Source organism: Mastacembelus armatus, chromosome 3 (genome assembly GCF_900324485.2).
Source record: "Mastacembelus armatus chromosome 3, fMasArm1.2, whole genome shotgun sequence".
Taxonomy (NCBI): Eukaryota; Metazoa; Chordata; class Actinopteri; order Synbranchiformes; family Mastacembelidae; genus Mastacembelus; species Mastacembelus armatus.
In genome coordinates, this window is record NC_046635.1 from 26295335 (window position 1) to 26367423 (window position 72089).

At 40.2% G+C, this 72089-nt stretch overlaps 1 long non-coding RNA gene across 2 annotated transcripts; it reads right to left on the reverse strand.

Moving 5' to 3' along the window:
- Positions 1–1908: 1908 nt before the first annotated feature.
- LOC113122764 (uncharacterized) lies at positions 1909–42909 on the reverse strand. Of its 2 annotated transcripts, none has more exons than XR_003294903.1 (3): positions 42812–42909; positions 18755–18836; positions 1909–2020 (listed from the first exon to the last, which is right to left on the reverse strand). It is a non-coding gene; the product is annotated as an uncharacterized LOC113122764 (long non-coding RNA). The 2 variants fall into 2 exon arrangements; XR_003294902.1 differs by lacking the exon at positions 42812–42909 and adding an exon at positions 42038–42328.
- Between the last annotated feature and the right edge of the window lie 29180 nt (positions 42910–72089).

Sequence of the window (72089 nt, forward strand, 5' to 3'; positions counted from 1 at the left end):
AGATCTGGCCAAGGATACAAAAGAATTTCTGCAGCACTCAAGGTTCCTAAGAGCACAGTGGCCTCCATAATCCTCAAATGGAAAAAGTTTGGGACGACCAGAACTATTCCTAGACCTGGCCGTCCAGCCAAACTGAGCAATCGTGAGAGAGGAGCCTTGGTGAGAGAGGTAAAGAAGAACCCAAAGATCACTGTGGCTGAGCTCCAGAGATGCTGTAGGGAGATGGGAGAAAGTTCCACAAAGTCAACTATCACTGCAGCCCTCCACCAGTTGGGGCTTTATGGCAGAGTGGCCCGACGGAAGCCTCTCCTCAGTGCAAGACACATGAAAGCCTGCATAGAGTTTGCCAAAAGACACATGAAGGACTCCCAGACTATGAGAAATAAGATTCTCTGGTCTGATGAGACCAAGATTGAATTTTTTGGCGTTAATTCTAAGCGGTATGTGTGGAGAAAACCAGGCACTGCTCATCACCTGCCCAATACAATCCCTACAGTGAAACATGGTGGTGGGAGCATCATGTTGTGGGGGTGTTTTTCAGCTGCAGGGACAGGACGACTGGTTGCAATTGAAGGAAAGATGAATGCGGCCAAGTACAGAGATATCCTGGAAGAAAACCTCTTCCAGAGTGCTCAGGACCTCAGACTGGGCTGAAGGTTCACCTTTCAACAGGACAATGACCCTAAGCACACAGCTAAAATAACAAAGGAGTGGCTTCGGAACAACTCTGTGACCGTTCTTGACTGGCCCAGCCAGAGCCCTGACCTAAACCCTATTGAGCATCTCTGGAGAGACCTGAAAATGGCTGTCCACCAACGTTCACCATCCAACCTGACAGAACTGGAGAGGATCTGCAAGGAAGAATGGCAGAGGATATATATACACACATAGATAGATAGATAGATAGATAGATAGATAGATAGATAGATAGATAGATAGATAGATAGATAGATAGATAGATAGATAGATAGATAGATAGATAGATAGATAGATATGTGTGTATTTTTTCCCCACACTTACATCTGAATAATCATTTACTGTCAGTGTCCAAATTTGTCAGGGGAGATGATGAGAGTTCACTAACTCTGTCATGCTACTGCATTAAGATTCCAAACCAGTATCACAGTTAATCCACACTTTAATACCAAGCAAAATAAATCACTACCATGGCTACATGTATTAGGCTCATGCACTGTATTAACAGATGAATGCAACATATTCATCCACACCTTGGCTAGATATTCCTGATATGATGGCAAAGGCATTTCCACAGCTGGACAAGAAATAGCTTGTAGGTGAACTAACCTCACTTCCTTGGAGCATGTCAGAGCATCAGGTCTGGGTCACACAGGCCTGCAGGGTTTCCACTTAAGTCTGTTAAACAGACAATTCTATAGCGTTTTCTAAGGCTTTAAACTCTCCTTGTACCTTCCTAGGCTAAAGTTGCTCTCTTGCACCCTCCTTTCTGTATCCAAAGCCTCTTAAATGTGGGTCGACTCACTCACACACACACACACACACACACACACAGGAATACCTATGGGCCATATTCAGTACACAGCTTCTGGTCTGGACATTGAAGAAAAGAATGACACAGCAGATAGGAGATAGCCAGCTTGGACTTAAAGACAGACAGAGTAACCCTACTACAACAGATAACTGATGGGATTAAATAGGAATTATCTGTTGATATGGCCATGCAGTACCTCAGTAAGTCCTAGAGGTCCCAGTGTGTGTGCAGGTGTGTGTATGTGTGTGTCACTATTATGATTATCCTCGTCATTGCAGTGATTGGCGTCATCACCCCACACAGAGTGCATCAGATTTGTCTTGTCTTGTCATGCACACACACCACCTCCTCCCATCCTCTTTCCCACCCTCATTTCCTCTTCCCTGAAAGCCCTGAGTCACCTCAGACAGTGGGACGGGGTAGGTTCTTAGACAGTGTGACAGTGTGCTCAGCCCTGTTAAGCCTGCATCAGGTTCAGCTCCACTTCTGGTCAGCACTGATCAGGGAGTCCTGAGAAAGAGAAACAGAGAGTGACAGAAACAGAGGGGAGAGAGAGAGAGAGGGAAGATAAGAAAAATGCTGAGTTCAATGCTACTACTGCTCCCCTTTCCTCCCTCCCCTTTCTGCTTCTAGCATCCCCTCCTCGGGAAGGGGTTCCCCCCTGGAAAGAGGAGGGGAAGGTAAATCGACTGCTGTACTGCTGACTGCTCTGCAATAACCTCCGAATACCTCCAGCTCACTGAACACTGCTCTTTTTCAACTTTTCTGAATTCAGCTCTTCAGAACTTTTTTGTAAATCTGTTTTTTGGAATTTTATTTTTAGTATAAAAAAGAAAAGGGTTTTTTTGTTCCCTGAAAGAAAAATGTCACATCACAAATACAGCTCATAAACACACATTGATATATATATATATATATATATATATATATATATATATATATATATATATATAAACCTAATTTCAACGATAAACAAAAGTATTATATTCCTAAATTAGATGTTATAATAATAATATATATATATAATATATATATATTTTATATAATTTTGATTTATGTGGTCGGAACTCACAAATATACGGAAGCCAAAAATGGTCATGCTTGCAATTTTTTTTTTCATTATTACGTTATCTCAAGATCGCAAATATTACATTAACTCACAATATCTTAACTTGTTTTCTCGTGAATACTGGGCCATTTTATTCATCAGCACAATAAAACCTTGCTATTTCAAGATTTTTACAATTACATTATCTTGAGATAAAATCTTGTTTTCTTGTGATCATCATCATTTATCTCCTTATCTCGAAAAAAGAAAGACAAGATTTCTCAAAATAAGTTTGTTGTATTTTGTGGTATTGACATAACCACATTTTATGTAATCACGTAAATAATTACATTATCACGAAAAAACTAGCTTTGTCATCTCAAGATAATGTAATAACCTGTGATCTCGAGGTAATGTATATGTATATTACAACCATGACATACTTGGCATCCAAATGTGTACTGCATAAAACACTTTCTACTTATATGGATACTCACCCTATAATCTTTATTAGCAAATCCAAATTAAGCTATATGTGCAAAATATAACAATAGTTAAATTATAATATGGAGAAACATCAAAACTATGTTCAAATTGCACCCACTGCCACCCACACATTAAAATCTTGTGAGTGCTGGTGAGTGTTGATTGGTAATTTCTGCGAAAGTTTCTCATAAGTGCTCTTTCAGCTGCAGACTCAGGCTTAAAATGTAATGATAATCATTATTAAATACATAGTGTTGTACAATTAATGTTTGCTAAAGCATTAAAGAAAAAAGGAAAGAAAATACAGCTGCATAGATGTGCAGCTACATTATTTAATGCAGTAGCTATCCAGGTCATTAAGCAAGATTTTGACACCTCTGTTATTTACTACCCCAAGCGGTTTCCTACCTCGTTTAATCAGACTTTACTAAAAACCCGCTGACTCAGAGAGAAACTTCTTTCTCTATGCTGTGTTTATGTTTATCTCCTCAGCTCCTATCTGCTCCTTGCCTTTCTCTCTTTCTCTTTGCTTACCTACCAGAATGTCTATTTTGTGTGTCTGGTGTTCGGGGCTGAGCCACAGAATAGTCACAAAAGAACAAATAAAGTAGAGTAAAAAAAGTGTTTACTTCTCATATGAAAGGCAAGTATCAAAGGCATAGAAGGTCTCAGCGTTGCAACAGTTAGACACTGAGTGGAACTTTCTTTATACCAGTGGTCAGGTGATAAATGTGTAACTTTGTGATTTTGACGTGTTTTACCAAAGCAGCTATCTCAACCTTCCATCCATCAGAGGGTGATATTTAAAACATCCAAAGTGGAGTGCACCATTTTTGCCTTAGAAGTGGTTTACCTTCGATTTTCTCTGCTGGGAAGGGATCACTTGAGACAGAAGGGGGAGGCGGATGGTGAGGAATAAGATGTGGCTCAATACAAGTTATCTTTAATGGAAGGATCCTGGATGAAGGGATTTGGGAGAAAAAATAAGGGGAAAAAGCAGAGAGACATGGAGGGGAAACACAAAGCTGTAAAGTGTTGACAGCTGTGTTTGATGCGGTCAAAATCTGGGGTCAGGTGCCGATAAACACACACAAACAAATGTTCTTGTGGCACAGATTTATTAGCTGTCCCTTGCTAAATGGAAGTTGGATGTAATATTGTTCTTGTCATGACGGCCATCTGATGTCAATTTCACACAGCGGTGGGACCCTCTGCAAGCTGCTCCACACACCAGCCATCCTGGTACCAAACGAAACCTCCACACATACAAAAGGTGTACGAAAGCTACACAGACGTGTACTCATTTTCTCTCTACCCCCATGTCTCTGTCTATCCCTCCCTTCTCTCTCTCTCTCTTTCTCTCACACACACTCACACCCACACTGGGATAAGTCATGAGGAAATGGATGCCCATGTTTTGTGGGACCACCTGTTCATCCTGGATACAAGTCTAAGAACCCAGTAAGGGTTAACCCTCTTTGTGGGAGGGAGCCAAAACTGTGTGTGTGTGTGCACAACTTCATACATGTATGTGTGTGTCAGTGTGTGTGTGTGCAAGCTTTGGCACGGCCTGTCTGAAACGTGCCCCATGAGTGGCAGACTGGCTCAGGGTGTCCGGCTGGGAGGGAACAGAGCCCACTGCTGGACCACCTCCCCGGCAACACACGCATGGACACATGGACACACACACACACAAACACACACACACACACACACACACACACACACACACACACCTAATCCTATGCACATTCCATGGGGAGTGTTTTCGCCTCCATTACCAATTCCAACCTACCTGCCTACTAACCACATAGATAAAAGGAAAAAAGTATACATAATTTATATTTGTCTTTAAAAATCAGTGATGAAGAACATTTACAACCACTTTTATTACTAAATCAGACTGTAGATTAATAATTAAAGTGAATGCATTTTTCGTTTAAAAAAACACAAAAATGTGCAAAACTTGTGCAAAATCCAATGAATATAGGTTTATGTGAAGTACAAGTTTTACTTTTTACAGGACAAACTAATATCCTACTACCTGGAGCTGCTGTCAGCATCGATGCTCTACCAGTCAACAATGCGTCCATGTATGCCACATTTATGCTACCGCTGTGATGACCACACACTCATACCGACCTGCAGACATACTTCAACACATACAAATGCATCCACACAAACCATCTTCAATCATGGCACCTCTCATCATTCTAATAAGTGTCTGAAAATAGGGGAAATGTCATCACTAACCCCCCAACCTCCACCCACCCCCACCCCAATAAATAATCACCTCCTGGGAGGCAATGAGATGGAGGGAAAAAAAAAAACAGAAATCTTGTCTTTCAAAGCGAAAAGGGGAAAAATACTTTAAGGGGCAATGAATTTCGTGGAGAAGAATAGGATGTTGGTACATGTTTTACTAAAGGAAATATAATGGCAGACTATTATTAGATCACATTAATCACGAGTGTGCCAAAGGCAGTGACAGCCGCACTGAAAAGGATTGAAAACGCTGGTAATGGATATAAATTACCCATTGTGTGATAACAGGATTTTTTTCTTCACTAAGAAGGTAAAAAGGAATAAAACACTGAGAGAGCCACTAAACGTTGTGTGTACATATTTGCATGTGTATATGTGTATTTATGTGTGAGTGTCCTGCCGCCTGTGTGTGTGTAATATGTAATAATACAGGGTTATCAGTGCAGGATTAAAATTTTAAGCGAATCAGATAGTGACAGTGAGGCCTTGTATTAAAGGCACCGGCGACAGAAAAGAGGGAAGGATTAAAAACAGATTAAATTGGTTTGTAGTGACAGAGATGAAAGGCAGTAGGAAGAGAGGGGGAAGGAGAGTGTGTTTTGACAGAGGTCTGTCGGGCTTTTGGCATGGTGATAATGAGTCACATCTCCCATGCACTGTTATTTATCGCCGACTTGGCTCACAAACAAAAGATCAATAATTTTGAGCAAATCTAATGTTGTCCTCGCCACTAATGCGCTCGTCCATCACATCTGCCATCTCCACCAAGGAGATGGACTGATTCTCTGTTTATTTGGAGATCAAATGCAATTATATCGCATGTCTATAATGACAGAAGAACCCCCCCCCCCAAACTACCACCCCACCCTACCCATGTGAATATGTTTGGTGCTTTGAAACAAGCCCATGTATTTGTATGTACAGATATAAAGACATGCACAAAGGTGTCACATATGTGTAAATGATAATATATGTATTGAATGGGCGATGGGTTGCCGTGCCATTTTTCCACATCAATCTTCATTTCTTCCTCAGACCTTGCCTTTGAAATATGAAGTGTGTCAACGGCCCGTCCCCCCACAACACAGGAGGCACACAAACATCCGTCAAAGCAACACACCCGATGTTCACCAGTTAGCCCTGCAGCACAGAACGATGAGAAGACAGCAGATCCTTCACTGACAACTAGCCCTGGGTGAGACACTTTGCAGCCACCTGAACTCAATCAGGCTCCAGTGGAGGCAGCATTTGGGTATTTCATTTCATCTCCATCCCCTTATTCACTTGAGGTACTTTTTTTTAATTTCTCAATGCCACATGCAGGAATGCAAATCTCATTTGGAATCTAACATCACTTTTGTTATGGTTCTCTACATAGCAGCTGCTTCTTTTGGCTCTTCAACCTGATTTACTGTTCCTCAGCAGACACTAATATGAGGGCTATGAGAGGTTTAAGCCACTGTAACCACAGTGTACGATATGCATCAACTCTCTAAGGTGTCTAATATTTGCCAACTGTTGGCTATGTATACAAATCATCAGGGGTCTAATGTGCTTCCTGCACCAAAATCAAGCTTGCCCCATGCCACTATCCAGCACTGTGACAGTAAAGTCAGTGGCAGGTGTAAGACGAAGCTCCTTCCTCTTCTCCCTGGGTCAGGTGTGAGGAGCAAAACAATGAGAGACAAAGGTCACCTGGCCCACAACATCCCACCTGCTGAGGTGTTGACCTAATGCACCCCTGAGGTAAGTGAAAGAAAAGAAAGAAGGAAGGAGGGAAAAGAAGAAAGATAGATAAAGCAAAAGCAACAAAAGTCTTCAAGAGAAATTGAAGTAGCAACCAAGACAGTGACCAAAGTTCACCAAATAAGCAGAGGATCTGCCTGACTATGATATTATAGAAAACCAGAAAATGACTTTGGATCCTCTTATCAGGTGACACCATGGTGGACTTTCCTTTACTTCCCAAGTTCATAAGCACAGTAAGAAATTTATTCAGCATCAACATTCACCAGTAGTATTAAAAATAATTACTTAGTCAATTTTGGAATCATATTTAGTCAATCTAAAACTTCCGTCATCCCACAGTAACATATTTAAATTGATTTTATTATTTTTAATTGCATTTTTTTAAAGTTCAAGTTCATGTAAACCACTCTAAATTGTCTCTGTGGTGCGTCTGCCAAAAGATGCTACCTGTAAGCTTGCAATGCTTTTAAAACCGCAGCTTTGCTCAACCAACTACTCAAAGATAATTGATATTAATATTTAACACTTCTTCATTATAAATAATCTAATAACCTTGATCAATTATCACTGATGGGACAGTGAAAGTAGTAACTGTGGATGATTCTGAGGTATCCTGCATTTAACTTTTCAGCAAGCTCTTTTATTAAAATCTGTTTTTTGGAAAATGTGAGAAAGGCAGATCCTGGATGTAGCAGGTCAGGACCTTGGCAGGTGAAATAATAAAGCTTTGACATAAGGCAGAGAGCAGGGAAGCACTCCATGACCCAGTACAACCCAAAGCACCTCCCAACTGCACCTAATTCTCTCTCTCACTGTGCCTTTCTTTCCCACTGTTAACATATCCAGACACCTACAAGCATGGCAGACTTCCTAGATGTTCAGATCAGTGTCAGGGCACAGCTAAAGGTCAACATGCCTAGAAGCCACAGAAACCAGCAACAATGTGCTGCTTTTACACTAAAGATTTTAAAACTACAATTTTTAAATGCAATCAGCAAATCAAATTCTATGCATGAAACAGAGAGCCTCACCAGAAAGAATCAAGTGATGTTTTCGAGGAAATCAAGGAGGGGCTGTTATAAATAGCCTACAAATGCATGCAGGGATCGTCACCTAAGCTGTTTTTTCCTTCCTCTGTTTAATTGACATCCGTACATCAGTGGTAAAAATGCAAATATACAGAGACAAACACGGTGTTAATGACACAGCCACACACACTCATCAGTAGAGTGACACAGGCATGCACAAGCACATGTAATAACAGGTCATCGTCTTCGAGTCACCCAAAGTCATGTGAAAAGATGTCATAGCCGATACCAAGACACATTATACTCTTTTATTTGGATCTGTCTGCTGAAATATATTATATACCAATAGAGCTGTGAAAATTATCTGGATCATAGATGAATATGTAATAATTCACTACTATCACTGTAACGACCACCTTCCATGTTGTTGTAATCATAGTTTCTGACCACATCACTATCATCATCAACACCATCATCTGTTATCATCAAGCCCATCATAAGCAATATGTTTTTTTTTGTTTGTTTTTTTTTTAACAAAGGATGTGACATGGGCAGTTAGTGGATTGTGCAGTGTTAGGACAGATTCAAAACAAGTGTTGCAGTTTAATTCAGCTCTAGAGCAGGAAAAACTTCTGTTAATAGATAAATTTAACAAAGGAGCATTTTTTGGTATTAACAGAGTTCAATGTGTACTTATAGAAAAGGTGTTTATTTACATTTAACATAAGCATTATTTTAACCAAGGTACTTTTGTGCCTAAATCTAACCACAGGCAGAGCTATAGACTCTGGACTCAGCTTTGAGAGTTGCATACTTCATTCGATCACAGAAATGTTGCTTCTGAAAACCAGCCATTACATTTAATCCAAAACATTTGAGCTGTAGTTTAGTCATATATGTGTAATTTCTAGGAAGCAGGGTTTAAAACAATGACTGAAATCACTCCCAAACTGACTGACAGGTCTGTAGACTGACAAATACTAGAAAAGAATTAAGTTAAAGATATCAGTGTTAGTTGGCTTAGGGTGGTAGATGGAAGTGCAGCAAGTCTGATTTTTATGAAGGAGATCAGAATATTAACATTAACCATGACCCTTCTGTAACATTAACATGCTGTTGTTAGTTGTCTAACCACTTACCATACTAAAATCACTGTAACCACATGCTTTCACTAACTGTAACCACTGGTGCCTTTCGCAGGTATTGCAGAAAATATGGTTTTACTAGGAATAATGCCAGGGTTTTGGGGGGACTACAATCATGATGTGCTGTCTATCCATGGCCAAATCTCTTAAGCAAAAGCAAAAACTCTTTGAAATAGCTGTCCATGTAACTTGTGCTTCACTACCTGTTTTGATCACAGGTTTCAAATCAATTCATCATTTCACTGACAATAAAAATAATGAGGCAATAATCAATCAATAAGTTATTGAACCAACAGAGACCTGGATGACCTGTGTTGAACAACATTAATGTTAGCTTCTTTGATTAGTGTGGCATCACTGGTAACGATTGATATGATAAAATGGAGAAAGCTTAATTTTAAAGTGTTTTTTTCACTTTTTACTTGTTTCTCTTAGTGTCGGTGTTTAGCGGTAAAGAAATCCTCTGACACATATAATCTACTTCAGACTGACATCAGCCCGTGTTGCTATCAGTGCATCCCTATCTCACAGAGCAGGCTGCATACATGAGGCAGTCTGGGAGTAAGGCTAGACTGACACCACAACAGCAGCCTTTGGTTCCCTCCACGCTCCTCTCGTAGCCTGAATATCGCCTGTGGGATTTCACCGCACTAAAGAGTCATGTCAAAGATCTCTACAACGCATGACGTCTCCCTCAGCCATTGCTGTCATGTTCCCTCTCCTTCTTACTTCCAAACCCCTCAGACAAGCCCCCCATTTTTTTTTCTCTTTCCAAGCCTCTCTTGACACTGGTTTGAGCAGAAGACTTTCTCCCTGAGCGTTTTAAGTTGTCAGTTTTTTAAACACACATATCAAAGTCAGGAGTAAAGGGGGGAAAAAAAGACAGATGTTTCTCTTATGCCTTTCTACTTGAGTACAATGAAGCTTTAAAAAGGAAAGAGAGAGAGGAATGAAAAGACATTTGCAGAGATCTTTTTGCAATCCAGATCCTTTCTCCCGACGACTGGCAATACATCATTTGTATTGATGCAATATTAAATTTCAATATCGCATGTCAAAAGGTACAAAATGATAGATCATAGCCTAACTAAATGAATTATTAAAGGCATACGCCGGCTGCGCTATCAGCTTCTCTTACAATCAGCTATGTCAGAAGAGTGCAGTTGGTGATACTGGTAGCATTTCAAAGCTTCATCGTTTTTCTTTTTAGCTGCATCCCAGCTTTCTTAATCTAGCTTTCTGTCACTTATTAATGTTCCCAAGAAACTAAAAACCACAGATCTTTCCCTCCCAATAATCAGAAGCTTAACTCACGTCCTTTTATTTCTAGAGAACAATAATTAGAAAAAAAATGAAGAAAGTCATAATTAAATATTGAATATTGTATAGAAGATAGAGAATATGTGTTTAGCTTTGTTCGATATATTAAGAGCAGAGAAGAAGGAAGAGCACAGCCAAACTTGAGGCGGTGACTCATTCTATGTGGTATGATTTATGTGCTCTTTATGTGCTCTGCGACCCTGTAAGTTTATCTCTATATTCCCTGCCTGATAGAGTGACTCTTTGGTTGTCTCTTTGCCACACCACAATAACACTCTGTTCCGCACTCAATGGTTGATTCTAATTTACAAGCCAAGTCAAAGGTTGCATCTTGGATGCCTGGTCAAGTTGTGGTTGACAGAAAAATAGAAGAAACAAAGACAGAACAGTGAGGACAGGGGAAAGACAAAACAACACAACCAAGTAGGTTTAAAAAGAACCTACTTTTGTGAAATAGCCTGAGAATGACATACCCAAGATAAAATGATACTGAAAAGGGGCATAGATCTGAGCATGGGTTTGTGATTTCAAACACTGTATAGTTTGGCTGGACTGGGACCTCAAACCTATCAATCAAAATGTGAACAACTGCTCTACTGCTCCTCACAATGGCTGACTCAGCAAATGCAATGGGGACGCAGGTGAAATCTGGAGCATGATGTAGCAGGAGGAGTCGGTGGTGCAGAGGGGTTTGCTTCAGAGTCTCATGTCAGTGCTACGTTGATTTCAAGAACTTGCATATCATACCTTAGGATAAATTACTGTTCTGGTACATATGTGTACTTAGTAAATTAGAAAACGTTTCTTTCCCCTGTCTTGTTAAGTATTCCTGGCATCTTATTTGTCAGAGAAATTTTGTCCAATTAAAAAGAAAACTTTTGTATTCATATTTTACTCTGTTTTACTTTATTTTCATCAAAGAACCAATGTAATGGTTGAACAACCAAAAAAGCAACGACAAACTAAAGCAGTCAGATAAAAAAGTGCTGTAATAATCCTTTATAAAAGTGATAATGTTCAAATTGTGTTCAAATTGAGAGCTGTTCATTTAACTGTATGGTCATTTTAGAAGCTGTAGTCTGAGGTACAGAGAGCTGTTCTTATCATTTTATCCACCTCATTTATATCATTGATGAAGGTCTAAATAACAGAAACCATTCTCGATAATGCAACACAGCACAAACTGCATCATTCTTCAATATTTTGGGAAATAAGACCAATAATGTGGATACTTCCTTATAAAGACATATATGTCTGCAGCTTTATTTAGTTAATTCAGTTGTGGGATCAAATATTAATAATCACTTATCTGTTTGAATAATAGTTGGTAATATATATACAGTGCATAGCACAAGTGCCCAGTATTATGCTTATTTATGAGTCTTTGTAGCCTGCATGAGTGCTAATTCTTTTGTGCATGTGTGATGCCCTGAATCCCTAACCCCCATGAGGTTTTAATTGCAGTGTCCAGATTGCAAGAGCTGGTTAAGGCCTGGTGACCCCCATGAGAAGTCACAGCCTCCGTTTAGCTTCCAGATCCCATGCAAACGAAGACAGGGCCCCTGTGTTAGCGTGCTAGCACTGGCTGGCAAAAATTCAATTTTCATCCCCCTTTTGTATCCAAGCCTGCTGTCTTGCCCTAACGATGCTCTCTCATTCCCCCCCACACTCCCCTTCTCTTGCCTTCTCCCTTCAACAACAGAACACAGTGGAGTCGTTAGGACCCTCTCTTCATTACTTCAAAAAACCAATCATTAGACACCAGAGTATATACGTAATTAGAAAATCACTTCCTTTGCAATCCCGGCTAAGTAGTTTACATACTGTAATTACAGGGACAAAATCAATTTTTAATCATTTCACTGATTGGGCTCATCAGCTCAGTAGGAACATTGTATCCTGCTTGTTGTGCGAAAGCAACATCTGGGCTAAAACAATTACCCTTTTGTGTTCCAGAGCGGCTCTAAAAATGCCTCTCTGCCACTTCCCCATGTCGTGGACACTCTTTCTATCTCTATCCGTCTCCAGACGTAGTTTTTGTCTTCATCTAGCTATCTTTCTTTCTTTCTCCTCCTCCCTTTCTTTTCCTCTCCCTTTCCCACTTCTTTGCTCACTTTCTCTTTCAATCCCTGCCCTTGACTTGGACATGGAGGATCACATTTAAAGCTTTATAAATCAATACGCTATAATAAGCTGCTCTTGACAGAGAGGGAAAGAAAGGAGGGGGAAAAAACAACATATTGCTTTTTTAACACCTCTGTTTTTGTTTTTTTTCATGCCCCTGTTGTTATTGTGATTTGTGTTTTGTTCTTTTTACATTGTTGCCTTTTATATAACAGATTTTGTTTGCCCCCGCAGAAATATCACCTTATTACCATGTTTTCTGTGCATGATGTTGAAGGGGGAAAATGTGACAATGTCAATAACAGCTTTAACAGATATGTAAAGGCAGACGACGTCTTGTTGAAGTGAGACATAAATACATAATCCAACTTCAAACCGTGTCTTCTGCCCTGGTATGTTTCACCCTTCACTGGCTAATAAAATGCTTTGTATTCTTGTCTGAGAGAGGCCCGATCGATCCACATTAGTCTGAACCCTCTCTCTCTCTCTCTCTCTCACTTTTAAAACTCAGGAAATCAGATTTCAGTGGGGGGAGAAAAAAAATCGGTTAATGCATCGATCACTTGAGCTGTATGCAAATCACATTTGCCTTTATTTTTTTTTCTGATCAATAGCATTAATTAACAGCTTCGTTTTAACGGCACCCCGCAATCCCGTTAGACACCGTTGTCGACCTCAGAAATCACCCACGCTCCACCCCTCACCCCCCACCCACCCAACCGTCCCTCAGTAGTCATGGAAATGAACGGCGCGTGGCAGGGACCATAAATCAGGAAATCCAATTTGACCATGAGCTCCAGTACTAACAGTAAAATACGAGCACTAACACAGCACACAGGTAGATCATCCCTTACTGGGCATAATACTATTTATTTATGACAAAAAGCTCTGAAGAAAAGAAAGTTTACAAGAGTTTTAAATAAAATTTGTGGAACTGTTTTGCAGGACCTGATTTTAGACATGAAGTTCAGTTTATGTGTCATAAAAACAGAAAACAATATGTTTTGTGGCTCTGACTTTTTAAAGTCTGAATACAAAATAACCTTGATTGTCAGAGTGATTCCATGAAGATTATCTTAGTTCAGACTTTCTGAATTTGAAAGACATGAAAAGTACAAGTCACGTTATCTTGGCGTCTGCTGTTTCTTATCTAAATCTGTTCCCACAATTTTAAGGAAGTACAATACTCTTCCATAGTGTGTAACTAGTATTACTGCTGTGGACCTTTATAGCCCACATTTGGTTAATGGAAAGATTCTGTTCTTCGATAAGACAGAATACTTTAAAAAATAAAGTTTGAATTTGTAAACTTCCCATTACACATGATTTTTCAACTTTATTTAACAGTAGTGCAACACCAACATTGTATATCATTGTGTGTGTGTGTGTGTGTGTGTGTGTGTGTGTGTGCGGGTGTGTGTGTGCACGCACTCTCTGCTAACCAGCCTAGCTGCTGCTGCCAGGGATGCTAGTGTGTGGGATTAATAATGGACGCTTTTTGAAATTATTATTATTCCCAAAATGCTCTTTTGTGATTTGCTTTGAAGGGCGTGCATGTGTGTGGGTGGGGTGGGGGGTGTTAAGTGAATGAGGGGGAGGTGGTTAGTGAGGTGGTGGTGGTGCAGGGGGAGGTGGGTGGGGAGGGGGCTTGCTTGCTCATTTGGAGAGCTTTTCCAATTATACAATTAGTGAGGAATGTAGGCCAGCAGCCTTGGTGTTCCTCCTGCTCCCCGACCCTGGATAGCAAGTGCCCTCGCCTCACTTTGTATTTATGTTTCTTTCTCACTTGTCAAAATCACATGAATGGATACAGACTAAAAAAACATAAATAATTTGCAAGTGTGGATATAAAATAAAAGTGACATCAGCTCATAGTCCAGGAGGTGGCTGAAGCAGCCAGTGTCCCAGAAGAGCAAAGCTAACAAATGCTGACCTTCTTTGTGAATTGGGTTGCGTGTGAACAACCATGGCAGTACACTGTAGTTTTAATAGATAAAGTCACAGGGTCAGGGCTTCTCTGATCAAATACTCTTTGTTTTGCTGAAGTGCTTTTTGTAAATCCAGCACCAACTCCCACCATGCCCCAAAAACCCCACCACTTTGGGACGATGAATGTGTTAGTGAGATAGCTGGTTTGGGGATCTAACGCACACAAAGTTAACTACTTTTGATTCCTTTTCTTCTCTGGGATGGAATTATATGATAAATTGATTTATGATTACGAAGGAAAAATGTTTTATAATTTGGCCACTTTCTGATTGTCCCCTCACTCCTGCCTGCCTGTTACAGAGTATGCTGTACTGGGTTTAATATGAAGCAACAACAACAGCCAAGTGCCATCTGTTGGCATGCGGATTTTCTGTAATCTCTCTTTACTGATTACAACAATGACTACACGAACCTCTTAAATAATTATCCCACAATGTAAAAAAAAAGCTAAATAATTATAATCATTAACTCCCACCAAGTCTGCCACTCCTCCAGCAAATGAAGGCTGTCAGAGAAAGAGAGAGATAAAGGGAGAGACAGTGAGAGAGAGAGAGTTTTTTTTCTGCTGTGATGCCAATCATGTCTTATTTATACCAGCAGGGCTGAGTGCCACACAACAGTGACAATCTTAACCCAACAACGTTAAAGAGGAAACTGTGGGAAAATTGACCCCTCTCCACTGATCGCCTTTGCAAGTTATGTTCTTTTTCAGTTTTCTGGAAGAAAAAAAAAGATCCTAAAAGGGGGTACAGGTTATATTTTTTTTCAAGTCTTGAGCTTTTTCAGCAATGGAATTAATGTCATATCACTCAGAATTATAAAACCAGCTCTATTTAGAAACATCCTGCAGGAAGACATTAGTGAACATTAGTGAAGGAGAAAGTGACACCAGTTCATCCACTGAGTAGCTTTAATAATCTAAATGCATTGGAGCTAGAAGACAAGATGTGTGGAAGTGATGTTCACAAATTAGCTGGCTACCTACTCATATGACCATAAATGCAAGAAGCACAAAGTTCACACCCTTTCTCTGGGGACTATTTAAAGGCATTCTGGGAAATGTAGGGAATCACTATCAAGAATTAGAAGCCAGACTGAGGCTATGTGAGTACACCAGAGAAACAAATTATACTGGAAGGCACGAAAACTCTTGTGTCTGGTAGTCAATTAGTGTCAGTAGTGATCAAACTTTCTCTAGGTTTTAGGGTATTCAAGCTTTTTAAAACTAATCTTTAAAATGCATCTCAAAGCATTTAGCCTTATTTGGTTTTAAGCTATAAAAATGCATCAAATTTTATAAAGTGATCCTATATTCTGTAAATGTAAAGTATTAATTATAGCTGTCAACGAGGTGAAGTCGAGAAAAAGTGCAATATATACATCTGAAATGTAGTATAAGAAAACGGAAATACCAGAGATGTTACTTCAGTTAAAGTACTTACTTACTTTACACCACTGTTATAGATACACATTCACTGGAAGCAAATGCCATTCCCCTTTAAACAGCATCTTGTTTCATATGTTGAGGTTTTATGTGTGTGTCTGTAAACGCTCATCTGTGTGTGCACGTGTGTGCAGGTCTGTTTATGAATCTCTTTCTATATAAGTCATCTGTCTGTGTATGTGTTTGCAAGTTTCTCTGTGAGTGCTTTGTGTGAGAAATGGTGTGAGAATACGTCAAAGGGAGCATGTGTTAGCTCTGCTTCCAATATGAGGGAAATCTGTGGCACATACCTCTGATATGACACAAGCCAAAACGACATGACTCACCCATGCTATATTTGATTAATAAAACTACAGCCAGCAAAATGTGTTCCAAAACAGCAGACCATGACCAAGGCATGGTTTAACTGGGGAACTGTAGCATAACATGTTTATTATGAATGTATGAAGACAAAACATACAGTTTGTGTGCAGAGCATGAAATCTAATATGATAAAAAAATTAATTCATGTGATTGTTATATTTGCAGTTAAATATGTCTTCTCACTTTAGGGAGACATATGTGAATGCAGAGTGACAATTCAGACAGGCTGTTGTCTCAGCTTGTACTGAAGAAGATAGCTGCCATATATGGTTAACCCCCTGCTGCTCCGAATCTTAAAATAAATGTTATAACATGAATTTTCCAGCTTCAAGAGAAAAGGTTTCAATTGATTAGCACTTTACAAGCAATCAATTTTTACAAACCGGGCTGACCCTCTCGTCTCTTTCCGTTTCTCAGGAAGCCAACTCTCAGGACGATGGTCTCTTAGAAATTAAAAGAATACAGAGATATGAGTGTGTGAGTAATTACTGGAGAGAGGAAGAAAGGAAGAGGAGGGATGCTGAGAGACATATATATAGATTTGAGGCTTGCAAAGATGAATGCAAGGTGCCTGAGCACCAGCGAGAGAAGGTGTAATTCCTGCTGTACGAGCATAACGACAACAATGGTGATGATGATGATGATGATGCTGGTTATAGACAAGCAGGTGGGATGAAACATACTAACCCCACAACACAGCTATATCTCTCACTTGTACCTGTCACATGATCTCTAATCACTCACTGACACACAGAGACATACAGTACACACACCATAACAACCCATCACTATAAGAGATGGGGTGGCCACGCTCCTCCAGCTCCAGAAATAATAGCTTGCACCTGTTTACCATGTCACCTCTATTTGCTAATTGTCTCCTTGAGCTGCATTGAGAGGAGATGACAGCATTGTGACTTTTTGACAGGCATGCTGTGTGTATGTGTCAATACTTTAAAGTCACATGAAGTTAATACATTTGTGTCTTGCTACTTTATGTCCCTGCATCTAAACGAAAACTGTACATTTGTTTATCCATGTTTATGAAATCTAACCTTGGATTCACAATATCATTTACACTTATTTATATTTAATTCCAACAAAAAGTTTTTTGTTACATTTCAGTTAATACTATTTTGTGACATATGCTTGTTCACTTGCTTGTCTTAAACAGAATTCATCGGTCTGATAGGATAGTTGTCACTCTGCATATTGAGTAGAAAGACTAGTCCAATCAAATGTGCCCCCAACAGCTCAGAAGTTAAGAATGTATTTTCCGTATTGTGTAGTTTTGACAATAGAAAACAGTTGTAATTTACAAGTAGTACACTCACACAGCTGAACTACAGTATTCACTGACAAATAACAGCTAGACCTGATAAGAGCAACAACATCTCACTTCTGATTTTAAGAGTTTACACTGTGTTAAGTGTCACAATGTTTTAGTTCCAGTTATGCAATTCTGAACAAAATCCAAATGATTCTATCAAGGTGCAATGTGTTAACAAGACATTTTCAGTCCCGTTGGAAGGCATACATTTCCCATACTTTTTGTGAAGGTGTTTCTTCCTGATTCAACTTTTGTGCTAATTATGCAAGGCAATAATTATTCTGGGCCACCTCTTTCCTGGACGCACAAAGTAAACACATTATATCTTTTTATCTATACTGGCATGGAAACGACATTTTCATTTCCAAGTTACTCAGAATATTTCTGTAAGTCCAGTGTTCCATTGCAAAATATGCAGATTAACCATGTGGTGACTTTCACGTGTGCGATTAAAATGATGTTTTAGAGAACGGTCTAGCTAATCCCATCAGTTTCAGTGGAAAAAATGTAGTGTTATGTTTACATCTGATAACAGCTCTTCACATAGTTTCAATTTTTGTACTTACATTAAAATCTTGAAAGTTAAACTTCATTGGATTCAGTAGAAAATTTAAAAAGAAATTGTGTATGTATGAGTACGCATTCATGGGAGTATGTTCTTATGTTATGTGCTACTCGTCCATGTCCATTTCTAAAGTTCACTTCAGTGTGATGACAATCATTTCACCCTACAATCACGGCACCACCCATGAATGAAGCCACTATGCCATATTTTCAGGTATGTGTGACTCAGCTGTGCGACTGGGAAGTATGGCACTGTCCAAGTGCAAGCTCAGTTGACTTTCCCTAAATAAACAAAGATTTAACTTAAAACAAAACATGTGTGTATGTGTGTATAAGTGTGACAGACACCTTTAATATCCTCCCCTTCCCATGATCAATCGGTGTGATCATACCTGTGTGACTGCCGCCTCTCCAACAAATGCCGGATGTCAGGAAGAGTGCCGACAGCTCCACAGAAGGTGGGACGACAAGAGCCTGTAAACAAAGCACACACACCAGGAAATTCACAGTCATCCGCATTTGAAGCTTGACAAGTTTGCAACATCGGTGACAGAAGAGAAATACCCATTAAAATACTGTTTGCTGATCCCCCTTCCCCTAAAACCCCCCACAGCTTTATTTTTCCTCAAGACTTCCTGTAAGGATGTGATGTCATTTACACATCTATGAGTAATCTAACAAATATTTGAACTGTAATTGCTTGTGTATATCAATCTTTCACTTCTTGACATTTTCTTATTGTAATTACTTTTTAATTCGACACTGGGATATGCAGTTGAAGACAAGGAAATCATACTGAGACACACACACTAAGAAGCACAAGGTTTATCACTTGTGAGTTATATGATACAGTATATATGAAAATAATATATGAAAATAGCAAGCTTTGTTCTCATAAGCAGAACTTTGCAAAAGGAGCCTATCCTGCAGAGCAGAAGATATTATCTGATCCTGCCTTGAAGCCTCACCACTTAACACCAGAAAAATAATCAAGCCAACACAAAGTATGGGAAATAAAGGACTGCCACTCCCGTTTAGTATGTAACTTGGTCAGTGGCATTTGAACTGAGGCAGAGAGAAAACGACAGCAAATGGCTGATATGAGTCCTGACTTTTAAAATAATAGAAAATATATTCACCAAATGCTGCGGAAAGTTTTTATGTTTGGTTGAGGTGACAAACCTGAAAAGTTGTAGAGCTTTGTTCTTTGTTGGAGAAGCTAAATTATCTCTTTCTTCGCAGCTGACTAAACTGCTCCTGATTTACATTTCATTTTTTGTGACATTTCGAATATTTGCTTAAATCTGTTGAAGTTTGCTTAGATGGTAATCTGTGAGATCTTGGTTTTGTATATTTACCTTCAATCTTAAGTGCTAAATGCTCGATGCTGTGTTCTTTCTGCACTCTCTAAAGATAATCTGTCACCTATCTTCTTTCTTGTGTTTCTGTAGGTGGTGCGCTTTTCTGTGATTCATTAATATGGAAATATTGCACATTATTACTTCAAATTTTTGGACTGGCAAAGAAGTATGGGTCAAACAAAATCTCATGGTTATTCTGGATGTGAAGAAGCAGCCAGGCATGGAGAAGCTGGCTCAGTCCTGCAAAAGGGGGGTAGATGGGGAACACAGATGTGGAGGGTCTGCAGGAGGGCCACCCAGATCTACCCACCACTACTGTTTCAATGAAGCATCAAGAGTAAGACACACACTCACACACAGGGAACACACACACTCAGACACAAAGCCACAACGTTGCCTTAAGTCACAATCTAAATTGGCTCCCAGGGGCATACCGACTACCTTGTTCACCAAAGGCATTGTGTATGTTTTTTCAGTGTTTAGCATATGCTGCCGTAACCTGAGATCCCTCGCTCTCTCTCTCTTTCACTCTCGCTTTCACTCTCTCTCTCTTGCACACACATATACATGTACACAAACACACATTTCTAGAAGTTGCTTTGTTTTCTCCCTTTACATATTTCCCATCAGGTCCTTAATTAAATTCAAAATAGTTCACATCTAACTATGAAATTATGTTGCACCAACCACCCACTAGACAGACCTCGGCAGAGGCACAGATACACACAGGATGATGGGATGTGGGGTTGGGGGGTGTTGGGTGGAGAGAGAGAGACAGGTTATTATTAAAAAAGGAGTGGTAGGAAAACAGGAGAAACTACAAGGGACTTCTCTCAGATCACAAGCAATAAGGAATGTCAAGTCTTCTTTTTGTACTGCCATTCTGTATGATATCGTAACACTGATGTATGAAAGGTATACACACGTAAGTAACTTGCATGAACATCTTTATAAAATGTGATTGATCGGGCCATCAGTCAATCAAACAACTCAAAATCCATCAGGATTATTTTCTGGACACACAAGAGTTTAACTTGCTTGGAAATCAAAAAAGAAACTTTTATTTCTGTTTCATGATAAAACTAAATATACAGGCATGAACAAAGCCTGCAAACTATATTCACAGGCAGAGCTAAGGTTATTGTTCTACATGTTCAAAATATCACAGCAAAAGCAACTGACACTTGATTGAATCGGCTACATCTATGATTTGATATCAAAGCACACTGCAGAGTAATGAAAATAGCTAACATTTTAAGACAGTCTAACCTTTCCTGTGTTTATGTTATTAAATAGTGTGTGCCTTAACTGGTAGTGCAATACACACAGGGGGGAAACAATGTGTATTAAGCCGGCAGTGTTTAAGCAGGCGAACAGTAAAGTAATAGGCAAGAGCAGTGAAGTGTTGATTCTACAAAAGATGCGGGGGAAAATTGCACCTTAGTGCACACACACATACAAGGAAACACACATATATGCACATACATACACACACATTCCCTCCCCCTCCTCAATATACTCCCACAACACGGCCGGCTGCCTGGCAGCCGAAGTTAACATTTTCAGAGAAAATATTCCTTGCCTCCAATAGTCCAGTGTAATTCATTTTCCATCTCTGTTCATTAATCATTGTTAAAATTAGTGATCCATTTCTTCCACTCTGCCATCTGCACTCAGCTTCCTAACAAACATGACACCTCAGCGCATAATAAAAGCTGACAGCTACGAGGAGGCCTTTCCAAATAGCTTTCTGCATATGTGCACCTCCACGACTTGATGCCGTTGTCAGACAAAAGTAGGTTATTTAGACCGCTGGCTGGAGAGAACTGCAGATGAGTACGCACACATTTCCATACGTGAACATATATGGATATAAATGCACATTCATGTTAACGTATACACTCACGGGTCCCAAGATGACACAACTACAGTATAAATATCATACAGAAATCACAGATAAATAGTCCCAGAATTCACAGTCACACTTACACACATTAGAACCACGTACTAACACAAACAAAAAACAACAGATGTGCATAATCTTGAATGGAATGTGCTAAAATTCTGATAAGGACAATCCTCCCATATTTGTCAGCAACAGGGTAGAGTGAGTAAGATGAGAAAACAACAGACATACAAAATCTGAGCATGAAACCCAAAAGAGCAAGAGAGAGAAATTAACAGAGAGGAAAAGGGAGGCCCTAAAAGTTTTGAGTATCCTGTTTACCCTTACAAAGTTTTTGCTTTAACTTCAGCTGGAACCGTGTTGTACTTTTCCATTCGCTTTCAGCAGCTGTGGCATTTGTGTGTATTTGTTGTATATCAGCTCTTCTACACCCTGATCTTAACTCAACTAAGAGCAACTTCAGCTAAGAGGAAAGACCAGATGGAATAAAAAGATTGAAATGGGGAAAGACAGAATGTCTGGACTAGAGGATGCCTCTCTCTGGTAACCCAGGCCTCATAAACACCCCTTTAATCCACATAAAAAATACCCTGATAGAAAGTTATTGACTCCTAAGATGCCTCTGCAGACACCCTGGTGTCGATTTACAGTAGGTGCTTAATACACTGGGATACTTAAAATTAGGTGCAAACTGACTTCACCCATTTTTTTTTAAGTATTTCAATATATTTATTACACACAGACCTGTATTTCAAAGAAGGGTAAATCAAGGATGCACTCTAATATCTGTGAATTTACTGGAGCTGAATTTCTGAACTGAAGAGCTGAAATAAACAGGTAGAGAAACCACAAACCCAGGCTGTGAGTAAAATCTTTTACAATTTAAACTCTGTCACTGCTTATTTATGATCAAATAATAGAAATTTATTGCATAATTTATATTATAACTGAATCCATTTTCCATTACAAAAACTGTAAAATCATAAAATCTGTACAGAAATATTAAAAAATCATTCAAAAAGTCATCAAGAATACATTTGAATGCCACCCAAGCGTCTTTCTCAGTTGCTCTCTCTTTTGTGTCCTCTCTCTCTGTCTCTCACAAACACAAGCAGCCACACAGCACTCACTCACAGTACCTTACAGTCTCTTGTTAACACTCCCCAAACTGTCCCTTCTCACATCCACACACACATATGCACACAATCACAAATACACACACACACGCACACGCACACAGGTTCACATGTACACACACTTAAACCTCAACAATCCTATGCTGCTGTAGTCCTCTGATTCTCTTCTACACACACACACACACACACACACACACACACACACACACACTCAGACACACACAGTCAGGATCCCTCCCTGGCGAGGTGTGTGCGTGTGTGTGTGTCTGCCCGAGGCACAGCACATTAATCTATATAATGCCCTCAAAGAGAAGGCTTTTTCACACCGCTAACTGCCAAGGACTACGAGGGGCAGCGGCTGAGCCATGATTCAGCTGTTAGCCCAACTGGCGTCCCTGCGCGTGCACACACTCATACCCCCTCACCACTCAAAACACACACACAATATGTTAGCAAGAATACACACATACACCCTTTGCTGGCAAGAAAGACAACGCAGACACCTTTTTAAACCCACAGAGGGACACACTCATAAACACTAGAGCTGGGTATTGAACCTCAATACTTTTTTGGTAAAGGATGAAATGAGTCTCAAGAACTTACTAAATGCTTGCTCAGATTCATACTCTTTATGCTATACCAGGCAATTACTATTTTAAATTGAATTTTTGCATTGATCTTGTATGACTCCTTGTATATGCAAATCAAATATTTTAGAAGTTTAGCCTCTTGTGTCAAATGAAAAAAATACTTTTGTAGAAAACCATATTCTCCAGAAAGTGTTTTTTTGTACACAAAAGGAGGTATTGCATGGGGACACACTGCAACTCAGCTCTGGTCAGCACTGACTGAATATCACTTATATGAATCAAACCATGATTTTGATTACGGACATATGCTGCAAAAATCCTACCAGATTAATTCACAGATTCAAAAAGCAGAAGAAGCTGTTCTCTGTACAACAGGCTAACTCCTGCAACATCTGCACTACGAAGGAAGACAGTGTGCTGATGTTACCTTGCTGAAATTCTGGGTTTCAACATTTCACATTGTAACCGCTTGCTATTGTGTGAAGTTGCCCTGTGCAGATTTAATATTCATTTGTTGCATGAAGGGACACAAAACAGACAGCCCAGAGCGGTGATTGGAGGGCCAGTGCTCAGAGACAGACGGCAAGCAGGAGAGCAGCTAAATCATCTTGACATTCACCAAGAAGTAGCCACACAGAAAGCTACTGCTGCTGTTAGTTCTCCCATCGACTAATTTGGTTCTACTTAACCCCTAAACACCCTGCACACACACGCAGACAGACACATGCACACGCACACACACACACATACGCACACACACACTAACACACACTTACAGAAGGTGATGCAAGGCAAATAGAGGCTGACACACACATAAGAGCATGCACGAGAGCACACACACGTGGCTCACAGTGACACATTTAATTCCAGGTTCTCAGCACATCTGAATTACAGCAGGCTGATGAAGGAGAGAGGGCCAGGCCCCTCCGGACTGATTAGCATCATTTAAAAAAGCCTTCCTTTTCGTTTTCTGTCCGCCTCAGCGACCTCTCTCTCCCTCTCTCTGCCACTCACCGAGGAAACCCACCCAGCCTACAAGATGGGTGGCATCCCCGCCAGCACAAGTCAATGTGGAATACGCTAATTTATATCTAACACAGAAGAACAACTCAAGTGCATGTATCTCTAGGGCTATTTTATTCCTTCAAGTGTCCATACACAGCTCCTTGTCAACTTTAGATTCTGTTTTCCAAAAGGACAGAAGGACATAACCAACACATATATACATCAGGTGCCATATGATCCAGTTTTTTCTGCACATGTAAAGTAAATAAGACAGAGCCTGTTTTATTTGTGCATATTTCCCCCCTTCTAAATTATATAAGCCTTGCACATGGCTTAAAATTTTGTAAAGCTTTTCTCAAAATCCTACTTATGGTTGCCATTCTGTGCCAAAAAGTTCATCTGGCCTGTAAATTTAAGCATGGATTACAAATATTCAAATCATGAGCTTACTGTTCAAATAAACATTTCCAACAGGGAGGGGAAAAGTTGCAAGGCATACACTTTCAGCATAATTCCTCCTCTGGCACCTCCCCTCCCCTACCTCCTAATAAAACAACCACAAAAAAGCAGGGAAGAGAACAGGGTGTTAGGGGTGGGAAGGGGGGAAAGACAAGAAATGCAAAAACAAAAGACAGAGTTAAAAGTTCGGCTTCTTCATTTACTGTGAGCTGGATAAACACTGTTGATGAAATATGTAATTAATGTAATTGTAACCACCTATGAAATTACAGTCAGTTGGGTGGGCTCGGCTGTGGCCCCAGTGCACTTGGCCATAGGACAAAGGGCACCTTATTACAGTTTTAAGGGGGGGGGGGTGAAAAAGGGAAGGGCTTAAGCTGGTCAGCTGCTCACCACATGGTAGAAATAATAAGGACAATCATTTCAGCTTTAGTTTAGCTTTGCTGATCACTGCATTTTATACTGGACAATACAAACACCTGACACAGTCCTGGACGTCCAGAGAATTCTGAGCCTTTTTATCTGTGGTACACATGTTGAATGACTGCATACAACGTTTAAGATAAAACTGCAGTGGTACTTGATCTAAGTACTACAAAGTGTCATTTTATTAAGTAACAGTATTATCTTTTCCACTACAAGTGAATGTCTAGTTAAGTAAGAGTATGTATGATAGTGCCCCTCCACTCAAAAATGTGTTGCTCAATGCTTCTCTTGCATGTTTGGTCTTATTGTTCAGAATGATGAATGTTCATAGTTTGACATTGTTTTTACATTTGTCTGTACTATCATTATTTAGGGCATTTCCTGTACCTGCAGACATGATTTGTGGTAACACAACTAGTTTGGAATTTAAGTAAAGTACTTAAGGAATGTACTTAGTTTTCACATTCTAGTTTTATTTGTTATGATCCAGTGCATTTACTCTTCTATTTAAATGTATTTGTATGTTAGAGCACACAGTGACCTGCTGTCACATTACCTTCCAAACACCACTATCTGCAAACGCCAAAAAGTTCTGGCCCAATATACAGACCACTGCTAATTATTGATAAGGAAAATTGTAGCATCAGTGTAGACAAACATATTGCCTCCAGACAAAGACAGGTCACAATCTGGGTTAAAGTGCAGGCCTCTGCTCAGGCCTGTTCACACTGACAGCCGGTGTTATAGCAGAGATTAAAATAGCCTCTTCTCTGCTACTCGCCCCTGCCCAGCATTAAAGTCTTCCACATTTGCAAAATTGCAAACAGATGCAGCTCAAGTACCTGCAAATAATCTGCCAAGACCAATTTCAAAAGGGAGATTTCAGAATATGTGGGAGTCATTAGAGGGAGTATTATTTCAGCGATGAGTGCGAGAGGGCCAGCCGTGGATCACCCAACCAGATGGGTTCTGCTGCCTTTTATTCAGGAAGAAAGAAGCCGACGTGTTCTTCATCTCCCCCATTCCCCCAAATGAAGATATATAACATGTATGAAGCAATTACGGCAGAATATTGGAAGTTTCAGAAGCAACCAAAGAATGTCAAATTTCCTTTTGAGTTTCTCAAAACAATCTTTTCATCTTCTTCCCAGTGAGGATGCTTTCAAATGGGGGCTGAGGAGGGGAGGGCTGGGGGGGATTTTCGATGTAAACGAGGATACAGGCACAGAGATCTGAGGCTTTTATTGTTTTGTATTGAGTGTTAAATATGAAGAATTAAAAGGTAGATGCCTTAAAAGGGGCCTGTGGCGTATGTAAATGAAATATGTTTCAGAGCCATAATTTGCAACTGCTGCTGTTGTTATTTTTCAGACGGTTATCAGAAGTTTTTCTGGTCGCCTCAGCACAGCTTTAAAGCAACGCACAACAAAGCATTCACCAATTAAAGACGATTTTAACACCAAGAACTGCAGCAAACTTCATTACATTCTCCATCCAGCTGCTGACAAAAAGCCATTCAGAATGCATCTTTAAGCGCTAGTAATGAATAATGTATAATCAAAACACACATTTTTTCTCACACTAGCCATTCACAACATTCACCAGCCTTAATAACAAATGAATGTTTATATCAAATGGAATTTGATTAGGTGACTGGTTATTATTGCTAGTGGGGAAGCAGAATAACAATCTAAGACACTTAAAAAAATGATCAAAATCACCAAGCCCTTGAAACAATACACATTCAATCAAATTCTTCATAATTGTAACAGTAGGAAACATTTTAGGCTTTCCACCCACAACAAACAGGCTTTGTTCTCCTGTTATGAGAGGCAGCGAAGGGACACAATCAAGTGCGTGAGAAAGCCAGAAATGCAGGATTTCAAGCAATTCCTCCCTCTTACTCTCTTTCTATACACACCAACCCCAACCCCTCCCCTTTTCCCTCTTTTTTCAGGGTCACCCATATTATTTGCTTCCTGTCTCATTGTAGCTGGCAAAAAGAGAATTTGGTAATTGAGTGGTACAGAACATGTGCCCTCCCTGCTCGCAGATGACAGATGGATTATAAAAACTTCAAAGGCGAGCATTTGGAGCACCAGGGGAGAGATGCTAGGTATTTGAACTATCATTCTTTACCCAGGAGACAATGAATGCCTGACATGGTACATACATCAAGGAATAGTGCAACAGCATAGACATAATCCAACACACACATGCACTCACACCCCTCCTTATACTTCTTTTCCAATTCTCTCTCACCCTGTTCTGAGCAACTTTGCACCAAGCTCAGGGACATAACAAGTGGGGAGCAACACTGAGAGGCTGGAGGAGAGAGAGGCGGTGAGAGAGGAGGTGGCACTGGCAGGGGATGGCAGTTCAGCTTTGCATTTGTTGTTTCATGACTTGTCACCTTTGTGGGCTTTTATTTATTTTTTTTTTAATTTTTTGTCACTTCCAGGGTTCAAACGGTGGTGTCTCCTTTCCCATGGTTGGTAAAATAATCAGAATTTATCTTTATTGTTGGCTTTGTGTTTTCTAAATTCAGCCAGATTAGCAGGCCTTGAGGAAAACTGTAAGCACTACTGTACTGTAAGAGAAAGGGAGAATGGTGGGCGGCGATGCCTATAATCATCTTATAAGCATGATTTATGAAAAGGGCCATCTGCTTTGCCTTACTTAAGCACAGAGGCAACCTTTAATAATATAAGGACATGAGGGATATAGTGCATGTGTGTGTGTGTATACACCCAACACACACACACACGCACACACACAATGTGATTTCAAGAAATACACCAAACTGCTAACCCAAATGCAAGTACCCCTCTGCCCTCCCACTTCTTCCTGTCTCTTCTCCTCCTCAGCATTAGCCATTAGTTCAGATGCCAGCTAATCACTGTTGACCTCCCCTTTCACAGTGTTTAACTCCAGCCCCTCCCACTGACCCTGAAGGAATTAGTAGCCTCACTGTAACACACACACACACACACACACACACACACACACACACACTTTCATACAACTGACCAGCTACTGTGCAGACAGAAAAAGTTTGCTACCTCAGTGCTACTGATCACTTGGTATGATTCTTAAATCCAAAGACATTTAATATATGATTCATTTAAAAATGCACAGGATCCCCACCAATTAGTCATTTGGTCTATAAAGTTGCAAAAACAAATCTCATCATAAGTTTCCAAGGTCCTAGTTGACATATTCCTAGTTGACATATTCAGATGGCTTGTTTTGCTCAACCAGCACTCACACCAAAAGAGAGAAAATCAGTAGACAAACTTTGTTGCAAATAAACTTTCTGATGGTCAACTACACAATTAATCAGCTAGCTATGTTTTTAATTATTGTCATTTTTCTTTATTATTTAATTACACATTAATCTCTCTCTTGAAGAAAACTGGAACTGCTTCCTATGACCAAAGGTGATATTGCATTTTTTATCCAGCCTCCAACCCAAATAAATTCAACTGGAATTTTTTTATTTAACAAAACTTTCATTATTATCAAGACGGCCATTAAATTTTATTGTATCAGCATTAGCTTTAGATGCTATCTAAAGAGAAACAAGCCAGCTGAAATCCTTAATTCTTCTTTTAAATTTCAATACAACCTATCAGCTCCTTTTGACATATTCAAAAACAATTAACAAAATGCAACCAGCTCATTGATATAAGGCATTTCACACATAAAGAACAAGAACGTCTCAATGCGACACAGCTCTAACTTGATTGGCATTCATGCCCCAGCTGCTGCCCTTTGGCTTCGCTGTGACCTGGAAATGGCTCCAAGCACAACCTGAAAGAGTGACGGCATCAGCATTGGGGGGACAGGGGGTAAGAAGGGTGGTATTATAATGAGGCCATATGCTATTGTGCTACAAGCCACATACACACACATCCACATGTGCCTATAAACTCACACATGCACACACCCCTCCCCGTGTGGTCACCTTTTCAGTGTCCATCAGGATTGTTGGTCTAATCCTCATTGGATCATCTCATCAATGCCGAGGCTGTTTATGTGTAATGGATCCCAGCTAACTCTCTCTCCCTCTAACCCCCAGTGCCCCCCTTTGCCCGCGCTACTCCTTCTATTTCTTCCTGCCCTCCACTTTCCGTTCAACATTCCCCTGGCTCTTCTTCCTTTATATTTCCTCATTTTCAGTTTTTTGTTTTTTTTTACAAAATATCTTCTCATCATTTACTTCTAGATGTGCACTGAAAAGAAAAGGCAACAGATTTATCTCTGCAGTCAATGTTACATTTGCTGTCAGTGTATGTTTTTATGAATATGACACTCTCTCCACAGTAGTCAGCATATGTTCTGTGATATTTTGTTCAAGACTGGCTGAAAAAATGTTTTAGTTAAAAAGTATATCTTTAAAAACATTCCTTGGATGATGTAAATGTGGTTTTAGATGTTTTCCCACTGCCATAAGTCTAATCGTATTTATAATTTATTGTAATTTTCAAAGACATTTGTAGAATTTATAGATCCCACATGTCTATCCTTGAACCAAAAATACAGATATTGTTATTACTGTTTTTGTTATATGTAAAGTCAAACCCTACTTTTCATACCACTCAGTTTTGGTTATGGCAGGATTCAAAATAAATTTGAGATTTTTGGTCTGCTGTATAATTTTCTTGACAAACCTGTCATGGAAACTGTATAATCATTTGTCTTTCCACCCTTCCCATCCTTCCTCACTCTCTTTATCCTCCTCCTTCTCCTCCTCCTCGAAGCCTCGCAGCATGTGTAAGCAGAAGCGCACGTGCTCCCTTCGCCCTCATTACGAGCTAACTACGCTGTTTGATTAAAAGCATGTACAGAGAGGAAGAGAGAGAGAGAACGAATGAAAAGAGAGAGGAGAGGAAGAGGTGGGGGGGAGAGGAACAGGCCGAACCTCCATAATTAAGATCACTTCACAGATTACCTCCGGCAACAAAAGCGCGGCGAGCGGCCGCCCGCAGCCACAGAGATTGGATGAAAAAGGGGTGTTCAGAAGGAGACTGACCTAGACTACCCCCCCCCTCCCACACACACACACCCAAAAAAAGAGAAGTGTTTCTCACACACACACACGTACATGCTGTAGAGTCAAAAAGACAGCGAATTGAGAAAAAGCAACCTTTGCAGGCAGACATACAGTGTTTAGCACCTGAGGGCTTACATTACAGGTCACATATCAGAAAACACACAGAGAGACATGTGTCTGCTAAATGCACTGAATAGACAGGTGATCCATCCACTGGTGTAGATCTTCCCAGAGCTCCCCTGAGCATACTCAGAAGTTTCTCCAGTATGATGCCGCCTTCACAGTATTTTGAGATACCGCAAGCATATTTATGAATTATGAACTGCACCTTTGACCTTGGTATTTGCTTTATAGTTGTAGGCATGTCTGGTCCTTGGGGACCACAACATTTATTCAGTGGACTGGCAAAAACCTCAAATGTCCAATTCAAAATTACCACTAGGAGGCTGATGTGTTGTCGTCTTTCCTAATTTGGAAGCTTGCTTTTATCATTAATCTGATATGATTACATCCAACTATAAGATCTTTCCATGGGGATTCACATTGACCAATGGTCAAACAAACACTTATTTTCTCTCTGCTTTTACTCTGTACTCTTTAAGTTTCCTTCACCACTTTCCACATTCCTCACGCTCAGTGCTTTTCTGCATTGTTCACCTTGCCATCCTCAGTCCACCTCACTCCCACCCCACAAACCAGCCCCGATCTCCGGTGAGCCGGCGGGAAGCCATTTACTCTAATCACAGGGATCTAGCAAGAGCGCCTCGAAGTCCCCGGGGGCTGATCGGCAATCAGAGAGACGGAGGCCATGAGGGAGAGAGAGAAAAATAAACTCTACCGCAACTTCAAATTTGTGGAGCAAACCTCTCCAATCCCTAATCCGAAGCAGATCTGCCATGAGATTGTCCTGTTTCTGGGTGGGCGGGACGAAGAGGGTTTGGGAAGACATGAGCAGAGAGTTGAAGGACTTCCTGTGGAAGCACAAGTTCTGATCTAGGGGGTCAGAGGCAAGATGAAGTGTGGAGGCCAGGACAGGAAGGGGGCAATAATTGTGTAAGTTACTGTGCTGTGGCCCAAAATGAGCCTGGCTGGTGATCAATTTCAACAGCTCAGTAACTCCTGACCAGAGTCTGTCTGCAGCTGAAAGGATATCATAGCGTGGATCTCATTTTCATTTTCGTTGGTTGTGATAAGATTTTAGATCTTAGCAAAGTAATTACAGAGATCTAGAAACATGGTGATGTTGGTCAGACAATTTAGCGGGTTGTAAATAAAACAAAGGTTTACCCAGATTATCTAATCTAATTTATTCTTACTTAAATCAAATAATCCCTCATCTGCATAAAAAATACTGGACTTCAAGATGGTTCCCATTCATTCAAATGAAAAAAAAAAAGAACAAACATTTTCCACACTCTGAGGAGCCATTACAAATATTTATATTTAACAAGACTGCTGATGTTGAGAGGTTTCATGTTCACCATCTAAGGTTAAACTGCTAATTAACGATAAACACAATGTATAGCTAAGCCTGATCAGAGTCTGAAGAATTAGATAAATCAAAAACTGGACTTGACCTTATAGGAAACATGAAGGAAATGAACATGTGTTCCAAATTTGCCACAACAAACATGCTACTAGCATGGCTAAAGCATATTGAGAACAGTGACAGTTAACTTTATTTGCAGTTGTTAAGTATTCTGACAACTTTTGTCCAGCTGTCTCTTTATTAATTGTGGTCATCGATGCAGGGGAGTTTTATCAGTTAAATACAATTAACGGTTTAATAAACCTGAATATTCCTTGAAAAGTTTCCTTACTGTGAGTTGATTCATAGCCACCGCTGCCCTTATATAGTACACCTGAGTCTAGAGAGAAATACGGATAATGTAAGTCTTCCATGTCCATTTCCTACTCCTTCATTACTGGTGCCACAGAGTGACAGAAGGTTAGAAACAGTGAATCTGTTCAACACAACTCTCCAGTTTTTTGGAGACACATTGTGAACGAGTGAGCAAACTTGAAGTGAGAACTAACTCCCACCCTTCAAGCCTATCAGTGTCATCAACCACACCATGGATGCAAATGCTTCAAATGTTTATCCCCCCCCAACACACACACACACACACACACACACACACACACACACACACACACACACCACACTCACATTCTTCCTCACCCTCTCTCTCTGTGCAGATCTGACAGTCCTGTTTACCAAAGCAGCCGACAGACAAGCTGAACAAGGCCCCGGGCCCCAGCACTTCCACTTAACTCTCTCCCTATTACTGCGATTGGTGTGAACGACACAACAAAAGAGATAAAATGCAGTTATGAGGCAAAGAATACAACCACAGCTCATGATCAAGAATAATAATAACAAAAAAGACATGGATGAAAACAAAAGATAAAGAGGAAGATGAGGAGGAGGTTGGGGCGATGTGGGGACTGGAGAGAGATGATGAGGAAATGGGCTGTTTGAAAGTAGAAATAAAAAAAGATGATTTAAGAAAATTGTCAGAAATTGCAGGTGACCTGTTAAGGGTTTCTTTTTGAGCATGGGTGGGAGCACATCTTACGACTTAAAAAGAGATATTAAAGGAAAGAGCCAGGCACCGGGGGAATTCTCCCACATTGCAGAGCTCTCTTTTTAAATTCCACCTGAGTAATAACACAGATAAATAATAGATAAATAGTATTTACCTCCCACCTTGAACAACACTTTTTAAAGTAGTTCATGAAAGACTGACAGCTCTTGTCGAGCAAATGCATTTACACAAACACACATTCTCACATGCGTGCACTGGTGTATTTTGCCTAATTAAATAAAACACCAGGTGGGATCGACTGATTGTTTGTGTGTGTGTGTGTGTGTGCGTGTGTGTGTGTGTGCGTGCGTGTGTGTATGTCTATGTGTGTGTGTATGTGTGTGTGTGTCTATGCGTATGTATGTGTGTGTGTGTGTGCATGGACCAAAAAAGCAAAAGAAAGGAAGAGAAGGAAAGATCAAATATTAACATTAACATATTTACATTAGCTTCACATTTATCATTAGTCATTCCATCAGCAACTGACAGGTTGTTTAGCAAATAGTAGTGGACTTCAGTTGGTAGGACCAATATGTCACATTTGAAAAACACATTACATTTGGAGTTAATTAGTGATTACTGATTGAACCTTAGCCCCCCCCCCCCCAAAATTTTTGTACAGTCTCTAGGCTGGTTGAATATTCTATGATATTTAACACAGGCCTTTTGCTGTCTTATGGTAATGATGTTCCAGAAAATAAAAAACATAAATAAGGATTTGTTGTTAAAATCCTTTCCTCAAATAAGGGCAAAGATAAACAAGCAGACATATATTTACATTTGAAAAAAAAAAGTAATAAAACACAGTAGCAACCCTTACTTTGCGTCCTGTGGCAGCTACGCCTCAGAGATGTGGTCACGGCTGTGCCAGGCATTTACAGAAGGCTGTGTGTTTAAATGCCTGGAATGTTCATTTGCCTTTTGGGTTTACTTATTTACTTTTGCATAAATGAAGAACAGTAATGTGGTATTAAGGGCCTTCTCAGGGGGAAAGTTGTATGTTTTTAAACTGCAGCCTTCTTTAAAATGCTCCCTTAGTCTGCTATATTAAGGGAGGTTGATGATTAATGCAGCATAGATCTAATTTCTCTTGATTAAAAAAAAATAAATTAGAAAAATAATGCCAGAAGTGAGATGAGCTCAACCCCAACACAGACACACACTCCCCCCCTCCCTCCAGACACACATACACACATACCCCCCCCCCCCCCCCCCCCCTCAAAGTCATCAGATACAAAATGAGCATCCAGGCTGAAACGAGCAACAAATAATCACAAAATTCCCAATAGCCAAATATAAAATGTAAAATGACTGCTTTGATCAACTGGAGCCCAGTAATATTTAGCACCAGCCACAGCTGTACAAACACTGTCACTTGAAATAAAAACCTAAACCTTTTAGGGCTTTCGATTGATTCTTTAATGCAGCCTGATGTGACATTAAAACCCTTTGGTTGACTTCCACTGGCTGTGACAAATGTACCAGCGCCTAATAGAGGTGTGCAGACAGGCCGGCATTTCAGTGACTTTTATCAAACTGAATTTATCAACGCAGGCTCCCAGGATCTGTGGCAGCAGCTTGTTCAGAAGGAAGCCTACAGATACCGTTAAGTACATCATTCCTCCTCTCTGTCTCGCTCTTTCTCTCCTTCTGCTCCCTGCATTTCTCTCTAAGTGTTTTTTCCCGCTCTGTCCTGTCATCACTCTGCCTACTGTATATTTATCTCTTTTCTCTCTGGATTTGCCATGCCATGGATGTGGTGCTTTGTAGCCTAACAGGAATATTTTCTGACTGCCAATTGTCAAGCTGAGTTAAGTGCTTTAAATATGACTAAAAATCCCAAATGACTTCCACTATATGGCAAGGTCTAAAGGTCTTCTGAAACAGCTCTTGTTATGTCACGAGAACTGAAACTCTCCACTGAGGCTATCAAAATTGGTTTACAACACTTAACTGCGTCTTGCGAAGCCTAAAAAGTGTGATTGTGTAATTTTACATAAAAAGTAAAGAAACCAGCTAATATCAGTATTTTGCAGGTTTTTTTCTGCAAGGTAGAGACATTGGTACAACTGTAAGGAAAGGGCTCACCAGTTACCTGCTTAAAATAGGATTTATATTTGCTCCCACACTGTGACAATTAGACTACCGTTTACTGGAAATGGCACAAAAGTTGTCTCTCTCTGTGAAGTATTTCCCCGTCTCTAATTTTATCCAGTTAATGGACACGTGTTTGGATTCATTGTCACTTAAAAAAAAGGGCTACTGTGATTTGGAAGCTATTGGAGTCCAATTTTCAGAACACTGGACAAAAAAAAAAAAAAAAAAAAATCGCTGCTCACAAAGCGGGGTACGTGACAACTCAGAGGTAACTTATTGTCAGTTTCAGTTACAAGTGCAGCAAAGATGAGGAATCATGAATGGAGAAGTACAGTAGGTGCTACGATAAATGAGAAGTGTGCAAAAACAGACATACAAAAACAGAAAACGAACAGGAAAAATGAAAGAGTGGAAGAGAGGATGGAGAGATGATAAGAGCTGTGGCAGAAGAAAGAAGAGTGAAATGATGGAATGAGGACTGCGATAAGGAGGCTTTTGAAGGGTCCTCTAAGATGCTGGGATTGCTCAGTTCAGCGCCGTCAGAGCCTCTAAGGTACTTGAACCTTGACTGCTTCTGCTCCACCTCTCTGTAGAGCTGGTGCCCTGCAGGCCACCTGTAAACCGCTTTGACACATGATCCACTCCCACGGATGTAAAGTGGAGACACACACACACACACACACACACACACACACACACACATACATAGAAACCACTGCTTGCAGGCAGCTGAGCATGCACAGACACTTTAACGCACCATCAACATTTGGTTGTTTTTTAACATTAGCACTCAATTAACAACTGGGTGTCCTACTTTTCAGCATAGGAGCATTCGCTGCAGAATAAGTGAGCTACCCAATACTTTATCTCGTGACACATTAGTTGAAAAATTTAGCTTTTTTGTTTTGTTTTCATCTTTCACTGTCACTTTTGAGCAATAGAGCCTTCAGTCAGACAGGACAAATAACCTGCTATTATGCACTGCTCTCGCGCTGGTGTGAACGTGGCACGAGGAGGATTTTCACCTTCAATTCCTGGAGGTAGAGGGAAACAGGACACACTGGAATTTAATAAACCAATTAGCCTGATGCTGTGCCACAGCCACAAACAAGTGGCAGGGAAAGAGAATGGCAACTTTTAAAAATACACACATATGAATGCATATGAAAAAAACTGACGGATAATTATTACTGGGATGGACTAATGCAGTAAGGAAAAGTACTACTTTGTCACTGTAGGAAAAGCTCCAAGCAACCCCTCAAAAAATAGAGAATAAAAAACGACGGCTCCTGATTAGACATTGTCAAAATATTTGCAATGGAGGAATTCCACCAGGCGAGCGCAGAATCGGCTCCTCTACAAAAGAGCCATCTTCCCTGAGTAACAAGTTGGTGCAATGAGTGTCGACAGAAGAGGAGCTAAAATCCCCCCCGGGCTAGAGAATATCCCACTATTGTAGTCTTAACCCGCGAGACCTGGCGGGGAATGTACAGCTTTCACAGTCACTTCTCATCCTATTTGTAGCACTGCAGCTGACGTGTGAGCGCCTGGGCCAGAGCAGGTCACTTTTAAACCCTTTTTTTTTTTTCAAATCTTTCTGTCTTCTTTATACTTTTAGGAACCATCACAGTTCCCTTTTCACACGTCTTTATAACTTAAAAAACAAATCCAACAAATATTTGAGGCATTCATCCATATTGTGTTATTTTTTTCTCTCTCACCCGCGCCCTCAAGCCAAAGCACTTTTTTCATCTCTTTTTGTATTTTTTGTTCCACAAGGCAAGTTTCATTAAAGATCCAATTATGCAAATCAGGTGCTGGAGAGGCAGTTGAATATGCACTATAATGGTGTACAGTAATCGTTCGACACAATATACGGCATCCGGGGCCAGATTTACGAGCGCAACAGAACTGCAACAGCTCAGTCCTTTGGTGAAAACCTCTTGATCATAATTAAAGGTGCAGGAGTTCTCTCTAGCATCGTCCAACCCTCCCTTTTCTCCCTCTTTTTCTCTGCTGTTTCCCTCGCTGCCTGTCTCTCCATCTTGTGCTACTTTGGTGTGCTCATTAGCAGAGGTCTGGGAAGTTTACAGAGGTCACATCCCAGAGGTAGAGCAGCTAAAGAGCAGACATGGCATGTGCAATGCAGTCAGTGATAGTGGGTAAAGTGGGTAATAGACATAACTTGCATCACGCACACACACATACATAGCCTTCCGTCTGTTGAACACTGGAGGTATTTACCACAGTGTCAGCTGAGCATGGCTGAATGCAAAGCAGTAACAATTCTCTGCTTCAGGACCTCTGATTGATGTGTGCTTGCCTGTTTGTGTTAAGCTGTTGTCTACGGAAATGACACGGCTGAAAACGCAGTGCCATTCAACACATCAAATGGAAAACAGTCCTGACATTGCATGACGCATCCTTAAACCCAAAATGCTAACGAACTTCGAAGAAATAATACCAATCTAAAGCCAAACTCAATAATTCCTTAATGCCAAAGGAGCTCAGCAGGGAAACTGGGGAAAACAAAGGAGGAATATCACGGGTTGTGAGGATAAGGTGTTTTACATTTTTTCAGGACACATTCCTTGTTGGTGTTATGTGAGGTCCAAATGATTACACAGACACAGAGAGAGAAAGGGCAAGGCCAGAAAATTGCCTTGATACTAGTTTTTCTCAAGGTTGAGCAGTAAAACTATCCCTGAAAAATACACACATACAGTACAGAGGTTCATGTGCACATATACACACTGTTTCAAATACAAACTCCTACGCACACTGACCTGCATGCATGCACATTCTCAGGCTTAACAAAGTCTGCTACTAAGAACAGTAAGAAAATTCTAATAAGAGGTAAAGATTTTGAAAAAAAATAGATCCTCCTTGCACCCACTTCCATGCCCACCTCTCCCTCTGAGCCCATTTCTTTCCTCTCTTACCATCCTGCCCTCACCCCCCAACCCGACTCCAGACAGGCAGACGCTTCTTGTGATGGCACCCCAGCATGAGAGGACTGAGTCAAGCCTATCTGTCAACGCCTCATCTGCCCCACACTCTTTATTCTTAGATCAAACTGACGTCCATGATTACCCCCCCACCACCACTCCTACGCATCCGCCCCACTATTCTTCCAACCCTCAACTCCCAGTCTTTATCAAGCTCTCGTGGCGAAGAACATATCGGGGAAAATATACGCTCACACTCCTAAGTACAGAGTGAGGCATTTACTCTGCGTGATACAGCCCGCACACACCTGACAGGATAACTGCATAAACTCATTTAAACAATGATTCAATAAAGCTGATCATTTGTACAGTTAGATTTTAATTGATGGCATATTCATTTCTAGCTAATGGCATCTTCCATATTTCACATTGGTTTTTATATTGTTCAGTAACTAAGTCAAGGATACGGCACTTTCTTTACATTTTTTCACAGTCACTATAGTCACTTTTATTTTGGCCTTATTTTCTGATTAAAGCAGTAAGTTCATTTAAAGTTTAATAAATAACTGGAACATGATGGACATAAACACGTGATGCAAAATAAAATAAATCATTATGCTAATAATGAGCAAAGTTCAGTGGCAATAACTTTATAAAACTGAGGTCATTCATGGCCCCTTCTATTTATCACGTAAATAAGATCTTCTTTATCAGAGTTTGGCGTCACACCCTGTGGGCTGGTAGCGGTGAACAAAATCTGATCAACAAACGTTTTTCACGACAGAAGTTTAAACTAATATGTTTGAAAAAATTCCATTGTTTGAGATTTCAGTCTGATGTGTGTAATCTAGCGTGTGATGTTTTGTGGTCAGAGCGATCTTTTCTTGACTGATTGATTCAGCGCTTTCAATTGTGTGCGTATTCGTGTTTGTGTGTGCGCTTGTCATACTTCCTCACACGGCAACTGCAAACCCAGCTCGCCTGCATCTTCCCCTCTCGGGCTTGAACTCTGGTGATCAAGGTCATGGAGCTACAGGGCACAAGCCAGACTAACAGCTATGTGTTACAGCCCCTTCAGAAGACACGCTGAATTACATGTACGCTGCTGCCTTGCCCTGCTGCCTGAGCGGAGAGGAGAAAGCAGATCAGAACCAGAATGGAAAAGAAGAAATGGCACAGCCAGTATGCACAGCCTTCACCCAGTAGGTGAAGTGTGCTTTCACAATGACTGCACATATCAATTAATGGCTGGCTGATGAGCAGAGCTGGCCTGATCTGGCCTGCCCACCACCGCCCTGATCCCAGTGGACTGGGAGCCCTGGCCTCACAGCCTGTACAGCTGGAGCCCTCTCCTTTATAATTACATGAGAAGGGATCAACTAGCCACAGTGAGGTTGCCTGTCTGAATATGGGCTGTGCTATGTTGCAGATGCATATATCACTGGAAACAGGATCATTTCAAATATGTTTTGTCCAACTGAGTACACACACTTATTGTCTGTACTGCTGGATTATGTACTTTGTACAACCACTTCACTCTGGGTTTGTGTGTTTTTGGAATGCACTAGGAGGACTTCTCGTGCTGCCTTCTTTATGCACATTTGTTTAACGAGTGTATGATTTTTCATACAGTTTATCTTCCTTTTTTTCAAAAATCTGATTGTGTACATGTCAATGTGCAAATAATTCACTGTGTGTCGGGCTGACAATGCGGCGGCTTCAGTCGAGTGGGTCTACTCCATGGTGAACCGAGTGGCTGACTGACTGACTGACAGCCTGGTAAAAAGAGGACTGATTTGATGCCATCCTTTGCATGCCATGCTCTCTCCCTCTCTCTTTCTCTCTCTCTCTCTCCTGTCTCTCTCATCACTCCCTTCTCCCTGGTTTTCATCTGAGATATGTGTACCGCCACAGTCAGTCACGGCTGCCCCCCTTAGCAACGTTGACACAAGCACAGGTGGGGAAGGAGCTAAAACAAAATCATCGGTGACTGCTACAGACTGCCTCCTGAGAACAGATTTTTAGCTCTGTTGGTCAGAAAGTTGCAGCACATGAAAATGTCAAAATATTTGTGCTGCAAGTGTGTGTATGTGTGTTTTTTACTGTAATAAATCTTACACTGACTCCAAAATAAAACACCCCATCCATAAACGTGAATTTATCTCTTTGACATGCCATGAACTGAAGATACATAATGCTTGCATATTTTATAAGAATAATTATTTTAATGGCAGACGACTGATAATTCATTAATGACTAATATGTAATATTAAAATGTAACCTGACTAGATAGATTAATGGAAAAAAATCAGAAGTAGGCCTAATGAATATTAAATAAATTGCTGAAACAAATCACTGAGGCCTTAACTCTGTAAATTCCTCTAAGAGGCCAGTCTGCAAAGCAAGGCCTTTTCTTAAACAGTCTCTTTCCAAATATTTTCACCAGAAAAGAATGACAACATTTCAACTTGTAGCTGTGCAGAGGGATACAGTAAAGGCAAACAAACAGGTCTGTGCGGCAGCCTGAACTGTCAGAGGAGCGGGGACAGTTATCCATTTGCTATTTCATCTCCAATAAGGGAATGAAAGGAGCTGACAAAAAGGGTTTACGCCCAGACACTATTTCAGACATAATATCCGCCCTGTGCATACCATTAAACAATGACAGCATCTCAACTCACACAGCACATCTATTTATCCATTTTCCTTCCACAATGAATCTGAGGAAGAGGCAACTTTTTTCGGCTCAAGACAACTTCAGGGAAGGTTAGAGAAACGGGGAAACAACGTGACAGACATTGTTGAGTATTTTAAGAAGGATGTCATGTGTCTTCACTGCCATTGTGCAGCGCTGGAAGCTGTTGGAAGTGACTGAATAACCCAAGTCAGATCACTCAGGGGTCAACTTCAGTTCCAAGAAAAGGTCCTCCCCACCCAAGACGCACGGTGAGGCATAGAGGCTTTAAATGGATTACAAGCCTCATCCTCGCTGCCACATATTACTGACACTTCAGTGCTGCCTCATCAAATAAGCAAGAATTCGGACATGTGAGGCTCGACGTTGGAATTCAGCAGCGCCTAAGAGGTTTCTAAGCGCTCGCAACGCGTTTGACCTGAAGGATTTTTAGGAAATCCTAAAAATAAACACCCTCAATTTAAATAAAAGTAGATAACGCGGAAACTCGCACGAGTGCAATGACATCCGACCGCCTCCATCCCCTGGAAAAATACTATTGGCTTATGGGATCTATAGTTGTGCTTATCAGTCTCCGGTAGTCTGGGCACCGATGTGCTCTAACTTTCTAAAAGCCTCTTTTATAAAAAGCAAAAATACAAACTCACATTCCTCCCATCAAAAGTGACACCGCTTCCAAAAAATGTCAAGTTCACCGCTGCTAATATGCGCGTTAGTCTCCACATATGACATTTACCCCTCTCGCCTGAATGCCATCATAACGTCTCCTCAAAGCATAATGCAGTGACTGCTTATTCATAAGAGGTCGATCACTGCACAAAATGGCAGGTCTCACCGGCTCTTCTTCCATCTCACAAGTTTTGACACATGGTGGCAAACGCACCGATAAACTTCGTTGGCCCTCCCGCACTCTTTCAGCACAAGTGCGGGTGTCAGTAGAAAGTTTGCCGTGCACACTCTTAACGGGGACACGGCTGGAGTTTTCTGCAAGTCCCAGACAGTGTCGCGGATATGTATGCGCAATATTGTAAAAACGTGCGTCTGAACGCCGTTTGCGCGCATCCAGTGTTACAGTGTAAAACATCCAACGGTAAACAACACACATCATAATTTATTTTCCGCTGGAATAAAAACTGTTTATTACGCGTTCAGCTGCAGAGTGTCTAGCACGACAGCCCAAGCCTTGGTCTCAGCTGCTATTTTGTCGCCGTTTTTTACGATCATCACTCGCTACGGATAATTGCTCTGTTATTTTCTAATCATGATTGGGGAGACATCAGGGGACCCCGCTGCGATGCTCCCGCACAAACAACCCAAATCCTCCCCAAAAACTGACTTCCCAGCGAGTAATACACTCCAAGCCCCCAGTAAAACCACACTCATGTACTATAAGCCCCACACTTCTTACCTTTTAAATTTGGCGAAGCGCTAACTCCGGCGCGTAAACGATGCGTTGTGAGAGATAGTGTTCATTGAATAATGAGGCATGTCCATATGATTTGGCCGGATCATATTCTTTTCAGATGACGGGGGTGTTGAAAAGTGCGCTTCGGACCTGTTAAATACTGTCCACTCTTCGATCCTGTCCCTACAGCTGCTCCATGCCGCGCATCCCGAGTTTGAAATGAAAAATACTGCTTTACTACTTGTCTCTCTTCTCGCTTTTCTGTCCCTTTCAGTCGCTGCCTGCTAATGGTAAACGTTTGCATTGATGCCGATCGCCAGGCATCAGCATATTCCCTTCATCTTTCAGCTTGGACTCCCCCTATCTGGTAGGTGAAATGCATTGTACCGTTAAGAAGGCACTCCATTGTAGAAGGCAGAGTCGACTGGCTGGATACAGCCCGGGTCTTGCGGTTCTCGCCGCTGACGGGGATAAAAAGCAGCTGATGAACCCAGCGGTGAACAGAACCACGTTTAAAGAAATAATCACCTCAACATTACCTTTGCCCTGCTGCCTTGGCAGGAGAAAAAAAACATATTCCCAACCACCTTAGTTTGTTTCTGACCTTGAACTGCCCACAAACAGTTTTATTTAAAAATCTGCCCCTGTACATAACCATTCACACAACAGCCAGCCTCGCCGCCTGGGCACTGTGCGTTAAAAATTGGCTTGGATAACAACCCCTTCGTGTAAAGACAGCCAGCTCACAAAATTACTCCAAAAAGTAGAATTCCTTACCTTTTAAGTGAACTGTTTGGAGTCTTATTCCTCTTCTCCTCGCTTAAAAAAAACTCCAGGATAAATGAGTGTTGCCTCCTGTGCGTCCTGAGCGTCAGTCACCGCTTAAGAGAAGTAATGAGTGATAAAAACGACGCTCATCTATCTGCACTGTAACCTTGTGGCGTATTTAATGTAAATAAGCCCCGTTGTGTTGCCAATCCCCATGCATAAAAACGCAAAACCGCTCCTCGGGAACTCGCTTTCTCAGTGTATTGACGCTTTATTCTTACTGCCTGGGAGCACAATAGGAAAAGAACATAATTATTTGAAAATATTATTTATCAATAATGCGACTAGACCAATCGAATGATTCCTACACATTTCCCTGAAGATTTTTGAAAGCGCTCACTCTGTCTACCTAAGGAGCAAAGACTTTTTTAAAAATTTCCAACAGGAGCCCTAAACTTGAAGTTGGCACAACTTTTTTTGCGATGGGTAGAACAACACACGACAAAAAGACGTCCCGCATAGGCCGACCTGTTTCTTGCAACTAAAACCTGCCTTGTAGGGTGGTTTTGATATATTATGCTTCTATAGAGGGATGGAAGAGACTGAATAATGCAATTATAGATTCAGTGTCCCAGCGTTGACAAAAGACAGGGCTTCAATAGAGGCTTTGTTATAGGATTATATAATGATTATGGGATAATTATGGGAACGGTTTGGTAATAATAAAAAAGTATCAAGTGCTCTCTTGCACGGACAGCTTGTTTTCTATAATGTAAGTGCATGAAGTGCATGAGGAGAGGAGTGTGATAAGACAGACAGACAGACGGTGCTGCTGACAGCTAGTGGCAGGATGACGGCAGACAGCCCCGATTATTCAAAATGTCGAACCGAGAGACACATTACCACTGACTGAGATGCTATCAAATGTCCTCAGAACCGGACATGGGCCCACAATGGAATATCTCGGGGTCATATTCATAACAGACAGCCCCCCCCCCCAACACACACACACACACACACACACACACACACATCCCACCCCTCCTCCACACCGCTTGTGCCATACTGTATATGTCACAGAGAGCGAGAGAAAGGCAGATACACACATGTAAATGGTCACTGACAGACAGCATGTGATAATCCGCACTTTAGTCCATATTAGATTTTGTACTAATACAATTACATTTAGGAACGTATAGCTGTGTGTCCAAGAAACTTTATCATAAAAATTCAATTCATGGAAAATATTTATTCACAATTTTTTATGGTTTTGAACACACAGAGTTATTGTCAGGCATATTAAGAGATCTGTGTTACTTCTTCTAATCATACGTACATATTTTTGTTTTTTTAAAGATACTTTCACACATGGCGAGTCTGTGTGTGTGTTCCGTTAGACATTAACAGATAACCTAAATATCTGCTTTCTTCCCGCTCTCAGACAAAACATATCTTCCTCTGGAAATGATACTCCACATTCATTATGCACTATGAAAATCAGATTCTCATGCTGCTCCTTTAAATGGTTATATGGAATTCAGTTTGATGTGTATGAAATTCTTTTTCTTTTTTCTTTTTTGAGTATTTCCAAAATAAAAAAAGTCCCCCCCCCCCAAAGAAATTTGCATAACCATTCCCCATCAATAATATGGCTATCTCTATGGGAGTGATAGCAGCAAGCAGTAGGGGTGTTCCTTTTGCCGATTCTCCATGGATCAACAGCGCGTCATCAGCTCCTTTTGAACTTGTTATAGCAAGTCAAGTGATTCTTTATCGGCTGACAGCCCTGACAATGCATCGGGGATGGGAAAGCAGGTCAAAAGGAAGTTGCCATATGGACTTAAGCATGCAAATTTCTAACAATACATAGCACTGAGGGCTTCACAGGCGCACCACCATATATACATATATATATATCTATATATATATAGATATATATATATATATATATATATATACGTATGCATATAGAGCCACGCAAAATTGTTTGCCAGCCATACCGGACAGGCTGACACAGTTCTCAGTTGCTTAAATTAATCGTAAGAGTAGAGTAAGTAGTATGTCAGCTAGGAGGATTACAGTTTTTAAAGAAGCTACAAATCAAATAGAAACATATTTTCTAAAAATTCTATTGATTTTTTAATGACATTATTGTTTCTTCTTTTTAATGATCACTGACTGAACTTTATAAGAAATACAGGAAGATAAATTATTTTCTGCAGATTAATATTTATTCATGTTTGCAGGCAAGGGTGCTGCTTTATCTGCCTGTTACATGTAAATAAAGATAATCTTAGTCTAATTGCTATAGTCCTTTAGGTTGCCACATAAAACCTAATTACAAGAAAGCACATTTATATATATATATATTTTATTTTATAGAGTACTGTATGTGATGAACATTATACAGGCAGACAGAAAAGGCTTTGACAGTGCTTTAATGTGCTGCTGCAACAGGTGCAGCAGCATCACATTACGATTATTTCTCTTAGCCCTCAGTACTGTTTTATTTCTCCATTTGCATTAAGGTTTTATAAACTAGTCCCAGAGCCTTTGCTTTTGTGTTGCCCTTATTGATTATACTTTGGAGAATAAATTAATGTCACACATTTGAATGTTTTTCAAATTTGGGTCTATACAGTTTTGTGCAAAACACAGCAGTAGTGGCCCATGTTTTAACCTACTGATTGTCTTGCTTTTCAGCGGACTATTAAGCTTCATTTAAAATGAATAGAAATTGGTAAGCAAGCCAGGAAGTCAATATATCACAGAGAGAGAGAAATTTGGTGCTGTACTGAATATCTGTTCAAGTGCACTGCCTGTGTTTGTGTGTGTGTTTCTGCTGAAGGGATAGGAGGCAGAGGGAGTGTTGGCCAGCAGTCCTGGTAGGGTCATCACTGCCTTATTACTGCCATGTTAGTGACTAGCAGCTGAAGATGGCTCTGCTCCCTGCCCCTCTGCTTGGGAGTCATCCAAGACAGCGTGCTCCAAACACAGACCAGCCACTGTTCACTTCTCAGATAGATTAAGATGTTATTCCACTGCTCTGGCCATCTCTATCTGACTCTGTCTCTCTTTTCCCCTCACCAGACCCAGATTTACAACATGCCTGCCTGTTCCTCCAGAGGCCCTTACTGCTAATTTCAACGATTAGTAAGTAGACACAACAATCTAAGAGAATGGGTGCAACATGATAGCAAAGTTTTCATGCTGTTGTCTTAACCAGTTTAAAAGGAAATACTAAAATATGTAGTTGGGAGTGAGTATGCACATATGGCAAGTTTACTGTGTGTCTCCATGATTGTGTCTGTATAATGACTGCATGCATCTTTAAAGCCAGATATTGTGCCCAGTTTATATTTAAATGCAAACACAGTCGAGACTTCAGCTTCCCCCAGAGGAAAAGGAATGCTTTTCTTTACTTCAAATTGAGTTTCTCAAAGTCTAATTTGTACCAACCCTTTGATGAACAAATGTTTTCAGACTATCCTGCTTTAATGAAAAGGGAGTGAGTACAATTTTAAACAATCTGAAGCTCTGAACCCTCTGTGACTGTAAACTTTAAAAATTAAACTTTAGAATTTGTATCAATTACACTTTCAAGTTCTGACAGGGCCTTAAATAAGAGCCGGAGGCGCTGGCTATGGAAAACGTTTACCACACCAGATTCATTTCCACTGCAATCGTCTCCTCTCTTGGTGACATCAATCCCTCATGTGAGGCATTTATGTTTTCAACAAATACACACTAAATACACACTACTGTCAGAGGCTCTCCCCTGATGACTGGGGTCAATGAGTGTGTATGTTTGTCAGCTCTGATCGTTAATGAAACGCTCACACAAATACAGCACAGGCAAATATTTAGACCCCAGTCTGGAGATTTCATCACAGACAAATCTGCGATTCTTCAGGGAGCGCTGTATTTCTTTATTTGCCAGGACAGAGAGTATACTCAAGCTCAAACTTGTCCAGGCTTGATGAATCTGGAGCAGCAGGAAGTATACTGCCTTTGACTGATAACCAGTGTGATTTTAATTTAAATCATATGAATCGATGCCTGCCCAGAGCAGAAATAAAATATATCTAAATGAAAACATCTGACTCTAATTGATTAAGAACAATGTTCTGCATAGTACTTCAAGAATATCCTTGTTTTGATACTGATTCGATTTCTTTTTCATCCATGACTAAGGGAAAAGAATTGCTGTGTGATGGATGTGGTCAGACTATATCTATACAATATGTTGGTTGGTATTGTTGCTAGTTTCCAATTTTTTTCAATCTTCTCAACCAAAAAGAGCACTATATATTTACAGCTACAGACAAATAGGTTAAAAAGCTTTTCTGCCCTGAAACAAACAAAACTCTTCGTTTTGATGGTTCACTGGTTAGTTAAGTGTCAAAACAGCGGTAAGGAAGAACATCAGTGACCATCAGGTATGTGTTTTGTAAATTTGACGCTGACACAAGCGTAATTTTTGGACAGGCACAAACTGGGGCTAATTGTTAGCCCAGCTACATATCCATCCATCCATCCATCCATCCATCTTCTATACCCGCTTTTCCTGGTTCAGGGTCACGGGGATCTGCTGGAGCCTATCCCAGCTCTCTCTCGGGTGGAAGGCAGGGGTACACCCTGGACAGGTCACCAGTCTGTCGCAGGGCCACATATAGACACACAAAGACAGACAACCTCACACACTCACACTCACTCCTACGGGCAATTTTAGAGTCACCAATCAACCTAACATGCATGTTTTTGGACTGTGGGAGGAAACCGGAGTACCCGGAGTAAACCCACGCAAGCACAGGGAGAACATGCAAACTCCACACAGAAAGGCCGGGATGCGAACCCACGACCTTCTTGCTGTGAGGCAACAGTGCTAACCACTCAGCCACATATCAGTGTGTAAAATATGTTGCTTCTCTGTACTCCTGAAAAGGCAGTGTCAAAAGTATATGTATATGTATATGTATATGTATATGATGAAGTAGGAAAGTTGCTGATGATGGATTATCTCTTGAGTTAGAGCAGAATTACAACAGAACTAAGCCCCAACACTACCCCCCAGTGAAATATCACACTTCATCTTCACAAGGACTCAACCAACCATGCATTCAACTCAACCACAGTGACAATCAAACATTCAAACATTCTGATCACTGGGGGCTTTAAGTGTAGTTCCACATTGAACCCAACTTTTTAATCAGCTTTTCATTTTGTTGTTGCCCTTAGCTTCAGAGTTTACTTTTCCCCTGCAGAACGGAGAGGTGCTCTCACCGAACTACTACTCTCTGTCTTGTGTCCTCTCACCTTTTCACCAGAGTCCATATTTCCTGGATAGTGTGCTATCATATTTTACTATTACCTATCAATTGGTTTCTAATAGCAGTAACGAGGCAGCTAGCTGGCTGGTGACAGAGCGCTAACGGCCTCGCAGGGAACATTAAGGAGGCCGGGTTATGCTGTGGGCCGTTAACTACCTACAGGCGCTGGCTAATGGCTCCAAATGACCTCCTCAGTGGCTATTAGCACATAATTAGAACCTGCAGACCAGTGGTGACCTCCGCCGGACACACGTGATTACTCCTCTCCACCTGTGTTCGCCCATACTCTCCTGCTCCCTCTTCCTTTCCTTTTCTCTGTCTTTTCTATCCTTGTCTTTCCAATTCTTTCTTGTCCATTCCTCCTCCTCCTTATCTCCTTTTCTCTAATGCTCTGTAGGATTACATTGACTCCCTGGTGGGAAGACTACTACTAAAATTAATCTCTTTATGGTGCCCCAGTACAAAAATACTTCACTATACTGTAGGTCCCGGAAACTACATTAAGATAGAATATTCATTGCTACAGACATGCAGAGTCTGATTATTGGTATAAAAATGGTTTCAGTGTCAGAGTAAATTTAATCTTTTGTTAAAAGCTTGCTACTGGCATTGGCACTGGCACTTAAAGCCCTTTTTACCTTTCTGACAATTGCCAGCACCTCCTTGACCTGATTCAGTAGCACTTCCTTAAATCAGTAGATAATGTGGCTGTGCAGTGAAAAAAGAAGCTAAACTGCAGATGAAGTGCAAGGTGCTGCCACACTACAAAAGGGCTCAGTCACACTAACCTCAGTATACACTTCAGCAATAGTCTCCTGTTACCCAGAACAAAAGAGACGCTTTACTAGGTTAGCGTCATCTCAGGAGCAGCAAGGAAACAATGAAAAAACAACAAAGGAATGTGCTGATTTTTTTTTGTGTGTGCGAGGAAATGCAACACAGTACCAGTGCCTTAAATTATCAGTGAATTATCTCTGAGCCTGTGGGAATTATGTGGGTTATTTGTAACAAGCAGTCAAGGACAAGTGGGCCTTGTGTTACAACTATGAGATGAATACTAAACACAAAAAAATTCCTGGCCAACTATCTTTCCAGGCCATCTTCTACCCTTGGAAATAAGAAACAGGTACCTGCTGAAAAAAGAGCAATAATACTGAGTCAGTCAACTGTAAAAGCCATACGACCAAGGTCTTCAGGCAACAGCTCAGAGGACCTGACTGGACCTGGACCCAAAGCAGGTCAAGGATGAACGAGTTGCTAACTTTGTCAGTCTGTCATTTGGTGCTACCAGGTAGTGGCTCCTAAGAGCTGAAAACAAATCCATGCTGCATCTGGGCAAAATGCTAAAATATAAAGTTCTGAACCTTAGAGCTGAGAGGAACAGCAATGCTCGGTGTTCACCACTATATCAAACTACCGCTTTCACATTACACACAGTCATGTGACACATTAGAATGAAAAATGTTTTTCACTATATGAACCTATACACAGTATATCAGTTTAATATGTCCAAACTGTGTACCGTAACATATGCTCTATGCTTACACTAGTAGCACTCATCTGAATGATTAGAAAGATGTTTAAAACCTAACTTAAACATTCTACACATGGATTTTAATAACAATCCACTGATCTACACCAACCATCTCAGACCTTGTCGCTCTCATCACTTTGCTTCCTCCTTTGTCATCACATTTCCTACAGATGCTCCAGGTCTTCATCATTGAATGTAAACACATTTCAGGGCACTTGATGAAACAACTGATGCTGTCATTTTTCTGGGGAGGACAGTTTTTTTATTTTTTTTTAGAGGTGGTAAATATTTTGCCAGGAAATAGGAGGCTTTTGCCAGAACTCTACCATTAGGTGCTAGCCCCCAGAACAGACTCAATAAACTTATGGCATGTAAAAACTACATTCCGATTGCAAACCTGTGCTCTGTACAGTGCTCACTAGAGGCTACAGCTTGCTACTGTAGATGGGTGGAATGTGGGGGTGGGAGTCTACACGAGGCCAAGCCAAGAGGTCTCAAGAGTATTCACATATCCTAATTTTGCCAGGTCTGTGTCATGAGTTAGACACATGCACTAATGTGTGCGCGCACGCACACACACACACACACACACACACACACACACACACACACACACACACACACACACACACACACACACATAACCACAGTCCTCGCTGAATTAATTTGTTTTCATTTGCCCTCTGTCAGCAGTACTCTGGTCTTTGCTGCGGAAAGATCTCTTAACCAAAGGTTCCTTTATCTGCTCATTGGGTTTCATCTTCCAAATCAGCTCACTGCTCCTGCTGTCACTGCCGTTCTTGCTTTTATAAGATATCAGGTCAAACAGCCATAAACCACTGTGCCAAGCAATCGCACTGGCTAGAAGATTTCACATGTATACAATAGTACTCCATGTAGAAATATTAAAGAATGGAAGTTGTAGTTTGGTTGATGGTAAGGATCATGGGTCAATTATGATGGTGAAAGCAATGTGTCCAAAAATAGCTGTCTTGTTTTTGAAGGGAATCCAGCCGAGAGTGGCACAACAGCTGTGCCAGTCAAATGTTGGGGATGAACACAAAAATGTGCACACTCATGACCAGGCAGATATGACAGTCAGATATAATTTAAGTGAAGATATGGTGACATGCAAACACCTATTCCCCATACCACCATAAAAACATATACAACCACACACGAATGCTCACGCATGCATGCAAACAAATGAGACAAAGGCTCATTTGTAGTGCACAACTATGAAGGGATGCATTTGAAAGAAATAGCCAGTAAGAGAAGAGAGATGCATTGGAAATTGCACTTCTATGTCATCCATTTCCTGAAGATGGCTGCAAACCCCTGGACACACTTAATCAGCAAAAGGGCACACCTCCGAGTATCCATTCTTTTGTAATGGCATTACACTGCACAAGAAAGATTTAGAGATCCTTTAATGTGCCAGAGTCTTCTACATAAAAGTATATACAAAGGTTAATATTGCAATAATATGTTCCTGGAGGGCATTGTAATCATTATCTCTCTGGTGGTATCAATTAGAAGCACTTTACTGCAGGTAATGACTAAGATTCCGGTACAAAATGACATTATTATTATTATCCCCATCTATAATTTCAGAGTGGATACACAAGACATGGGAAAAAAAGAGAAGCATAAGTTCAACCAAAGGTAGACTTAAAAGTGAAAGGACTTTCATTGTTGGACTTGAGGAAGGAAACTGAGGCTGAATGGCTGATCCGAGTATGTGGGCATGTGTGTGTGTGTGTGCGTGTGTGTGTGTGTGTCTACCCACATATGCATGTGCACATGTGGATGTGCTGGAAGTTTCAAAGGCCCAAATACACAAATAAAAACACGCATCCTCTTATTCATAGCTTGACTGTCTGTCCTAGTTTCCTCAAAGCAGTTTGTGTGTTTGCATGAGCGCATGTGTATCTAAGAGAGGGGGACCAGGCTACAAAGTGAGATACTGTAGATCCAAGAAAGAAAGCTTCAACAACCTGGTGACAAATATTTGCACTCCTCTAAGCACAGGAGTATTGTTCTTTGCTCTCTTCTATTTGTCCAGAGAGGAAAAAGTGAAAGAAAAGTTAGAAATGCCTGAAAAGATGTGATTGTGTGTGTTTGTGTGGTGTGACCTTTGTGCTTAGTTTCAAACATTCATAACGAGTGCTCTTCCCCTTATTGACCCCCTCATCAAAAACATGAATAATTGAGGAATAAAAAATGCTCTTGGTTGTCCTAGTCGGCATTAGCCACAGAGAAGCCGGCCCGGAGACTTTTGATTTAGCTGTTTTATATTTAATAAGCACACACAAAAGCCTCCAAGGCACCTTTTTTAGAAGAATTTAATTGGACGTTGGTGACATCCATCACAGGGTTGTCATGGCATTGACCTTTCCATAGAGGCTATTCATAACCAGGAAGTTACATGAGCCGGGTTGCTGCCTACTCTGTCACACCCACCACAATGATGCTCTATCAGTCGCACCATCCTCTATCAGTGCTACACACCTCAGAGATGCTGATTGACAAACAAATTTGCTCATCATTGCTCCTGTTAAGACATATTATACATTATAAACAATAATTAATTCACAATTATTATAGCCTCTGCTCTCTGTATGACACACACTTTGCTAAAAAAAAGGCTGTGGAACATTCCCTACAAGTTAAGCAATGACTGATCAAGGACAAGATATTTGGTCAGTATGAAAAATTTATAATAAGCCCCTAAACTATCTGCTTAGAGGAAGAATAGATAAGGGCCCAATACAATTAAAACTACAAGATCAATTTAGGCTGAGGTATGCAGTGTGCCACAGCTTGTGATAGAACTGTAAAAGTACCCATAATCAAAATTTTCTTTTGTTTTTATACATTTAGGGTAAGGAATAATTGTTGACGTTCAGTCTAAAGTTATAATCCTTAAGATTTCAAAGTTGGGTTAATCTGGCAGCACCTGTGGTTACAAGTGGTAGCTGCATCTGTATTTTAATATATTACAGGTCCCCTTGGTTTGAAATGACAGCTGGTGGCAGCAAACACACCTTGAGAAGCTACTTTGTCAGAAATGCAACAGTAGAAGAGCAACTGATGTATCTGTGAATGATGTATGTATAATATAACCCAAAAAACTGAAACATGTATTCTGTAGTATTGTTTTAATTAATAAGAAACACAGTGAACAATTTCCCAGCCTGTTGTGCACAGTAACATGAGTAACATGAAAAATATGTTTCTGCTGGTTTAGTTTTTTCAGCTAGATCCAGTAGGGGTCGCCACTGCAGATTAATTGATCTGTATAATTGATTTGGCCAAAGGTTTATGCCAGATGTTCTTCCTGACACAACCCTCCTCATCTACTCAGGCTTGGGACCGACACTGTCTTGTGCAACCTCACTGTCTAACGGGCCCTGGTCTTCCATGGTGGTCTCCCATCCATGTACTAACCAGGTCCAGCTGTGCTTAGCTTCCAAGATCAGACGGGATCAGGCACTTGAAGGATGGTATATCTCTCCCAATTAGTATAACCTGAATATTAACCTGTTTTTCAGCTCAGCTTCGAGATTAAAATTCTTGCGATTTTAAGCTGCATCTGTGTTTTCAAGACACTTTCAAATCTCCAGGAAAAATACATCACAGCTGGGCTTGCTATTGACTGGCCACTGAACAAAACTTCCAGACTGAATTCATCTAGTCAGGAGCATTTGATTTGGAAAGCCTCCAGTCAGCACGTTTGTTTCCTTTGAATTGATGAGCTGGTGACGTCAGCCAACCACAGCTCAGGGCCGAGACTTCAATATAGTCAAATGTACTAATTAAATATCTGTTTAACTAAACTATCAGGGTTAAACAAATGTAAAAATTGATTGTGAATCATCATTCCAAGCACCAACAAAGGTGGGATATATAAGGTTGCATGTCTGCTAGCTGTCGTTTCGCTATCTATTATATATAATATAATAAACAGATGAACAAATAGTGTGATGAAAGGCAGTAAGATTCAGATATACTGCACTGAGTCACTATAGAGAATAGGTCAACAATAATGAAATGTCTCAGTGTGGTTGCCTGTTTAGGAACAAATGATGTTTTCAGCTACAAGGACAGGAAACACAAAAGCAAACACTCCACATACACAATTATTGAAGTCAGTATATTTCTATTAACTATTTAAGTAATTAATAAATTACTAACCACAGAAGAGTAAACTGAGTAAGAAAAAGGGTACCTGGACACTGATTTCTGTGTTTTAGAAGACATGATCTGCCTCAAGGTTCAACCAAAGAAATCCACAGAAAATAATCAGAGCAAGTTGAGTAGTTAGCTTTGAGCCAACAGAGGAATAGGCTGTGAGTCTGTAATGTTTAACCAAGCAATAACAACAGAAAATAGGGAGTTATAATCTTAAGTGTCTCCTATATTAGCGCAGATGAATCTAAAGTTAATACGAACAGGGGCGAGGTTATAGCACCTTACTGAATGGCGCCGCGGCGCACCACGGCACAGCGGAGCCCGGAGGCAATAGGCAGAAACATAAGAGAAATGGAAAGGCTGAGCAATTCACCCAAAGGGATTAGATTTTAAATAGATATCAGCCCATATATGAGTCCCTCTTTCTTTCTCGCGTCTGTAAGTGGGTGTAATTTGGAGTGCATAATGAAGGAAAAAAGGAGCTTTAGGTCAATCTCATTGACCTCCACACTCTGGGGACGACGGGTTATAGTTAGGAGATATACACCCATCTCCCCTGCCAGCTAGCTTAGCCTGCCCTCAGAGAGGTAATGAAAGTTGTGAAAGTGACTCAGTGCACAAGGGGGAGTGCGGAGCATACGTGAGAGAGAAAGAAAAAAGAATGGGAAACCTGAAAAAAATGGGGCTGCTTTGTTATCCTTACTAGAGTAAAAGAAAGGCAGTGGGGTTTTAGTGTTATCGCATAATGAACATCCAGGCGAAAACAGAATTTTCATAATGATTCTGGATAAGTTATGTAATGCTGTTAGCAACACTGTGAAGCTGCTTCATCCACAACAAATATGATTCAAAGTGAGCAGTGACGAGTCCAACTTAATTTTCCAGATTTCATCTGGTTAAATTTCCTTTGGACAATAATGAAATTATTTCTACATTGAAGGCCCCTGTATGCATAATTTTAAGCCTGCTTTCCAACAGGTGAAAGCAATGGGGAATCTGTTTGACCAGCTGTGCCTAGATGTAAAAGAAAGCAAGATTGAATTTCCCTCTCAAGCTTGCTTTTATTTTTCACACAACCACTTCGTTTGTTGTTTACATGTATATGAATTCTTTCAAGGAGAGGCTGTCCGAAAATATGCACCGTTATCTGCATTGTACAATTCATCTCGGATAAAGGCGCTGAAAAGAGAGGGAGGCAGTGAAATGCTGCTAGGAGGATTTTATAATGGTAGAGTTTTTGCCCCACCTTTGAATGTGGATATTCAGGACGGGCACTGACACTTTTGGACACTGGGTGACATGTTGTAGGTATGACTGTAATTTGTCTCAAACAGACCGAGGTTAACAACAGTTACCAATATATGATGAAGTGTGCCAAAAAATGGGTGAGCATTCCTGTGGAAGCTCCATACCCAGGTTGATACTTAACCGATCATGTTGCGAAGAGGGTTATCAGGCCATGCCATCATAAATCTTCAGGATCCAACCCTATCCTATCATAAATTGCACTACCAATGATTTTATTTGCAGTACATATGCAAAAAAATGCTATATAAGTCATATAGTCACTATATAAGTCATATAGTCACTATAATAAATTACAATTAAAAGTGCCAGCAGACTCACAAACAACCTGAAATCATATCATGTCAACAGTGATGCAGCACACACTAACCATGCCACGTAACAACATTTGTAGCAATATTTGAAGCCATAGCACAAACTAGACACACCATGCAGACAGTACTAGTCATGCTGCAGATGCAGAGGTGTGCTGTTCTGTGCCTGTAATAAAATTCTTGTGTGCCAAAGCACACATATGGGACACATAGCATATCCTGACACACTGACACCAAATGAATGTGCAGGCTTCCATAGAAAATAACAGAAGCAGATGTTTGTGTGTATAGCCTTTTAAATGTACCAGTTTTTCTTTAGTCTTGTGTTCCCCCCAAAAAACAGGGGAGAACAATGTGGGTAATTCTAACACATCCATGTAAAAAAAGTCCACAGCACAATAAAGGTATGCTTCTAAGTGCTTAACAGTTGTCGACCAGGTGCACCATCTTACTGTCCTCAAACTAAAAACACTAATGTTTTAATCTGATCACTTTGGGCCCTAGTTGCATGTGCTCCAGTTTGATAACGTCACAGGTTAAAGGTTTGGGTTCTCAAGTTTCTATGCCCTGGAGAGAAATATCTTTTGCAAAGAATATTACATGACTGGGGAACATTTGGTGTATATTACAAATGTCCTTAAGACAATAAAGTCAGCACCGTAGAGATCACACCCTGTTTCCCTCCATTTCTAAGATACTCATTAGATGATTATTGTACATGTGTATTTTAGTATGGGTCACAATGGCATGCTTGTGAAGAATTGTATTTTGCTGACATACAAAAGTGTATGTGTGTGCACAAATCTGACATACATAGTGTACATGTGTAAGTAAAAGTGTGCACGTGCAGGTGTTTGTCAGCTGTCCAACTGTGTGTGTGTGTGAGTACGTGTGTGTGTGTGTGTGTGTGTGTGTGTGTGTGTGTGTGCGTGTGTGTGTGTGTGCCCGAGGTCTGGGTGGTTTGACCCGCCCCCTCAGCTCAGCTGATAACCTGCTCTGCTCTTCCATTCTGTCTGACTTTGTAACTATATCTGTTCTTACCCACTCTCAGAAATAAATAAAAGCTCTTCTTGAGGGGGTGAATGGGGGGAGGTGCATGCCTCACATAATCGTTTGGGACTGGGACAAACTTGGCCCATTGATATCTGTGTATTTATTACGTCTATGGCAATATAAGGCAGGGCAGAGTAAGATATCAGCTTACGCAGAGAGCTGTGAGAGAGAGGGAGAGTTTAAGATAAAGGATATTTAATATCCAGCGCACATCGGCACGGGCCTAAGCCTCTAATAGCACTTGGGGTTTCTGAGCAGGTAATGCCTTCATCTTTGTCTAAACACACTTTTATGGACTTTAACTGTAATGATATAAAGAGAGAGGGGGTCACAGATAAATGTAGTGTAATGGCTCAAAGCCGAAGATTAGCCATGTATCCTGTCTAGGGGATAATGCTTCAAGGCAGTTCCTCCAAAAGGTGTTATCTCCTGGCGAAGAAAGACGAGAGAGGAAGACACACACACATTCACACACATATATTAAATAATAACCTCCTCTCCTTCCTGTCTCTTTTTCCTGCCTTTCTTTTAACTGCACTTTGCATTTTGTCACATCGCGTTAGAATCAACGCTGGCAGCATTCAGGCCATAATGAATCTGTGAAGCCAATGTACATGTACATCACTGGTGACAAACATTACCAGGGCACCTTTTGTGTTCTAGGACACATTACCTTCGCTTATTTAGTGTCTAAATGATAATGAGCGTTCACATGATAACCTATATCATTTATACATGAACGTGAATCTAAAAAATAAAAACTGGAAGCAATGCTTGTGCATGTTCACACATACTGTGCAAGAACAGCAGCACTTAAAGGCCATTTAGTGAGCGTTTTCACAGATCAATCAGGTGGCCTTTCCATCCATTAAAGAGGAGTGGGAATCAAACAACAGCTACATAGTTATCTGCAACTGTGAGTGAGGAAAAATAATAGTGTTGTTGTCCTAATTATGCGCTGGGGTGCTGCATTATTTACCAATCCAACATACATCGGCAGGGCTGGATATGAGTAAAATAATTTATGACAAGATCCTTCTATTCTCTCCTGCCTTTTCTTCTTCTCCGTCCTCCACACCCACCCCCTTAAATCAAACTTCAATAAAATGTGCCACCCCTATTCATTTTGCATGAGGCCTCTCTGAAAAACATCCAGGACAGCAAGATCTGTTATTCAAAAATTCTTCAGACGATGCAGGGTCAAAACAACAAAACAGTTGCAAGGAACAAGCTGCTGTAACTCTATAACTCACCTCGGGCTATTGCTGCGAGAAGGTCCTGTCTATATACAAAATGGTGGCCAGCTATGGACCTCCATAGGAAATAGTGTTGTAATCATTTGCACTAAACTCATTTCTATGCAAGCTACTCGGTAATATTCTGAAAAAAGATTTTGGCATTAAAAATTAGCCACATTCACGTTTTTGGGCCCAGAGAAGATGCAAAAGAGATTCTGATAATAAAATGTAACGTTTGTAACAGACAAATGTATTTGCTGTTTTCTAATTGTTCCTCCTCCTTGTGTGTGTGTGGGAAAAAATGCTTTTTGGAATAAAGTGCGTAAAATGATAAATGCCTGAGTTGTAGTAATGTGGTTTGGCCACTACACCAAAATTGCTTCACAGCCCAGCGCCTCTGCTGGCGGCTCGGTTGCAAGAAAGAGCCAGAGACATTTTTTTTTTTGTTTTCATTGCCAGAGAAGGTGAATCTATGCCAGTGTTTGCTTCACAGCTGCAAATGAAGTGATATTGGGAACACGTAAAATGATCAGATCTACTTTTATCAATGAAAACTAGATTTTTAAACTCCCACAGGCTGTTGCTTTGTTAATCATGGGAATCAAACTATTAAATGCCTCCATGTGATTAATAGAGGCTTAAGACAACGCAGGTATTTGTGTTCATCACAATTAACGTAGATCCCAGTACACTGTGGATAATGAATGTCAGTTGTTAGCTGCAACTACTGGTACCTATAACTGACCTTCTGGATTATAAACTCAAGATATTTTTTTCACTCCAGTGAGAATGCAGGCATACTACTAAAACCGTTCAGCCGGGTTTAACTTCATAATGTTAAGTGTTCTAACAGTAGTTTTGAACTATTGAATAATTTCTGAGACTGGGAAACTAAGTCTAATGTTAATAATTTGTATACAAGAACTTTTTTTTTGATAGTATAAAAATAACTCTTCTGTCTATAGAATATGTTTGTTTTTTTCATGCACATGGTTCTTGATTACATATTCAAAAGTGACTTAGGAGTGATTACTTTGAGCTATGCAGTATATGTTAAACTTGTGCACAGTGGGTATGTGTTGTTAGTAATTTACTTAAATTATGTTTAGTAAAAACCAAATACATAAAAAATAAACAAGCAAAGCAACAGTATTGAATGATGAACAGTTTTGACTGACCATTGCTGTCAACTTCTGATGGATGTCGTTTCTGAACGGTGTCGGCAGACTGCCATCTTGTCTACAGGCTGGTTCTCTTGACTGCAGCAGCTTCACAGCGAATAAGACAAAAGCAGAGAAAGAGAGAAAAATGGTTGGCTAAGGAAAGATAAGCTGCCACCCCAAAGAGACCACCCTATTTACAGAAGCCTTCATCACAGAAGTGCAACACCTGGATTTCCTGCTGGAAGGACATGTTTCCCATTACCCTGGTGCTCCCACTCACTCATATTCCAGCAACTTGTTTTTTTTCTCACTTATCTCATTGTCTTTTACAAAGCCAATGCTTTGACCTCAGGATGGACATTCGATTAGTTTTATAAACTCTAAAGCAAGAGCCCCACCTGCAGCGTTGTATTTGTTCAAAGCATTTCATGATAGCAAAAACACTGACTAGTTTTACCTTTGTGATATTTATCCCCATTGAATACAGGCCATGGATGTGCTAGCAGAAACAGATAAGTTCTAAGACTTGGAACATTTTAGTCATGTTACCAGTGTGGCAATGAAATGACTGGTCGTTCAGTCAGCTCGTCCACCATTCTGGCCCAAACTTGTAACTTGTAATGGGGAGAAAGTCAGGATGATTCCAAGGGTCCACAGACCCACAAAACATATATACAACATTATGTAGGGGGCCAGAATTATATTATTTCACAGGGCCCAAAATCTCTAGTGGCACCCTAGGCCCAAAGTGAAATATCTCAGCAATGTATTGTCATGAAAATCTCCACTTTTATGAATGACTGCCAATGACTTAGATCTCTTTGCCCAGTGAAATACCTCAAAACACACCGATGGATTGACACACTTTTTCAAAAACCTGGTAGAGTCACTGATGTTCACTCTAAAATGTAATAACTGATGATCCCTTTAGTTTCATTCTAGCCTCATCATTAGATCAACATTTTAATCTAAAGTGATGATATTTCCATTATCCCCAGTTGTACTTTGTGTTTAGTACTAGTAAAAATGCTAAACTAAGATGGTGACAGTGGTTAACATCGCCTGCTAAACATGAGTGATGGTAGCACTGTGAGCATCTTAGCACTGATATAGCTCAATGCACCACTGTGTCTAAGTACTGCATTACAGCTGTAAATGCTTTATCTTGTTCATTTGAATTGGACCTAATGACTCAAATTGTAATAAAGCAAAGACGGGTGTTTGTGACACTGTGAAAAATGTATTGATTAATTTAGCTCACAGTAATGATTGTGTATGGGGGAAAGCATTTTTGGGCCAGTGATGATATCATGAGGGTTATTTTCTCTGAATGAATAAAACCCCTTCAGAGACTCAGAAAACACTATGCAGTTTTTGCCAGTTTTTGAGTAGTACTCCATATGACTAGTGAACTGAACTTCATGTGTAAAATCACTGGAGCTCCCTGCTACAAAACAATTAGGACACCTTAGTGACTTATCTAGAAAGGAGGGGGTGAACATCTGTGTGTACCCAGATATATTATACCACACTTGTGTTAATGCACATACATAGCAGGCCTCCATCTCTCAGCAGCTGGGTGTCTGCACAAAAGGCTGCACACCTGTATATGTGCTAGTAAGAGAGGGAAGAACAAGAAATTGAATTGTGTGTGGGTTCACACACATGCATATTCTTACAATATGCCTGTGCCACCTCTGGCTAATGACAGATGCAATAAAACATTCGTAAAGGATGGGACCATCCATCATGTTGTGTTGGGCACAAGGAACCAGGCTAGCTTAAAAGCACAAACAGGAGTCCCCCACACAGGGCAGTGAGAGACAGAGAGGGGAGTGGGATAACGAAATTTATATCATATTACACACTGAAATGTGACCTCGTAATGACATCAGTGAAACTCAATCAAGTCCTTGACTCAGTATTACTTAAAGCAAACCAGCGTCCTTCCTGACGTGAAATGAGAAAATTAAATATAGTGTTGTTGGTTTTACCTACTGCTTCAACTTTGGATGCAGTTTTTGTGACAGAAGCCATATGTGAACAATTATTTTAACAAAGAAAATGTCAAATAACCGCAATAGCAACAATACCAGTAAAAGTATTAGGTGCAATAATACCAGCAGGAGTAATAGTTGTTTTGAGTCTAGAAGTAGCATTAGCAGTTCAGGAGTACTGATAGCAATAGTAGTGATAGTAGTGGGGAGAATAAGCTCAGGACATATTAGCAATATAAACATTATTTCTAAGTTCTGTTTCTGGTGACCTCAAAAATGTACATCCATTATTCACACTCCTCTTAGCTCTGTTTTGGTCTCCACCTCCTGTGTAAATGTCTGGATGAGCAACCTTTTTAATAGCACACACTTATTTGACTTTTTTGTTAATATATAGTACAGATAAAGGCACTTTTATCAATGTAGAAACAGAACTAAACAGAAGCAATGTTTTGATGAGTAACCAGACATGGGTTTGGTTTGATGTACTGTAGCAGCTACATAGACTGTTTGTCAAACACCTTTCAACCCTGAGCAAAACCCCAATGGGTCCTAAAGTGACCAGCAAAGAAGGTACATGTAGGTCTGACATGAAACTCTGGAGGCACTGGACTGGGTATTTCTCCTCCCTTGGCGTCCTACCCCAACATCTGACACCTGTACCAAGCTAACACGTCCCTGACTAGACATGTCTTGACTGAATGCACTAAAGCCACTAAACTGACATTAACCATTTCAATCCTGATAAGACAGCAAACATGTTGTCCACTGAAAATCATACTAGTAATTAGGTACCATGATATAATAACTTGATTAATTTTTCTGTCACTTAAAATGAGTGCCAAACATTACTGTTTTACAGAACATCACTGCTGCTGTTATCACTATAGTATACAATACATAATTTTCTTCTCAATTTGTTTTGTAAATATCACACAAAGCGAATTTGTTGATAAAAAAATACCCACTATGAGAGAAATCATCTGCCGCACTGGGCTGACGGACTGAAACATGGATTTAAACAACTTCACAGCAGTGGCAGTCAATAAGCAATACATCTGCCATTGCATTAATATCTGCAATGATGAGCAACCAGACAAGGAGGAAAGAAAATTTTGTCTCTTCGTAGCAATTTTGCTCTGATCAAAGCAACTGTAGCTACAGGAGACGTGGATTAACAACCATTTAATGATGAAGTAAAGTTTGTGTTGTGTTGCACTTGTTTGGTGTTTGTCTTTTCCATCCAGCTCTGAACAAGACAAGTCGGCAGGGAGGTTTTCTGTTTTTTTTTTTTTTTTTTGGGTAACAAACTCGTGGGTGTGTTTGATAGGCACTGTGTTGCCTGTTGAATCACATCATCAGCATCAACAATGGAAAAAAAAGGCAGGCAGATATAAATGAATATTCCTCACCTGTCTGCTCATGTTGACTCCTCTTGTTTGGATTTCACAGTGGGGGAAAAAAATAAAGGCGTATATTTACTTTTAATTGAAAGGAAATTAAAGACGCATCCACATTCGCATGTGACAAAGGAAGATCACAAGGCTCTGGAGTGATGATAGCTTTTGTTTAAGATGGATTTCATAAAGAAAACCCCCCACTGATAATGATGAAAAAAAATCTTGGACATTTCTCCAAATACAATTACCTCGGCATCACCTGATTGAATCAAATGCATTTGCATTCTGTTTGCATGCAGTGTTCCGTGAACCGGTAAACAAGGCAGGCAGAATAAATCTGATGTGTTTTCATGCTTATAGTTGCTCTTCTGTTTGATACATTTTATTCTGAGTATTTGAATTTTTATGAATTGGTAAATAACTGCACACATTTACGCATAGCTGTGGATGGATGTTGTGAAGTTGAAGGGTGATGTTCCTATGAGCCAAAAAAGAAAAACTAAGAATGTTAGTTGATGTTTTGAGACAGATGTTGTTTGGCTGGCAAGCATAACAGATTAATATTTGACTGTGTCTGATGTGTACTTAAGAATGTATCAAAGAAGATGCATCATTTTGGGGCCTACCAGGGGATGTTGCAGCTGGCACATTGACAAAAACCATAAGGCCACACTTGGCACCAGTCAATCACATGCTTACAGCCTGGATAGTTGGAAGGAAATGTGGTGAAGGGACCAAGGTCTTGCTCACTTGTAATCCCTTGACCTTCTTTCTCCCAGGACACTTCCGTCACACTAAAATGTCTCCCATGCTGTATGCAATGTTGGTAAAGTATTTGAAAGACAATGAAAGGCAGAGACATTGTATATGATAAAAATACAACTGTGAGTCAAAACGCTACTCTAGCTATTGCAGCAAACAGATAAAGCTGCACCTTTCCAGCCAGTTGTATCGCACTCATGCCACAGCATGTCATAATGTAATGCCAGTAGGGGGGCGCTTATATTTTAAATGTTCACTGAATGACCAAAAGACCAGGTAAGCGTTAACTACTGTATATGCTCATAAGGTTCCACAGTGTGCTGCTTTACTACAGCTGTAGTTACTGTCACTACTATTTTTTCTAGCAGCATTATAATCAATGTTATACTCAGAACATTCCAGAAACAAGTCAAAAAACAAAGACATCTCACACAAACAAGTAGCCTATATGTAACTGGCTCAGGAATTAGGCTTTGTGATTATGGCTGAAAATGGTTAAATGCTTTTGCATTACAGGGCAGAGGCAGAGGGGAGGGAGCGAAGGCTGCCTGTCCAAACTGCAGTGGCTCAGAGTTTAATGTGAAACAATCAAGTTAACCAGGAAAGCTAGGCCACATTAAAATGTCCAGGCTATATGAAAAGTAGAGCTTGTTTATTATTATTGACACCATGTCACTATGATTGTGTGTGTATTTGACCGTGCTGTCTGATAGCATGTCTATACAGGATGCAGTTCAGTTTGTCAATCGTCTATCTCATATCACTTGACAGATCACAAAAGGTTCTATATAAAACAATCCAGCTGTCTATACAGACCACACCATGGCTCCTGTTTTACTCACTGTGTTCACATCAACGCACATGCTTCAACTGTATCAAAGTTTCAACTGTTTGTGGACAGAGTAAATGTGTTTTGGGCTCTGAGCTCTGGCACAACAAGGGCACTTAAAAACAGGTATAGACACATAGAGAATGCTACACTCTAAAGTCTAAAGCTAAGTCAGGGCAATATGTTTATTCATCTGGACACTACATGTGCACATTAGCAACACCAAAGAGACACACATTCACACCTGTCTTTTGCAGAGGTGTTCCAGTCTTAAGTTGGCTGAACCAGAGTCTGCATGCTGGAGTCTAAAGTCAGCCTAGGCCCTTTGTGAGGTGACAATATTCATCTTTAGCTCACAAACATTAGGTAACACTAATCACCATAAGGTACTAGTCATATCGGAGTGAACATGGCTATAGGAGCAAAACCCCTCAGTGTGCTGACCAGATCAAGGGTGTGTTTTATTGCTTAGAAATTCGACTCTTCTTTTCAAAAAAGAAGGATGTGAGATTCCATTTTTCTGAACATAATGACATTTTGAGTAAAGCATCAGAATCCTCACACATTACATTAACTAATCAACAAATTTCAATCATTGTTACTGAAATGAATCATCATTCAAAACTAAGACTAAAATTACATGCACAATATAATTTTGTGGAACATTTTCCTAAGATTTTCTCTCACATTCTCCTCCTTGGCCATCAAACCTCTAATCTTGAACTAACTTCAAACAAGCACACACAAGTGGGGTCAAAGGCCATTACCATCACGAAACACTATCACTCCTCTTCATCCATTAATACAGGTAATAATGACCTCTCTGCTCCCAAGATCACTGCTATGACTCAGTCTAACAATTACAGGAGAACAGATCTGCACAGAGTTGTATCATTTCTACTTGTTTAATGTTACGTCTACTGAGACTTAATTATACAGTGGATTGAGTTTAGTTCAGGTTCCTGATATCTTAGTTATGACAGTGTCAGCTTAGCCACTCTGCACATACATGAAACATAGTGTTGAATATCAAACAATAGGCCTGAGGAATGATGGACAGACATCATGAAATAATTAAGCGAATGTATGGTAGCAGCTCTAATATGAACTGTAGAGATTACACTTACAATCTGCTAAATAATAATTGGAGCATCTATTTTTTCAGAAAATGTGATAGGATATTACTATATGAATAAAGGAATCTACTTGTGGATATTTCAAACACATTGCTGCATTCCCGGGTGATTTCTAGTTGCTTATTTTCTATACAACATGTCGGTTTCCTTTCAAGATCAAGTCCCCAGGCAATGAGAAATAATAGGCCTACAGTATATATGCCTAAGCGTCTGAGCAAAATGAAAACAAAGAGCCAGAGTGAACCCTCAAAAGACTGTTGTGCAATTGGTTAAAGCATGCCATACACAAAGAACTGTTTTAAGTAGAAAATGAATAGTTTCTTTGAGCCTTTTTTTTAAATTGTCATCTCGTTCTTTCCCATGTAAAGCCAATGACGCACAAACAAGCACATATTGTGAGTATTTTTCATTTAAATACAGTTTGCGCACATACAGTGAAAGAAAGGGAACAGAGATGTGTACAGTTGACGGCACACCACTGAGCTGTACTGTAATAACTAAGGAGACTATTTACCCTTAATTGATATGGCCTTTCTTTCCATGAAAAGAACAATTATTGCTAGCACCACACGCTTCTTATGTGCACAGTAAGCTATCGACACAAAGTGCCCTGAGTAAAATGAACAGAACTCACCATCAGTCTACTCCAAGGAAAAAGCAAACTTTTAATCTTTTCTGTTGTTCCTTCTTGTTATAAAAGTGCCAGAAACAAGTTCAGAGATGATAAAAATATGACAGTGTTAATACCAATTTAATATATCAATGGTATTTATAAGGCATTAAAGTCAATGACACATGGTGAGCAAAAGCATTAAACAAAGAGTCCTTGTTAAAGTGGATGCATATCTCTTTCACGGCACACTGCATAATTTTGCTGCATAATTTTGTTGGAAAGCATCCTTACGAAAGTCATCAGTGCTGGTTGGCACCATGCAGAACCGTTTTGTTGATCTCACAGATCCCACTCTGTTGAACCCTCACCGAGTCCACACTTAGACCATATTAAGTCACGCTACGAGTGATGAGGAATCAGGTGGAATAAAGAGTGCAGTTGATGTAGGGAAGGGAATTTTCAGCTCTGCTGCCATTTAGTATTTAATTTGGCTAAAATTTAAAAATAAATTATACTGGTCATAAGTAAAGATTTTACAGCACACAGACATCATATGAGATTGCAAGCTTTAAAATAGTTACAAGTGTAGCTTCATTTAAATGTGTATCTGTAACATGTGGGGCCTCTTGACAAAGGGAATGTAATGAAAAATCGATACCTAAGTACATCGGTGCTGAACTGAGAGTCTAAAGGGAGACCATGCTCTTTCATTCTTACACAATAAAACTTAACATGTCGAGCTGTTTCAGACATGAAGTCAAACAACTGTTCATCTGACTGCTGTATCAATTGTTCAGTGTGTGTTTAATCACCATTAACACCCAGTGCACCAACTGTACAGATGTTAGCTGCATTCTGTCTGAACACACCAGGTTTATGTAGTTTTGTGTCATTTTTCAAAATGTCTATAATTTACAACATCTTCTGAGTATACTTGAGTGGGTAAAGACGGAAGAGTGGAATCAGTGTTTATAAATGTGTAATAAAGCTGCTGCAGCTTTAATATCTTTTGTCTATTCATTATATAAGTTCAATGAATTGGGTTTGAAGTAACAAAAGAAACCTTGAGAATCCAGAGTAAGACTTAATCCCTTTCATTGATCCCTCTTTCCTGGACACATAAGAGGCATTCATTTAGGTTTTGAGGAATTTACATGTCTGATTGCTTCTGTTCTTCCCAGATAATTTGATTTTATGATTGTCCATGTTCTAACATCCAGGCACAACTTTCTCCTCTGCTTGCACTCTTCATATTTAAACACTTTGTTTATTTTGTGGCGAAATAGAAAAGTCAGTGCGGTAGTACATAAAAGCAATCAGTCTGCATGATTTAACAAGAACCTGAGCCCATTAAATGAACTCCAGCGCTACTGGAGGAAAAACGATCCACAGCACATCAGCAGTTTCCCCACCGTCCCCCAGACAGCCAAAGACAAGACCTGCTCTCAAAATGGCACTTCTGCTGGAGAGAACAGAGGAGGAGGAATAATGTACACTGAGTTATCTATGTACAACATCTCTAATGGAAAAACAATTAAATGAGAATGATGGAGAGATGAAGACAACTGGCCCCCTCCCCCACCATCCACCACCACCCACCACCCCACCCCCAGTTGGATCTGACTGTCTGTCTATCCCTGTTTGTGTACCTCCTGGAGGCACAAATGTCAGCTTTGAGCAGTTTGTGGACTCCCCACTAAGCTCTTGGCCCACTCCGATCCAGACTGGTTCTATCTTCTGGACTCTTGGCATGCCACGTACGAGCCGTGGCCATCAATGTGTCATTCACATGCCATGGCTTCACAGCCATGGCATTTGAGTGGTAACAGTGTTCTCACTTTTATTGATTTGCAGATGAATTGAACTAAAATGATCTTTTTACTCCTTTTCCGGTCACATTTCATTGACTTATTATTATCTTGTTTAATACAATGATTCAGCTTCTAATCCCAGATCACCGACATCCAGCCATTTAGTTGCAGATTAGTTTGGAATGCAAAGGTCACAACAATGACATGCGCACACAATATAAACATTACAATTATTAGAAATACGTATTAAAATAATTTATAAAAGAGGCACACAGGATGTTGATAATGTCTACTAACCAATCCAATGACCTGTCAAGGTTAGGTCAATTTCTTAAAGAGTCTGTGTACAGTCATTTTATATTTTAATATTAATGATTATTTGGTTAATGGTTTTAATTTTAAATTTGGAAGTCTCTATAATTAACAAAGTGTTTATGCTATCTAAATATAGCCAACACATCACAAATGTATGATTTGTTAAAGATAATAAACAGCAGGGCAGAAACTAATAGTTAACACATTAATATGTTCATTATATTCAATTAATCATCTGATTTTTAAAATGTCGAAAATGTGTGAAAAACATTCATCACAAATTCACAGAGCCAAGGGTGATGTTGATAGAAGTTTCGTTTTGTTCGACCAACAGTTCAAAACCCAAATATACTTACAATTAGCAAAATAGAAGAGAAAGGAAAATAAGAAAATATTTTACCTAAAAAAAATAGTTTAAAATAGCTGCTTATCCATTGAATTGAGTCTTACAACTCTGGGACAGGTCTGCTGTTTTAAATGTATAAATAAAGTGAATAAAAGTACTCACATCAATACTCACTGATGTTCTTGTGTCATCCAGGTAATCTGAAGTTAGAATGAAGAAAAGGATGGATGGAGACTGGCTTGCTAGTAAATCTTAAGAGTAATTTGTTTGTTACAAATTCCTCAAAGAGGGAGCAGAGGTACTTCTAGTTTCATGTTCATTTTCCACTGGCATGAGAAACGTTTACCTGCGCAAAACTGCAACTTTTACTAAGTAACGGCCTCCGCGAAAAGCGAAAATTAGTTACACAGCAAAATGTAGTTGAAGTGTATTAACTATGATGAGCTACCGATTATTACAGACAAGACTGTCAGTAAAACCAATAAGTGTGATGTACTGAGAAGACGTGAATTATACTGTTTATGAGTTCAACTTGTGGTTGGGACCCAAACAAAGAAAGGCCCAGGCCACTGTGTGGAAATGCTAGACTGCGGCCTAAGATGGCACAAAAAATCGAAATGATTAATATGATAATGATCACTTCAGATACGCTGTGGCGGAATTTTCCATAGCAAAGTGCGTCTTGTATGAGGTTTATGCACATTGTGTGGAAAGACAAATTTACTTCCAAAATGTAACAAATAAACCTCCCATTTCCAATGGTTGTTGTCACCCCTTTTCACTGAGGCATTAACTATTGAAGACAACTGCCAACAAAAGTGATGACGCCAAAAAAAAAAGAGGAGAAAAAAATAAAGACACAGCTAAAAAAAAGTGCTGCTTCTGTAAAACGTAGGTATTGTTTAAAGATAAAGAAAAAAGAGGAAGAAGAAGAAGCTAGTGTGGAAATGGTGGCAAAGAGAGGAGTGACAATGCTGCTGCTAAACAGCTTTGGCACGAGATGACAGGAAGCAAGTGAAAAAATATACAGTCAACACACTTTGTTTCTTCTACTTAAAAATATCCTGTCCCGTTTTAAATCCTGACACAGTCTGTGATGGGGCTGCGCATGGATGAAGGGGCTGGGATAATATTGGCGGAGAGAGGACTCACTTTTTTCCACTGGCTCTGAAGCGACAGTGTTTTTTCCCCATAGCTATTACTACCATTACAATGTGAATCCCACGGCCCCTATGGATTTGCTTTCTATGTAGTGCCAGCTCTCGCTAAAGAAAAACACCACATGGAATAAGCTAATCCCCTTCAAACGGGTCGCGCCCGGCGCGGACATGACTTTGCAGCGAGAGAGCAGTGTGTTGAGGGGAGCAGAAGGAGCAGGGTGAAGTCATATGTTCAAAGTTTGGATTCAAAACACTCGGCCCTCTCTCAGTGCGACTCCCTTTGATCCCCGCCGCCAACTATAATAATCAGCTTCTCCTCCAAGTATTTATTAGATAGAACCCAGACAAGATTACATCGAGAGCAAATATGTGTCTCCTATTATCCTGTGAAGGAGGACTCGTAAGAGTGACAACAGCAGAGGTGACAGAGTGAGAGTCAGAAATGAGGGTGGAGTGGAAGAGAGCAGTATCTAGTGTAAGAGAGAGGGGGAAAGGTTGTTGTTGAGTGAAGAAGAGCAGCAAAACGACAACTCATTATCCCAAACTCCAAAACATCCCAAACACATACAAACACACACATAAAGTATGCACTCACGCTTTCGGTCAGAATTTCGACATCACTTTTGTTTGCATGCTCCGTCTCAGTCATTTTGCTTTACTTATTTATGAGACTTTACAAGTTCCTAGGCGGAGATGCAGAGTGTTGCAGTTTATGTCTAATTTAGTAAATATCCTTTCGCCAGTCAGGCCTGTCACCCATTGTTTTTCTTCTTTCCTATTTTCTTTCCCGTCCCCTTCTCCTCCTCGACATCCTTCATCTCCTCCATCTCCAGTCGCTGGGTGACAGAGAAAAATCAATTCTGGCTCCGAACAGTATACAGTATATTCTCTCTGATTCGAGCCCTTTTGTTGTTTGTGGGTGTCTGTGAAAGTTTAACTTCTGAACTGTGCGCCACAGACAAGGCCAGGTAACTAGTGCATGATGCCAGGCTACTTGTGTGAAACGTGTCAAGCCCTCATTGTCATTTAATGCAGGAGGGGGATAATAGCCTGCCAAACAGGGAAGCATCTCCACACAAGTCTCCTTTGCAGTACCCTTCGTTAACGATCACAGCATGATGGTGACGGCATACAAAAGGGAAAGAGAGGGAGAAAAGCAAGACCAAGAGCAAGAAAGATGAAATGTATTTTGAATGTTTTATGGAAAAACAATCTGACACAAAGTAATATTCATCTCCTATGAATCCAATATTCTTTTTGGAATGATATTAGATAGTATCTATTATATCTTCCATTGTGTTCCCATCTGCCCTTTTCAGGATCTAAATTATGTGCATTAGTACGTAAATGGGCTAATGCCTGTCTGTATTTAGCTGGCTACATGCCGTGAATATATTCTCTGCTTCAAGAAGTAATTGGTAATTACAGTGGTCATTTAGGCAATCACTGTCTCCCCGAGATTCATGTCATTCTTAAAAATAACTAGCTCTTAACCTTTGACAGAATTCTACAGAAACTGTTCATCATCGCCCCCGCTTTGATTAATTTTTACACACACACACAGTGGGCACAAATATGCTCCGAAACAAAGATGAACACACACCTACACTAAGCACTGACACAGAAGTGGGTAAAGGTACATAGAAACACACACACATCACCAGGCCATCTCCTTATAAGTAGAAAAAGAGATTCCCCATATCGAGGAGAAAACGGAGCATCCCACCTCCAACACCATTAGTTCCATTTCATAAACAGTGAGACTACACATATATACCGGTCATTTAACTTATCTGCCCCCATCCTCCGTCCTTACATCCATCCATCTACTGTAGCTGCCGCCTCTGAATTCACACCGGATTTATCTCACCTCATTGACAATAAACAGTTGAGTCTTTTCATCTATGCCATGCCTCCATCTCCTCACAGTCTAGCCTCCCTTCTGTTTTCTCTCAGTTTAAACAAGCTCTCTCAGATGCCAGTCATTTCCATGCATAATGATACTCCATAGACAGTAGTGGTGGGGAGTGTAAAACTGGTATGTGAGAGATCATCAGGTTGGTGATATTAGCATTGAAATACTTATTTGCTTACTCTGATGCCCTCCATTACAGAGTGCTCCATGCAACTCTTTTGCATCTTCAGTGGTTTCTGTATGCAGAAAAATGTATCATTGTTTTCTTAGACCGTCACCCGCCGGCATATCAGCAATTTTACAGTAATAAGCAGGCAGAGTGAGTGTTTCATAAATTCTCCATATCCCTAGAACTGGTTTTATGAATCTTTAATGTGAGAGCCAATGACCTCAGTCTTGATATATAGAGTAAAAGCCACAAGGAAATAAAAACCTAATAATGATGAGTAAAATGTTTAGACACAAGCTGCCCCCTTAGAGTCGTTAGTCAGCTTATTGGCTTTTGCGGTAATTTTTATTGTTTTTTTTTTAATGACTTCGTTCATGTTGAATAAAAACTTGGGATTTTTGGTGTCACAAATGACGTATGAAACAAATTTTTTTTTTTTTTTTAAATAAAAGGAAAATTACTCCAGCATTTACAAAACTTCAGCTGAAATAAAATGTCTTTTGCAGTCAAAACTCTTTTAATTTCTTTTACCTTAATATAGTGCTGGCACATGTAGACTAGCATGCTAACATTTCTTTAAGCCAGCTACCTTTGGTGTCCCTATCAGACAGAATGATACCAAGTTTAATGTCAGCAGTAATTGATTTTAATTTAGCTTAAGAGTTTGGCTAGAAATATCAAATTAGTCAATATTTTAGCTGCT